This window comes from Spermophilus citellus (genome assembly GCF_964194105.1).
Source record: "Spermophilus citellus genome assembly, chromosome: 2".
NCBI classification, from domain to species: Eukaryota; Metazoa; Chordata; class Mammalia; order Rodentia; family Sciuridae; genus Spermophilus; species Spermophilus citellus.
In genome coordinates, this window is record NC_138183.1 from 246,714,108 (window position 1) to 246,783,503 (window position 69,396).

Below are 69,396 nucleotides of genomic sequence, written 5' to 3' on the forward strand. Positions count from 1 at the left end.
CTCCCTGAACTGAAGTCTGGCTGTGGGGAGAACTCAAGTTAGGGCTGGGCAGAGGGCTATGGGGCCCCCAGCCACGAATGTGGGGAGTCTAGCTTCTCTCCAAAGCACCGTGGCCCCTCATCTCTGACCTCTTCAGTGAACTCAGGGAACATCCAGACAGAAAAACAGTGGGGGCGGGCGATCTCCTTCCAGGTTGGCAATTTCTGTGCCAGGTAGGACCAAAGGTAAAGGCCCAGCTGTGGGATCCACTCTGTGGGATTCACGGTAAGCCTGGCTAACTCAGGTGAAGGACAATGTCTGATTTACTGGCGTCATTTTGAAGCCAGATTTAAAGTTAGGTAGTCAGTGTAGTTAGGTAAATCGGGTCTAATATCGAGTGAAATCTAAAATGGAGACCATGCTGAGAATGACTCAGGGAAACGCAGGACGACTCATGGAATGTTAATGAAGTCCTTGAAAAGGCCCTAGGCCAAAGTCCATCCCAAAGAAGTGATAATGAAGTCCTTCCAGACCAGATTACTTCTTTGGCCCACCTGTGTCCCACCCCTCCAACCTACATTCCATCACCAAAACTATAAAAAGGGGAGACAACCGCACTTCCACGGATTCCACCTCTGCGGTCCCCTTCTTCCTCCGGGAGAAGTCTTTTCTGCTGTCCTTTAATAAACTTCTAATTTCTACTCTGACCTTGCCTCGGCGTGTGCTTCTCTGGTGTTATTCTTCAACATCGGGGAAGCAAGGACTCATCACCGGTCAACAGCGGTAACAATTTTGCTGCCCTATTTCTTGTCCTCCTGAACCACAGTGACCTTGGGAAGGCAGAATCTATTAGCTTTCTCTATTTGCCACTTGGTAGTTGGAGACACGGGACACAGTCCAGCTCTCTGCAGCTGCCCCGGGGCCTCTCCCCAGAATTCAGCACCACTGACCTTGTCGAGACCCATGTCCACCCCTGGGCAGCAGGAGCAAGGCAGCTGGGGTCCAGCGGCAGGCTCGGCCACCCAGGAACCCTGCTGCTGGCTCAGAGAGCACGCCTCCGGAAGACCCAAGCCCGGGGGGCTTGGACATCTGTCTTTCCAAGGCCAAAGACAGCCTTATTCCTGTAGGAAGCTCCCAGAATTGAGGCTAGTCTTTCCTCCAATCCCCCCACCAGCCTGAGGTCGTTTCTCTTTGGTGGTGATGGTGGGGTGGGGTGGGGTGCCCCAGGAGGCATCCGACTAGAGCAGGGGAAAGATGACCGAGTGGGAGTCCAGGGCCCGGGGTTCTAACTCCTGCAGGATGGCCTTGATACAAGTCGATCTCTGGGACTCATCTTGTAAAACGAGGAGGCCGCAGACTGGCCTCGCTGACCCAGAGCGGGTGTCAAAATCTAGTAAGAAGAAAGCAGCACCCAAACCCTCACATGCCAACTGCTGCCGATCACATCCGACCACCGCTGCCCTGGTCCTTGGCTAGTCCTCCTGGGTCTTTCCTCACCTGCTGACCTCGCACCGGGCACAGCGGCAGTGCTCCATGGACGGCAGGCAGGACTTCAAAGCACAGGGCAGATGTGAACCTGTCCTTTCTCTGACGTTGCTGCTTCTCCACCTTTCCCTTCTGAAAAGAGGCATCCTCCGAGCCCAGGGCTCCTCTCTGCTCCGCAGAGATGCAGGAAGTGACTGAGCAGGGAGTCACTTGTTTTTTAGAGGAGCCCCCCAGGCTGAAGAGTTGGCCGGGGAAGGACCCCAGCAGCTGGGACTTCGTGGCTCTGGTGCTCAGAGGGAGGGGACAGTTAGTCAATGCGCAGGCTGTCAGGGGAGGACGTCGTTTGTTTGAGGGGGAAGGGGAAGGCTTACAAGGAAGGAGACACACCCTGAGGTCCAGGCAGGAAGGGACAAAGGAGCCAGGAGAGCACCTGGCAGGTGTGGCCCCACCCCCACTCCGCTGAACCCTGCAGCAGAGAATGTCTTCAGTCCTCAGGGGTTAAGCCAGCCCACATCCTGCAGATAGGGAGCCTGAGAACGCGCCGACGGAGGAAGATACTTCCTGAGGTCACTGGGACCCTTCCAACCAGTGTCAGCCCAGCTGGAGGACAGCCTTATCAGTGATCTGGGGATGATCAGGGTGTGGGGCAATGATGTGCCTTCTCATGACCCCCTGGCCACTTCGCAAGTCCCTCCAGAGGCCTCCTCCCAACACCTGGAACTGCCCAGCTCTCTGGCCCTCCAGCCATAGCTCCTGCTATTTTCTCTCTCCATAGAGAACTCTGGTTCCCCACAGCTGCCACCACAAGGACCTCTCTCCCCGCCCACAAGTCTCACCCTGCACAGCCCTTCCTCATCTACCTGGGCACAAGGTCCCCTCCCGGCTTCCCATCACTCTCTACCAAAGCATCTTTTTTTTTTTTTTTTTTTTTTTGTCGGTGCTGGGGATAGAACCCAGGGCCTTGTGCATGCAAGGCAAGCACTCTGCCAACTGAGCTATATCCCCAGCCTCTACCAAAGCATCTTGATTTTTTCTTTACGTATCAATCACAATATGTGTCCATGTATGTATTTTGCTGGGGTGAAATTCACAAAACATGCAATTAACCATTTTGAAGGGTACAACGTGGTGACCTTGAGTACATTCACAGCGTTCTGCAACCATTATCTCAATTTAGTTCCAAAACAATTTCAACCATCCCGTAAGGAAACCCCATACCCATTAAGTAGTCACTTAGCATTGACCCTTTCCCCTCAGCCCCTGGAAAGTACCAGTCTTTTTTCTGTCTCTATAGATTTACCTTCCTGGTCATTTTATATCAAAGGAATCATCCAACATATGGCCTGTGCCTCTGGCCTCTCTCACTTAGCATAATGTTCAAGGGTCACCCATGGGATAGCATGAATCAGTACCTCATTCCTTTTTATGGCTGACTAATATCCCCTGATATATGGTTGTGATATTAGGGCCTCTATATATTTTGGATCTTAATCATGGTTGCTGGATCCTAACTCTCTCCTCGAGGGACCACAGAAACTAGAATTTCTCTTCCCTAAGGCAGGTCACAGAAACTCTGATCTTCCACCACCTTTCTGTCTTGGAGCTGGCCATAAAGAAATTCCTGGGGGGCTGGGGATGTGGCTCAAGCGGTAGCGCACTCGCCTGGCATGCGTGCAGCCCAGGTACTATCCTCAGCACCACATACAAACAAAGATGTTGTGTCTGCTGAGAATTAAAAAATAAATATCAAAAAACTCTCTCTCAAAAAAAAAAAAAAAAAGAAAGAAAGAAAAAGAAATTCCCGGACGTACCCTGGTCCAATAGTAGTAGATCATAAAACCCTTCTCATTTTACACAGGGGCAGGAATCCTGTCCCCTACCCTGGAGGCAGGAATGCTATACAGAGAGATCAAGAAGAATCTGAACGGACAAACCTTGCTGAGAGTCATCAGTCAGCCTATGAGCAATTGTGCCCGAGCAATAAAGTCTCCATTAAAGCCCCGAAGAACAGGATTCAGAGAGCTTCCAATGGCTGACCACGGAGAGAGCATGGAAGCTCTGTGTCCTCCCCAGGCCTTGCCTTCACATCTCTCCTTCTATGTGCTTCCTTATATCCTTTAGAATAAACCAGTAAGTGGAAGTGTCACCCTGAGTTCTGTGTGTCACTCAAGCAAACTAATCAAAGCAAAGGACAGGGTCGTGGGAGCCTTGGTGGATGGAAATCACAGGTGGCCCACCCAGGTGTGTATGGTAGAGGGAGCAGTCTCAGAGACTGAGTCCTTGGTCTGACACCACCTTCAGGTAGAACTGAATTGAACTGGAGAAGACCCAGCTAGTGTCTGGTGCTGGAGAATTGCTTACTTGGCTGTGGGGGTGAAAGCCCCATGTGCCTGGGGTCAGAAGTCTTTTGTGTTGATAGTGGCCTGAATACAGAGGAGAAACAGGCATTCTGTGTTCTTCCCAACACAATGGCTATACCACATGCTCCTACCAACTCACGGACATTTGGGTTGTTTCCATCTTTGGTCACTATGAACATCTGTGCCCAAGTATTTGAATCCTTGTTGGCAGTTCTTTGAGGGCGTATATGTAGGAGTGAATTGCTGAGTAGTCATATGGTAGTCCTGTTTAACTTTTTGGAGAATCATTAATTAATATTAATGATTAATATTAATCATTAATATTTTTGGTACTGAGGCTTGAACCCAGGGTTACCTACTTGCTAGGTGAATGCTGTACCGCTGAGCTCCATCCTCAGCTCTGTGTATATTTTATTTTGAGACAGGATCTCCCTGAGTTGCCCGGACTGGTCTTATTGTTAATGCTTCTGTTACCATCATACAGCTAGGTCTGTGCCATACAATATAGAGGCCATCAGCCCTATGTATTTATTTAAACTTCAATTTGTTAAAATTAAACAATAAAGATGCAGACTCTCAGTCCTACATAGTAGCTATGTTTCAAGTACTCAGTGGTCACATCCAGTTAGTGGCTACCATAGTTCATCTGATATGCCTGGTATCATAATATACCCAATGTCTACCAAAGTGCCTGGTGCATAGGATGAATATATTTGGAAGAAAGGAAGGAAGGAGGAGGGGAGGGAGGAAAGAGAAAGGGAAGGGGAAAGGGAGGGATAGAAGGAGGGAGAAAGAATGGAAAGATTGTTTCTATATAGTCACTCCTTCTCAACAAATCTCTAAGGGACCCAGGAAAAGGGTGACTTTTCCTTTTTGCAGGTGAAGAACAGGCCGAGGGAGTCAAACACCATCCCTGGCATCACAGTGAGCATGGACCGGACTCGACCCTCCCCTGTCCCCACTGTCGGACCCTCAGTGGCTCCCAGGACGCTCTGGCAACGTGGCGAGGAGGCAGGCTGAGGTTGGTCCACACCAGGCTGCCGGCAACTCTGTGTGGCTCTGGGAGAGCTGGGGCATTTTTAGACTAAAGGAACTTTGAGCAGGACCTTGTCCACTCTCCTTTTTTAATAGACCAAGGAACAAGGCCAAGGGATTAACTAATAGTCAGAGAGGTTGAGTCGGGACCAGAGCTGGGGGAATTAGAAGAGCAGGGCCGTGGCTTCACGAGGAGGGAGGACATCGAGAAGAGTTTCATGGTCTCGTAATAGGATCAGTCTGGCAGCACCCACAGACTGTTCCAGAACCCAGGCTCAGAGGCAGAGACCAGTTGGAAAGCAACTGCAAACCTGAGCCAGGCAGGAGAGGCCAGGCAGGATGGACAGAACCAGTGAAATCTGAACAACACACAGGAAAGAATACTAGGGTGAGGGTGATAGAGGGGGAAATGGGACCTCGAGATTTTGTGGCTTGGAACCAGGACATGTGGTAATGCTGGTCAGGAAAGAATTCAACAAAGGTGCTCACGAGTCCAGGGTTGCTAAAGTGAGCCTTGGACCTGACCAGTGATTCATACATGGGACACCTGAGCTAGCAGGGACTTGATAAGTGACACAAATTGAGCATCCTTTTCCCACAATGCTTAAGACCAGAAGTGCTTCAGATTTTGGAATAGTTGAGCATCCCTAATCTGGGAATCTAAAGCTCAAAATTTCCAAAATCTGGAACTTTTTGAGGGTCTTGTTGGTGCCCTGTTGGGGAAACTGAGGCTGAGAGGGGACAGCTTAAAAGCCCAAAAGTGTGAAAAGTGAGGGTGGACTAAACTCAGGCCTCCTGGTCCACTGAGCTTCCACTCCAGGCCCCTGAATTCCTTTAATCTTCAACACACATCTGCTGGCTGATCAATAGATATTGTTTGGCTCTATTAGCACTGAATTCTCTCCCATGAGACCATTTTGATCATAAATTTTATAGTGGGGATCCACATTCGATCCAACTACAAATGTTTTCTCTGATATCCTTCAGACTTCAAAACACAAGCTGTTCTGTTGAAGAACCCATGATAAGTTTTTTTAAGTTAATAAGTGTGGTTTGGGGTAAATTATTTTATTAATCTCGACTCTGTGTGTCCTCTTTTGTAAAACAGGAATAATAAAACTTACTTCACAGGTAGTGACCCGTCGATGAGATTGTGTGTGTGTGTGTGTGTGTGTGTGTGTGTGCCCTGCACGGTTCCAGTATACACTAGATATTTGTCACGTTTTTCTTTCTGGTTTTCTTCCCCAGAGCATTGCACAGACAATTTGGTTGGCTGAATTAGGGAGATTGAAGCCCATAAAAATTCCTTGAAAATCCAAACCCACCCGTGTTACTAAAAGCACAATGAAACTAATGTGGCCAAGTTAAGTTGAGAGGATATGTTTTCGTGGAAATGTCAAGGAAGTCAAAACAGTGCCCTGAAAGTAAAAAGTCCCCCAGAAGCCCACCAGAGCTGTTCACATCACTGGACCAAGGAGTGTCGACCACACCTCCTCTTCCCTCCTTCCCAGCCTTTGGGATGCACTCCTGTCCCAGGAGGAACCACCTTTCCTACCAGTTCATTGAGTGGGTCTACTGGGTCGACTTATCCTTCTAGATCATTACCAATGCGGATTGGTAGATCATGAAGCCAGGGAATTCCTCCAGGCCCCTGGGGGGCTATACCCTGGAAAACACTGGGCAATACCCTTTCTGTCCTCAGCCTCTTCTTCTTTTTTTTTTTTAAGAGAGAGAGAGAGAGAGAGAGAGAGAGAGAGAGAGAGAGAGAGAGAGAGAGTTTTTATTTTTAATTTTTTTTGGTCTTTAGGCGGACACAACATGTTTGTTTGTATGTGGTGCTGAGGATGGAACCCGGGCCGCACGCATGCCAGGTGAGCGCGCTACTGCTTGAGCCACATCCCCAGCCCCAGCCTCTTCTTGTTAGCTGACCATATGGATCCTCAAAGGCAGTGCTAGGGCAGGAGACCCCCTAGGAGGCAGCTTCCTCCCCTTTGACCCTGGCATTTTGGTTTGTCCCAGCCTGCCCCTTCATGTTGGGCAGCATCTGCTCATGCATGCTCGACCCACTCAAGAAATAATTACTGAATGCCTGGTATGTGCTGGGCACTCTCCTCGGGGTTGAATATATAGTAACGGGCAAGATGGACCTGGTCCCCACCCTCAGGAAATTAACAGTCTGGTGGGAAGAGAAACAATTATGAACCAGCAAACCAACCATTACAAAGCACGACAACTATGTGTTACAGAGGAAACAAACAGGGTGGCGGGAACAAGCAGAGGTGGTCGGGGGTGGGTAGCGAAAACTCTGGGAAACTTTTGAGCCAGACGTGGGCAGGGGACAAGGAGGAACATTTTAAGCAGAGGTCTGGACAAAGGCCATGAAACAGGAATAAACTTGACTTTCCAAAACCCACAAGCAGGCCTGACACGAAGATTTTGAACTTTCGAAAAAGAGAGAGGTTTTAAGCCTGAGAATGACAGGATCCAACCTGTATTTTAAGATCACTCAAGCTGAACTGTCGGGAGGCTCCCGGGGAGTGTGCTGGCCCAAACATGAGTGGGGAGGGAGGGCGATTTCCCCTGCCTTGCCATCGTGGATCCACCAGAGTATCTGCAGGGCTGAAGCCAGGGCAAGAAAGGAAGGCTTGAGGCGCCATTCTGGAAGCTAGCATAAGAGCAGAGACTTGCTCATTAAGGCTAACCACAGTTGGCACCAGTCCTCCCAGGTTCTCTCATGCAGCACCTGGGGGGAAATGCCAGCTTCTTAAAATAGTTCTGAGATCACAATGAGCCAAGGGTGACTCATGGATGCATCAGGGCTCCAGAAGAGACCGACCTGGTACAGTAGAGTGGTGGGCGTGGGCAGGGCTGCAATGTCCCCCCTGCCTTGCACGGGGAGCTCAGGAGTTTGGGGTTTGTTGTTACTAAAAATGCAATTCGGTTATCCCTGGGTCTCACCAGTCTGGGGGACGCCAGTGAGTTCACAGCACATGTAAAAAATGGCACTGGCTTCTCCCTACATAGTGCAGTTCTGCAGAGCCTTGGGTGGTGTGTCCTTCTTTTTCTTATTGGACCCCCAAGGAGCCATTGAGATGTTTCTCTCCCTGATGGAACCCCCCCTGGAAATGTTAACACCACAGATAAGCTGTTTACCATAGTCTCCCCTTAACGGCAGGAGTTATGATCCCAGCTGTTCTGCAGGTGCCTGAGTTCTCAGATAGTGCTGAATAACACACACACACACACACACACACACACACACACACACACCATGTTCACTCATGTACGGACACGCCTATGGTAAAGTTCAACTTCCAAATTAGGCACACTAAGAGAGTAACAATAATGACTACTAAAGAATAAAACTATTATAACAATATACCAATAATATTTGAGGGATGTGGTTGACTGTGGGTAATTGAAACCTCAGAAAATTAAATGGTGGATAAATAATAACTAACTACTGTATTGGTTTACACATCTGTGGGGTATTTTTTTTTCCTTTTCTTTCTTTCTTTTATTTTTTTTTTGGTACTTAACCACTCAGAGGTGCTTGCTTAATCAGCCCTTTTTATTTTTTATTTTGAGTCAGTGTCTTATTAAGTTGCTTAGCCATGCTAAATCCCTGAGGTTAACCTTGAACTTCAGATCCTCCTGCCTCAGCCTCCATTGTCCCTGGGATTGCAGGTGTGAGCCAATATGCACACTGTACATCTATTTTATATATAAAAAGAATAAGATTTTTTTCTCCCCCCTTTAGGGGCACCATGGCCCCTTTGAGAATGCACACTGGAGATCAAGTTTCTGCCCAGTTATAACAGGGACCAGAGTGTCTCGTCTGTGCTCACAAACTTGTCCATTTTCGCTTCCTTGAAGAGCATGCTTCACTACTGCCCCTGTTAGCAGGCACTGCAGAGGACCCCATCCTTCTCAAAGGGACCTCTTCCCCACTCCCAAAGTCCCAGCGCCCTGTTGCCTGCAGACCTCAGCACCCCGAGCCTGCAGGATGTCTCACAGTCTTCCCCGTGCTCTTCCACGCCTGTGGGAGGCACAGGCCCTTCATACCCAGTAGACAGACCTCAAGAGTTCTTCATCGGACGCTGGACCCAGCAAGATGCCACCCGTCTCTCCAGCTCTGCCTCTGCTCCTAGGACTCCCAAAATGTGCTCCTGGACGAGTCCTTTTACCAACTAGGAATCAGCAGCCACAGCCAACGCCCAGCCTAGGCCCTGCCGCTGTGCACCACGCAATGCAAAGTGTTCACAAGGTGCCCTCACGTGTGTCACCTGATCCTTCTACCTGTGCTCCATTTTGCAGATGAGAAACCTGAGATCTGGAAGGGCCTGGTCACAGAGTGAGTGACTCCAAGACCTGTTTTCTTCATTTAGCACCAGAAGAACAAGAAACCTCAGACGCTGGGCCTACGCATCACCAGCTGGGGTCTCTCCCCAGCCCACCGGGCATAGGGAGCCTTACTCCAAAGTCAGTACCTGCCCACAAATTGCTGTCTGTCTCTGAGAAGTGAGAGAACTGAGAAGTAGACCTTCAGAAATGTTTTAGCAACTTGACGGAATAATTTTTTGCCTGTAAACATTAATAAAAAAAATCTGAGCTAAAATATTGGCATATTTTTTATATTTCAGTTTCCTTTTAAAATTAAAAAAAATGACACATAATATTTGTACCCCTTTAATGAGGTATAGTATGACAATTCCATACATGTATATAATACATAATGATCAAATGAGAGCAGTCAGCATTTCCATCTCCTCAAACATTTCATTTCATTTCTTTGTGTTGGAACCTTTTGAACTCTTCCAGTTATTTTGAAATAGAGCATCAATTGTAGACTATGGTTACCCTGCTGGGCTGTGGATCACCAGAACTGATTCCTCTAATTGTATTTTGATATCTGTTATCTCACTTCTTTCTGTCACTTTTCCCACCCCCCCCCCAATCCCTAGTCTCTAGTGACATTATTCTATTCTCTTTTTTTATGATTGAGTTTCATTTTCCCAATGATTCATTTTTATTCATATTTTATGAAATATGAAAGTGTCAATCAAGTGACGAATTGGAAATTCTTTAAAAAGGCTGTTCCTTCCCTGCTGACAAGCTTGAGAAGCACAGTACCGAGGAAGTTTTGCCCACCCCCTACTTTCTGCATGGAGCCCAGGAGCTCTCTGACCTCAAGATGAACAAAAACAACAAAATAGCATGTAGTTGGCTGAACTCACTGGTGGTCAGAATCCAAAGGTCTCTCTTTTATCCCTAGGCACACACAGCCCCAAAATCATCTGAGCGTGGTTTCTGGGTCACTATCTGACTCACAGCACCATGTTCTGGGAGGAATGAATGAGTTCCCTAAACCCATACATGTGCAAAGAGCGGCTGCATGTGCTTTGGAAGTGGGGGCTTGTCCAGTCATACAGTTGAAGAGCAGCTGAGAATCTTAACGATCATCTAATTGCTCCCCTGAGTTGTACAGCTGGGGACTCTGAGATCCCAGAGGGTGATGGCTTGTTTCTTTTCCCATCCTTAGTGTCTAGGAGGTACTTGTCACACAGTGTCTATTGGGGTCCCATCTGTGGGTTATGGAGAAAAAGAGTTTATCACGGGGGTCAGAAGTGCAGTTCAGCTTAGCTAAACTGACACACCACAATGCCCCTAGCTGCTGAATAACTGAAGGAAGACAGCAAGGAAGGAGGCTGCAAGGCTGGAATGTGAATGGAGTCTCACCACCTAGGGGTGGAACTCTGCACCACACACACAGAGGGCCTGGAAGCTCAGCCCAGCCTCAGGGGCCACGAGGCAGGACACCCCCATAGCTCTGGTGAGTCCTTAGCTCAGCCTTCTTTCCCCAGGGTAGATTTCCACAGATGGTTAACCAGAGTCCAGAATGTGCCCCACACCAAGGAGTCAATGCTGAGCTAGGCTTAAACTCTTCCCAGAAGGAATGACAGGTTGGATGGTGGAGGAGATGTGGAAAATCATCCCAATTCAATAGACAGAAGTACCGTGGGACCTAGAGGAGGGAACTTCTGACTTTGCCACAGCCAAGGAAACTCTCCAGTGGGTCTTTAGGTAGGAGTTGCAGGAGGAGTAGGAGTTGCAGGCAGGGAAGGTGGGGAGAAGTGCTCTGCTCAGGAGAGGAGATGGGTTGAAAGCCAGGAGGACTCAGAGTCACAGCCATGCTTGAGAAACAGGCATTTCCACATAGTTGGACGGTAACGATCAGAGGAGAAAAAAGAGTTAGGACTAAGTGAGGGCACCAGAGTGGCGGGCACAGAACTCTGGGAAGGAAGATGCAGGACAGCATCTTGGGCAGGGGGAGAGGACATCCACCCGGGAGACATTCAGAGGAGGACTTGACCTTGTTCACCTGTGGGGCATGAGAGGGTGCGGGTTTGACTGGGGGGCTTACAGCAATGGCAAACAAAAGAGGAAGCCTCTCTTGTGCCCACATCCAGTGTCACAGCCCAGGGGCCCAGTGCTAAGGGATGCTGCTCAGGTGGGCCTGGGGACAGGTCACCTGAGGTCTGACAAGCTGGGTAGAAATTGATGACCGCTGCATTTGAGGGATCCCTTATATATTTTAGCCAGAACTTTTATGTATTTTCATGGAGAGGGTGGCTTCAGATGCCTAGGCCATACTATTCTTGTGTTCTCATCAGCCTCTTAACTTCAGAACCCGCCAACCTATTCTTAGAAACAGAAAGCCTCTCAGATTTCCTAACTGCTGTGTGACTTTGAACAAGGCCATCTCTGGGTCTCAGTTTCCCTGTCTTAAAAGTAAAGCCAGGTAATCACCAGGCTGCCCTCCATGACCTGGGAGAATTCTGGCCTTGCCTTGGCTGTGTGCCCCCTGGGTTCCTGTGCCCATGTCCCCACACCAGTGGTCACAGTCTTTCTCCTCTGCTTCAGCTCTGCCCCTGGGCTTCCTTTTTCTTGGGGGTCCTTCCTCTGCCCCTTATGAGGATGCCTGTCCCCCCTCACAGCAGGCTTGGAGGGGGAACCACAGAAACACAGCAGCCACTTTTCTATCCAGCTCTGCAAATTCCTCAAGGTCCCTTGGGGAAAGAGCCCTGGAATGGAAACCAAAATCTGTGAACTCTAGTCCTGACTCTGCAACCACCCAGCTTCATGAGACTAGTTTCAAGTCTGGTCAAATCTGATGATTGGATTAGATACTAAATGGCCTCCAGATCCAGCATGTTAGCTCCATGTAAAGTTTATATCCATATCTAGATGTATCCCTGTTATTTCATTTGCATCTATAACAATTTAAAAAGTGATTTTCTATCCATCACACCATGATTGTCACAACAGCCCCTGGAAGCAGGCAAAATGTGTGGGTACCTCTTGTTTATCTCTTGTGGGAAAACTGATCAACAAAAGGTCATGAGTTGCCTGAGGTAATGCTATTGGGAAGGAGATCCTATTGTGGAATTAGACCTGAATGTCAAATCCAAGTTTTACCAATTACTTGAGCATCAATTACTTTTCCCAACTGTAAAAATGAGGATGATAGGGTTTTTTTTTTTTTTTTTGGTGCTTTTCCTCCTTTAGCTGGGACAGGGCTTGGGCACCAGTGTTGACCCTGCTGCTTAGTCAACCAAAGACTGGACACGAGGCCTGGAGATTACTCGGCTAATGCCCAGTGAGTCCCTACTTCAGTCTAACTTAAGCCTCCTAACCCTACGTGTCTGAGAAGACATTCAAAGCTCCAGAAGCATCGTGCTCAAATGCATATGTACATTTTGTCATGATGGGGCAGGTCTGGCCACCTGTATTTGCCTTGGCTGCTGTCAGTAAGGCAGCCCTGACCTTTGAGTCAGAAAACGTTTGAGTTACAATTTCTAGTCCTTGTTCTACCGTTCATTTACAACACTGGCCTTGGTCAAGTTCATCATCCTTGCTGGACCTTAGCTATCCTGTCGGTAAAACAAGGTATTTCCAGTTCTTAAAACTATGATATTGTGAAATGTACAAATGCACTTGAACTTGGTTAACTTGAAAGCAGGATCTAAGGTCTCCAGTGCAGCTCTTCCTCCTGGCAGAGGGCCGCTTGATCCATTGACATTACCTAAGTTGTTTATGCTGTGTAACAGTAATAGGAACTCAAAAAATATCTATTGCATGAACGAATGGGCGAGATTAAGTTTAACCATCTACCTGCTGTCACCTAGCAATTTGCAATTTGATGGAAAGGATGTGGGCTGTGGATCAGAAAAATCCCACCAATGCTTATAAACATGGGACCTCATGCAACTGTATCATCTCCCTGAGCCCTCTTGTCATCATTGGCAAAATAAGGCTGAGGTGAGGGTTAAAACAGATAATGGGTTTAAAGCATGTAACACAGTAGTGCATGATCAATGCTCAAGAACTGTTAATTATCAGTACTGATAGCTGAAGAAACAAACATTGGTGGCAACGCCAAAGCCCTGCCATTACTGATACAATAGCAATGACAGCAGCAATAACAAGTCCCTTGAAGTAGGTAAGTGGATTAATTTGTAGACTACAAAATGTTTTTAGTTTTCATTGTAATTGCCTGATTTTATCTTCAAAATTATTCGAGGTAGGTTTGCTCCCATTTTACAGATGAGGACCCTGAGGCTCAGAAAAAACCAAAGGACCTGGTCAAGAAAGATCACAAAGCCAACAGGAGCCAGAGCTTGGATAATTTGGGCCTTCTAATAACAATGGCCTGTGGTCCAGTACCCTTCAAAGGGACCTAAAGGGACATATAAAGCACTCAATGACCTTGTCTGATGTGAGAACCAAAGACTGGACACAACCCACCCAGCCTGGGCTCTCTGAGTAGTGTAGCTTGGTCATTCACTGCCCATTCTTACAGTTGTTTGCCCGCGAGATAAACTTAGCTTTTTAAGATATTACATATCGGTTCTGTTGGTTTTCCAATTCAGGGCCCAAGAACACTTCTCTAATTTTGGCTTCAAGGTCTGAACTATGATGGGATATTCCTACCATGATTTTACATAAAAATAAGGCTATTTCTCCCCACATGACATTTTTTTGGGGGGGTGCTTTTTGCATTAGAACTGCAGGCAAGCCAATGTCTTCAGGGAAAACTCATTCCTTCCTTCCTTCCTTCTTTCCTTCCTTCCTTCTAAGGATAGAACCCAGAAGCACCCTACCCATGAGTCACATGACCAGCCCCCAGGGAGCACTTCAGCCCTACTTAGTTCACTAGGTAATGAGGGACCGAGAGAAGTTTGGAGTCAAGGAAAGTCACAGTGAGATTTGGGCTGGTTGTTGAGAGGTCTTATCCAGGGCAGTAACAGAGACAAAGGAATAAGGGGGGCAGAATAAAACCCCCTGGAGGTAGAATCTGCTGAACACCATAACCTTTTTGTAAGAGTGAGATCCTGGAAAAGTAAAGATATTCTGGAATTCTGACACTGCATGGCTGGAGGGACAATGGTGCTATTCATGGACATGGAGAAGTTCAAAGGCAGGGCTGAATTTGGGAAGAAGACAAGTTTGATTTTTGTACCTGAAATAGTGTGAGTTAGACCTGGATAGACCCCCAAAACACATGAGGCTGGGCTGTTCCCTTGCCTCCGGGTTTGAGTTGGGAGGGGGACCTCAGCTTTGCAGTCCAGGGAAGGAGTGGAAGTGTGGTCAGGCCCTGGGAAAGAGATGGCATTGCAAATGTAGACTTGGATGCAGACTGGTCCCTGAACAAGGAAATGGGAGAAACCAGGTCATGGGCACTTAAATTGAGAAACCAATGGGAGGGATTGCTATTATTATGTTTTGCTATAGTTTGGATTGTAAGTGTACCCCAAATGTCCATGTGTCAAAATCTTGGTCCCCAGCATGTGCTTTTGAGAGGCAATGGAACCCTGAAGAGGTGGGACCTAGAAAGAGGTCCCTAGGGACATGCCCTCAAGGGGGACAGCGAGACCCCAGCCCCTCTCCTTTCTTTCTTTCCATTCTCAGCCATGAGGTAGACAGTTTTGCCTGCCACACATTTCCACATGATGTGCCATCACAGGCCCAGAGAGTTGAAGCCCCTGAAACTGTGAGCCAAAAGAAACCTATTTAAAAAATAAGTTGATCGTCTCAGGTGTTTGTTATCATAACAGAAAGCTGACTGACACACTAGGAGAACCGGAGTAGATTGGGGCTGGGGTAGGCTCAGTAGTAGAGCACTTGCCTAACACGTGCAAGGCCCTGGGATCCATCCCCAGCACTGGGGAAAAAAAATGGTAGAAATGGAGAAATTGTAATGAACTGAGAAATGAATGGAAGACAGAAAGTAAACCTAGAGAGCACAGAGTCTGCATTCATGAAATGTGACAGTGGGTGGACCTTGAGGGCTTTGGAAAGATGGAATGGGAAGATATCTTAAAGGTGAGAAGCAATGTGGCCATATTTATCACCCGAAGAAAGGAAGAGACAGAAGAGGCCAGAATGAACCTTCTGCTGATGGTTTGCCTCCAAGGTGCCCTTTGTCTCCACTGTGTTCCCTCTGGATGAGCCCCAGCTGCAAGATGGCTAGAGGGTCATTCACTTTCACTCTCTCTTTCATGACCCTAACAGGCTCCCATCAGTGCCTCCTTGTGAGGGCAATCCCCGCATTTAGCGGGGATTGTGGGTGTGGGCTCCATTCCTGGAGGCCCTCTCTCCCCTCGTACGCCCCACTCTGCCTGATCTGTTCACCCTCTTGGCTGGGTGAGGGGACCTGGGCTCCAAGCCATGCCAGCTGGTACCTTTTGTCACTGATAAAGATGAAAGATCATAATGAGATCCTGGCAACACCCCCGGGAGGCTGCAGTCTTTGGTGCTCCTGTGGGTGGGTTGGCTGAGCAAACACTCTCACCAGCTCATCCAAGCAGGCAGAGTATTCAATAAGAGAGGAACAGGAAGAGGGCAGAGGGTGCCAGGTGCTTCTAGTGGGAGATTGGTCTCCTGAAGTCCCCTTAGTCCAGGCCTCCCTTCCTCCATCCTAAGCTAAATTTGCTGCTTCCCTGGCTTCTCCCCACTTCTCATCCCAGCCCCAACCTGCCTCAGAAGGTCTCTTTCCACATCACAGATCTGATCGGGGCATACTCGTGCTGGGTGAATTTTCAAAGCTCTGCACTGGCTCCACCACGAAGTCCTCCATCCTGTCCTTATGGAGGCCCAAGGGGCTCCCCCAACCTGAAACCTGCCCGGAGCTGGCCTGGCTGCAGCCGTCCTGTTCATTCATTCGTTCCTGCCTTTTCCCCGAACTCTGGCTAGTGCCCAGCTGGCACCTGCTCCTAGGAAAACCCAGCTTTCCCCAACTTTCCAAGGCTCACCCGGGAGACCTCCCGAGTCTTCCTTTCAGATATCGCTCCCTCTCCTGAGCTCCACAGCCCTTTAAAACTTTTTCATTGAAGTTATCTCTGTATTGTGCTAATACTCTTTTGAAAAAAATCCTCTTCTTGGTTCCATTTCAATAAAACTTTAACAGGCCTAAAAGTCACTGTACCCCCCCCCCCATGACTTGCTTCATTCTCTCTTATCTTGTGGGGAAGCTCTAAGGCAGAGGTCCCGCCCTCTTCAGGTCTGGGGTTTGTGGAGTGAATGACAGGGCTCAGGACTGATACCAGTATAGAATGACAGGGCCATGGAGGTCCTATAGGTCTGAGACTACAAGAGTGACGTGAAAGGGATCCTGCCTGGTCCCCCCTCCCCATGTCTGCCCAAGTCACCCCTGCATCAGGTTGGTTCCTTTCACTGAAGTCATTAGGAGCTAGGCAGTATGAACTCTGTGCTCTCTGTGGTCTCCGGGAGTGACTGGGCCACTGCTGATTCCCAAATCTTCTGCACCTCCCTCTGTTCATCCTTATTTTCTACTGGTTTCCTCATCCAGCCAGGCCCACTTCCCCAGGAATCTGGGCCAGCCCTGTTACGGCACTGATGTTAAACAGCATCTGGGGACCTGCAGGACTGCAGGCTTAGACTTTCCGGAGTCTGAACACCACCACTATCTGATCAATTACTTATGGTCCCGTATTGTTTCCGTGTTTCCCAACAAGGCTGTGAGCTTGAATCCTGGGAAAGCGCCGCGACCTATTCGACTTGGAATTTCACCTCCTTCCTGGCATTGGCTCTTTGCACAAGGAACAGAACAGAGATTCCCCAATTTCTCCTCCCAAGACTGTCTGATTAAAAGGTTCAAAGCCTGCAAACAGATCCAGACCGGCTCCTTTCCCCAGAGAGGCTGCCGGGGAGGTGCCACACAATGTGGATCGCTCAGACAATGTGAGATACCGGAGTCTCGATTCCAGCGGGCCAGGGAAGGGCGTTACCTAGGCAAGCCAGTCCTGGACAACTCGGTGTCCTGGCCTGCTCGCCAGCTTAAGAGCCTGCTGGCGTGGGCGGCGGCTAAACCCTCTTTGTGCCGGCATCAGGTGCAAATCCCCCAAGCGCCTGGCGCGCGCGCACGCGCCCCGGAGCTCGGCCGAGCCCAGTCGCCGCCCCTGGTCTGCCCCTCTGGGATCTCCTCCGGGCCCTAGGGCTGCATCTAGGGGAGGGAGGAGGTCGGACACGTAGCGGGCCTCGCCGCAGGGCTGGACTCCACGCGGGCGGGCGGGGGAGCCGGGGACCCACCGCTCCAGCCCGCTGGCCTTCGAAAGATCCTCCTGGGCCAATGGCAGGCGGGGCGACGATCCCTGATTGGTGCAGGCGCTCTGCTGATCACTGTGGAAACCCGGGCGGCGGGGAACGCGGGAGGATGCGGAACCCCGGGCGGGGGGACCTGGAGGGGCGGGAGGAGGAGGCGTCGAGGCCGTGAGCTACCCGGGAGTTTTTACTGGAGGCAAAAGTCGTAGCGGGCGGGCTGAGGGTGGGGCGGAGGAAGGGGACCACTTGGGGGCACCGGGAAACCGGGATACACCGGAGGAAGGCAGGGATACTTGCAAGGCGAGGAGGAGCGAAGGCGAGGGGAGGGGTCGCGGTGGGAGGAGGAGTAGGAGAAGACAAAAGCCGAAAGCGAGGAGGGTGCGGGCCAGGAGGGAAAGGTCCGTGCAGCCAGCCGCCGGCTCCCAGAAACCGCGGCGCACGAAGCATCCCGGTGGGTAGGCAGCATGGGGAAGGGGGGGAACCAGGGCGAGGGGGCCACCGAGCGCGAGGCGCCGATGCCCACCTTCAGCTGGGAGGAGATTCAGAAGCACAACCAGCGCACCGACAAGTGGCTCGTGGTCGACCGCAAGGTCTACAACGTCACCAAATGGTCCACGCGGCACCCGGGCGGCCACCGGGTCATCGCGCACTACGCGGGAGAAGATGCTACGGTAAGAGTCTGGGGGCTCCAGCTTCGCTTCTCTGCCTCGGGCGGGATCGGGAGCCCGGGGTTACTGGGCGCCAAACAGACCTCAGGCTCTGAATCGAGCTCGGGATGTCCTGGAGGGAAGGAAAGTGAATCTCCTGCGCTCATCCCGCGTCCAGAATCGTCCTCCTCTGGGCCTACTGGGCCGACGTGGGGTGGGGGTCGGATTTCGCACCCCGGAGGGTTGCGCCGCCGTGGAGGTCCCAGCGGTGGGTAACTGTGCACAGCTGCCGCGCGTGCTGCGACCCACGCGTCCACTCCTTCCGCGGGCTCAGCCTGAGCCGGGCACTCTCCAAAGGGAGCGCTCCTCGGGGCTTTTCGCGCTCCCAGCTCGGAAGATGGCCACCCTTGGACGCCGCGGAAAGGAGCGGGAGAGCGGGCAGCCCTGTGTGGGACTCGGCGCGCGTCCTGCACTCTCTAGCAAAACTAGGGGGCGGAGAAGGGAAGCTCGTCCCCGGCGCGAGCTCGCTGCTCCTTGGATTCTGGTCTGAGAAGGTTCGCAATGGCTGCCCGGGAGAGGCAGCCTAGTGGCTCAGGTTCCCACGCTCCCAAGGATTATCTGGACCCACCTCAAAGGCCGGTCTTCTGGGACACCCGGATGGAGAACTGGTGGAAGGAGAACGGGCTGGAGTCTGCAAAGCCCAGGTAGAGAGGATACCTGGAACCGGAATTTAGAAACAGTTGGCAGGCTTGGCAACAGGTCCATCTGCATCCGAGGTTACTCTCGGACGTTCAACTCAATGGCCCTTTGTTTTTAAATCCTACCAGAAACTCACTTCCCTCATTTTGCACTGTCAAAGATAATGGGCTCTGGGACCTCTCCAGAGCCAGGGCTGCCTCTCCTGCCCTCACCACGTGTGTGGCTCCGCAATTGCGCAGCAATCCCACACCGGCAGCCCCCAGTCTGAAATCCTGGCATTAAAGTTCGACAGGAGCCCCAGAGACTCAGAGCGGGGAGAGGGAGACAAGGATTGGCTCACCCTTGGTGGTGGTGAACCAGAGCAGAGAAAAAGGTGGACTGGGCTAAAGAAACTGGGGCAAGGTGAATAGGGGAGAGGCAGAAAGAAAGGAGGGATAACCTTGACCCCGCTCATTCCACCTGGAGGTCTAGGATGCTGACCTGTTTGTGATCTTTTGCTGTTCAAGTGGGATACTCCTAATTCTTGACTCTCCCCACTTTCATATCGTGGAGACCAGATGGACTGGTGGCTTTGGTGAGCAGGGCTCAGCTCTTTTCAAGATTGAGAAGAGGGCCACACATATCCATATAGCCTACAGTTTTCCTCCCCACCTTGTTTGACCTGCTCACTACAATGCTTAAGCCCAGGAGGGACTGGTGATGCTAATCAGAATTCAGATGGGTATAAACTTTTCACAGACTTTCAGTACTAGTTCAGTTGGACTTTTCTGCAATCTGGTGAGGAGCTTTGGTGAAGCAATTCCTAGGTAAAAGACCTCCTACCTCCTGGTTGGGGTCTTTCCACTATTCTCTTTTGCTGGACTTGTGCTAGCCTGTTCATGACTCCATAGGTAAGTTGTAGAAGGTCCCTGCCCTACCAGGCTCTCACCAAAGAGTTTCCTAGAAGGAAAAGTCAAGCATGATATATTTGGTCTGATTATTCTGTTTTTGTCTAATTTTCCTTACGTGGAAGCTCAATCTGTCCATTGCCTTGAACTTCATAGGTTAAGCCATCAGAGTTATTCCATCCTTATTCTGGATGTTATCAGTGTTTTCCTGACCTTTACAATGAGTTTCCTCCAAGAAACTGTGCTCACATCCATCCTGTTCAGTACTGGATGCTTTACTCTTCTATGTCCCTTCGCTATCTCACAAGTTGGAGGTAAAAATATAACACTTTCTTTATTTCTGATTTTTGCCCCAGAGCTTTCTGTATAAATTTCATTGGTGGTAACTCTGGCAACACGGATGTGACTTGCCTGTTGTCGGAAAGCTAGGCCGGGAGTCAGATTAGGCTGCAGACAGTCTGAAACGGGAGAAAGAAGATGTGATCACTGGAGTGGTATCATGCTACTGAGCCCCCTGTCCTCATAGGTAAGATACACCTGTACCTATTCCAATGAAATATTCGAGGCAAAGTAAGCCCTACACCACGCAACATGGTGTTATCAGACAAATGACAAAAAAAAAAAAAAGAGAGAGAGAGAGAGAGAGAGAATTAGGAAACCACTAGAATGTAAAGTATGCAAAGAGGAACTTGGAAGAAAAAAAAGTTAATTTATGCTAGCTATTTTGTTGTAGCAAAATATAAAGACAACCCCTGTCCATGAAGCTTACCGCCTTCCATATTGAGACTTCTCGGGCATGGAACACCACTGAGGATGTAATTGAATAGTGATAGAGCGAACAACTGGATTCTTTTGGCAGTTTGAATTTTTTTTTTTTTTTTAACTTTCTGAGACCAAGTTTAAAAAAGGCCCTGAGCAGCAGGGGAATATGGGAAGGGAAAAGGTAGGAGCAGTCTGTGGGACTCAAGAGAGCTTTGTCCAGCCTGTTAAGCAAGTGGCTTTGTTCCTTGGGGCACAGGCTTCTTCCTGAGAACACAGGAAATGACAGAGTATTTGTGGATCTGGCAGAGTTTTGGGAGGAACGGAGCAGCAGACAGATGGGTATCCCCGTAGTACCTTGCTCTGAGCCACCCACAGTCCAGTGACATCCTAACAAGGGGCTGGAAAGAGACGCCATAAGTTAAAGAAGCCATTTTGGGGCACAATCCAGATGTCAGTAGGGGATTTTTCTGTTTCTACAGAAAATGTCAGAAGTTAGGGACCTACCTCTTCCCCCAAAGGAGGGAGCAGTTGTCCTTAGGATTTTCTGCAGAATTTAGACCTTGCCTGTTCTTATAATAAAAAGTCACTTAGCCAGGTACTGGGGTGCATACCCGTAGTCTCAGCTGCCGGAGAAGCTGAGGCAGGAAGATTGCTTGAGCCCAGGAGTTGGAGGCCAACCTGGTCAATATAGCAAGCTCCTATACCTTAAAAAAAAAAAAAAAAAAAAGACAAAGTCACTTAATTCTTGCAACTTCATAAAGTGCATTCATATGTGTTATCTTTTAGATCAGCCATGTAGATATTTCTCATTATTAAGGTTCGGAAACCTTGTTCAAGCAGCAGTGCTTAAACCCGAAACTCGGGATCTTCCAGCAACGAATCCTGTGGGCTCACTCCCCCTCTTCCTCTTTCATTTCCTATTTCTGCCTCTCCGAGATCTCTTCCCTCTGCTCCCTGCAGTTTCTCCTGTCTTTGCCATGCTGTGGGCGCCAAGAACCCTCACCGTTGTGCCTCAAAAGTGTGTCTGTGTTGGACTGAGGATGTGGCTCAAGTGGTAGCACGCTCGCCTGGCATGCGTGTGGCCTGGGTTCGATCCTCAGCACCACATACAAAGATGTTGTGTCCGCCGAAAAATAAATAATAAAAAATTCTCTCTTTAAAAAAAAAAAAGAAGTGTGTCTGCGCTTTTCCTTGCAGTCTCCATCCCTACAGAACGTCCTCTACTTGGGATTCATCAAACATTCATTGAGAAGCTCCATGACTCCGAGCTGGGCCCTGGCAGGAAGATGAATAATTCACAGTGACCTGAATCTACTGGATTTGCTTCCCTCATCTCTCTCAAGCTTGCTTGACTCTGGACTGTCAGCCTCTAGGCACTAATCTTGTCCCTCCCCAGCTGGCCTTGTCCCTTTTCCTGCCTTGTCTGCCTTGCTCAGCTCTAAAATCGAGGGAAGGCAAGAGGAGGCCAGAGGTACACTCCAGCTGCCCGCTTGCCCCTGTGCTGTTCTTGGGAAAAGGAAGCAATTGAAGAGACCCGGGCTGCATGGTGGACAGGCAGGAGGGGCGTGGTATTCAGGGGAGAGAGCCTGGGTGTGAGTCCTGGCCTTCCGTGTTCCTAGCCTGGGGGCAGCTTTGTCTCCAAGAGATCTAGGGGGCATTGAATTGCCGGCTTCTTGCTGGCTGCAGCTCAATGGGAGGCCTCCTGCCCAGGCCCAGCATCCCTTCTCTTTACTGGAGTCCCGGGTTCTCTTGCTAGAAGGGCTTTGGCTTCTCTCCCTGTCAGAACAGGATAGAACCTGGTTCCAATTCTTGTTCCAAAATCAACGTTTGGGTTGGCTCTGTCTTGCCGGGTACCGTGGCCTACCTTGCAATAAATAGACACCCCTGTCCCAAAGAGCTGTTGGGACACTTCTGGAAGTGTGTGAGGCACATATGTGGCAACTTAAATGGGGAGACAGAAAAAATGATTAACTCTCAGGGAGATGAAAACTTGCTTTGATTGAGGTCTTTGTATGAACCGAGGAAAAATCTAGAGTAAACGCAGCTAGATGAAGCTCTGATCAGCTAATCCCTGCAAAGTGACCATGGACAAGTGGCTTCACCAACCTGGGAGTCCTTTCTCATCTCTAATCGAGGACCTGCCTCCCAGAGTTAGGTAAAGAGTAGTGGCTTATGATGCAGGCCACTCGCGTGGCTCAGTGACCAGCCTCTGGCACCTCAGCACATGCAGCTAAACCAACCACCAAGGTGTGGGTGTAGGAGATGGAGGAGAACACTTGTGTTCCAGAAGTATACGCAGGGCTGTGTAAAGCAGTAGTAGATGAAGACACTCAGAACAGGTCTGCAGGGTGGAACCCCTTCAAGTCCTTGTGAGACCAGGTACCCAGGTATGGCCACCGAAGCCATGTCTGGCCCTTGGGAAAGGCTGTGGTGAACACACTTGCAAGGTATTGGACTTTACCTTTCCGTGACTGGCTGAGAGGCATCATTTAGTTGTCAGACACTGAAGTTGTTCCTCGGGCACTATACGGAGGACTTCCTGTTTCTCAAAGGCTGTGGTTTGATGTGAGAGGGACACATGAAGGGACCCTGATTCCGGCGGCTCCATCTGGGCCCTTCCCAGGGCCTTCCTCGCCTGGCAGAGACATCTGAGCCCGGGGCAGGCAGAGCGGATCAGGGCTGGGTCCTGGGCCTCCTCACTTCCTCCCCAGGAGGCCAGAAAATTCACCTGTTGTGATCCATACCTTTCCCTTCAGCAATCGGGGCTCAGAGATTTTTTTTCCTTTAAAGCCCCAGGCCCAGTTTTCCCCTGCATGAAGTGTTGCTCTGTATGTCTGCTCTAAACGAGGCATGGACAGGATACAGGGGCGCAGTGAGGAAGCCGGAGGGGACTGACAGTCGCTGTCGGGAGATACTTTGGTGTGGGGGTGAAGAGTTTTAGGAGTTGCCAGCATTTCCCACCTTCTCTCCCCCCACTTCTTTTTTAACTTGGAAATTTTCTGAACATACAGACATATTGAAAGAGCAGGTGAGCACCTTTTATCCTCTCGGCCCACGGCCGCTAGTTGTGACACCTGGCCACATTTGCTTTCTCCTTATACGCAGACCATTTTTCTTTTGAAGATAAGCACTCCCTGGGTCCCTTCCAAGCAAATGAATAGCCATTCCTGGATAGGATCAAATAGCCAATCCACATGTATAACCCTGAAGAGAGTCTTGTAAAACTTGTATTTTTCCTCCAAACAGGAGTCTTTCAAGCTAAGGCATGGCAGTTTGTCTTTTTAGTTTCTTTTCATCTAGACCATTCTCCCATAAACCCATGTTTCCACCCCACCTCCACCGCCATATTGATTTTTCTCTTGGTTTCCCATGGTGCTGTTAGGCTTCTCCTTCAGTCCTGGTGACCTCTCCATTCTAGTGACTAGTTTGATGTGGGGTAAAGGTTGTGCCACTGGAACATCCTATTGTTCAGCCCTGGGGGCTCCTGGGGGCCCGCTCATCTCTATTTTAATGAGACAATTTATTTAATATGTATAGAAAAAGTTGGAAGGAAAAATGCTAAAATTATTAGCAATGGTGGCCACTTTCTTGATGGTAATTATTTTTCTCTTTATTTTTCTGTACACTGTCTGACTTTCCCCAAACTAAGCATTTTTTCCTTCATCCTTAGGGGAGATTAAAATGCATAACATGATAGTGGTGTTAGGGAAAATTTGGGAAGTAAGGAAAATAAAGTGAGGCACAACACCCCTCCCTTAACATTTTGAATTTAGCTCTCCCAAGACTCTTGTCAGAAGTGCCTTTTACCCAGTTCTGTGTTTGTTTTTTGTTTACTGTGATGTCCTAAGCATGTTTTCCACGTTGTAGTTGTCTTTGGTCTTGTTCTTTTCATTGATAATTGTGGGTGTGTGGGCGAGGAGCACCCCAGGGTGGTGGGTACTGTGATTTGCGCACTGTGTCAGACACCCAGCTTAGGAGTAGGCCTAACACCTGTGGGTGCACCTCCCAGGATGCGCACTCAAACCCTTGGCCAGCTCAGCAGGCCCCATATCCACACAGCTCTAGGATTGCTCCTGGTTGAGGGATCTGTCTGGGGGATGAGACTGGAGAGAGCTCTTGAGGCCCGATGGTGGACGCCCTGCTTGGTGTGGGCCAGAAAAGCAGGCAGAGGGCTGGGGCTCATTCTCACCTTTATTCCTCTATTCTCCAGGATGCCTTCAATGCCTTCCACCCTGACCTTGACTTTGTCCGCAAGTTCCTGAAGCCTCTGCTGATTGGCGAGTTGGCCCCAGAGGAGCCCAGCCTGGATCGTGGCAAGAACGTGAGTAGGACTTCAAACCTGAGCAGGATTGGGAGTCCTGGGGGGGCAGCGGAGCCTTTGGTCCAGTCCAGGAGGAGCCTCCATGGAGCACCCGGGGTCACAGTGGACCTCAGAGCTCCCACCGACAGCCAGGGACTGGCAATAGCTAGTGGCATCCCCTCTCTCCCAGCTAACCTTATTTTCCTCCTCCTCCTTCCCTTCCTGGATTTGACAATCTAGGAATAAATGTAGGACCAGTAAGAGAAGATCAGACAGTGACAAGTGTGGCCGCTTGGGAGTCAGTGGTCACTTTGGGAGAGTGACCATCGTTTGCTCATTCGTTGTTCATCTTCTCTGGATCAGATGCCCTGCTGGTTGCTGGGCTTCAGCGAGGGCAGTGTGTGGAGAAAAACCTGGGCCTCATGGGGCCGCCCTGCTCAACAGCCAAGGGCCCGCGTGCCAGACCCTGCGTAGATGATGGAGCCATGTGCTTCTGAGTTCCTGCACAGTCGCCCTGGCTGGCCTCCCTGCTCCTCCCAGTCCTGGCCTTCTCCTGCTCAGCAAGCCCAGTTCTCTCCTGGTCTTAAGCAGGGATGAGGCACCCAGTCCAGTCCCTTCCTCAAGCCTGTCTGGCCCAGCCTTGTCCCCGACAGTGTGTGTCCAGGGCCGCGTGGGGGTCTGCACAAGGCCTGCCTGTGACCCCAGGGCTGGGGTGGGCTCCGTGGAAATCCTGCTTCCTCTGAGGGCCTTGGAGGCTGTGGTCGGTTCGTCCCCTCTGCTCTTGGGCCACCATGGCCCCTGCCAGCCCTAGGACATGGCCTCTGACTCCTGTCTAGGGTGAAGCCCTGGGGACACCACACACTGCCTCTGATGGGCCCTCTGTCTCCTGCTCCCTGCCTGAGCTGGGCCCCACCCTGGAGTGGTTCATAATTAGCCTCCATCTCAGTGGCCTCAGCCCAGCCAGGCTGGACACAGGCTTCCAAACCTAGGCTCTTGACTGGCCCCCTGCCATTGCGTCTGGTCCTCCCGAACAGATGCAGACCGTCCTGTGTGTCCTGCAGAGGCCAGTCCCTTGCGCCACCTATGTCTGTCTCCCCTCTCCTCTTGTCTTTGCCACCAGGGCACACAGGAGATCGCCTCCACCCCTTGCCCTGGCTGACCCGGTCATCTCCTCTCCTCCACCTGGCCCTCCCCGGTTCCAGCCGTCCCCTCCGCTGCGTCCTAAGCTCCTTCCTTTCGGCCTGACTTCTCCCTCTCCACCCGCCTCTCCCCTTTCTGCTACTTGGGTTTGACAGCCGCTCTTCAGATTCTGCACCTGTCCCCCAGGTGTCACCCCGGTTCCTGCACAGTCCCCTCCCCCACACCCACCCAGCCATTCTTCCATGCTCCGCTCTCTGCTCCCTGCTGCTTCGCTCTGACTCCCAGCATTGACCCAGGGCCATTCCGGACTCCGCTCAACCCCTGGCTCCCTGTGCCGGCGCTCACCTGTCCTTCCCTGTGCCCCAGGCCCTCCGTGGGCAGGGACCAGCCCGACTTGTTTATGTTCCCCACTTCACTCCCTTCAATTCTCCAGAGTGGCGCGGAGTGGCGGGTGGTGGATACATACAAGCTTTCCTTTTTAAAGTGTTGCCTAATATGCTTAACCTAGAACTTCACCGTACTTAAGTGCACAGTTCAGCGGCACTCAGTTTCTCTCACTGTTGCTTAGCCTCCCCACCATCCAGCTCTGGAACTTGTTTATCGTTTCAAACTGAAATCCATGTTCATGAAACACCAGCTCCCCATTCCCCCCGTCCTTCGGCCCCTGGAAGCCACCATCAACAGTCTGCTCTAGGCATTTGGCCACTCTACAGACCCCGCCTAAGAGGGATCTACAGTATCTGTCCTCCTGTGACAGGGACTGGCCTATTTCACTTAGCACAATGTCTTCAGGTTTCCTCCGAATTGTAGCATGTGTCGGAAATGTCCTTTTTAAGGCTGAATACTATTCCATTGTAGGTATAGGCTGCATTTGGGTCAGCCCTTCGTCCATCTCTGGACATTTGGGTTGTTTCCACCTTCACCCATCCTGAAAAACCTGCTGAGAGCATTGAGGTATAAGATGCCAGCTTTTGAGTCTAATTCTTTGTCACTTACTGCTGTGGCAGTACACAGTCCCCAGGCCTGTGCCACACACGCAGCAGGCATGTGGCAGTGTCAGCTATTGCAGTATGTGGTGGTCCAGCTCCTGTAGGATTTAGGATAGTGGATTTTCCCCTCTTGCCACAGCTTCTGAAGGGTGTCCTGGGTTCCAAACATCGGTCCTCTCGGATGGGCAGGCAGCCCGTTCCTTTCTCTGTGTTCTTGGTCACAGGCTCAGATCACCGAGGACTTCCGGAACCTGAAGAAGACTGCTGAGGACATGAACCTGTTCAAGACCAACCACCTGTTCTTCTTCCTCCTCCTGGCCCACATCATCGCCATGGAGAGCATCGCCTGGTTCACTGTCTTTTACTTCGGCAATGGCTGGATTTCTACCCTCGTCACAGCCTTTGTCCTTGCTACCTCTCAGGTGAGACATGACACCCTCACCCGTCTCGGGAAGTACTGCCCGCTCTACCTGCTGGCTCCCCCACCTCGAAGAGGTCGGGTGCCTGTTGGCTGATTCTGTGATGGCCTCTGTGGCCCTCTGTCCCCAGGCCCAAGCTGGATGGCTGCAACATGATTATGGCCACCTTTCTGTCTACAAGAAGTCCAAGTGGAACCACATCGTCCACAAGTTCGTCATCGGCCACTTAAAGGTAAACTGTCAATCAGCAGTTGTCACCGCACATCTCACTTTGCTGACACCAGGACCTCTGGGGTCAGTGCTCCAGGACCTCCCAGTGTCTTCTGCTGGGATGGACCATGTGGCCACCCGCTGGTCCTTGTTCCCCCAGAGCGTGACTTGGTACCAAGCCATACCTGCAAAACCACGTTGTTTGTTTTTCTTTCTTCATTTTGAGACAGGGTATCCCAAGTTGCCCAGGCTCAGTGACTTCCTGAGTCACTGGGATCATAGGCATGTGCCACCGTCCCTGGCACATGTTCTGATTATAAAAACAGACACCCCCCTATCTTGTCTCCTGGCTCCGTTGGTCATATTGTTTGGTGCTTCTTAACTGTTGGTCTGGGGCCGGTGAAGAAGCCCTCTCCCCTGGTGACTTGCTGGGCTACCTCTCACTGTGGAGGAGAGCCATTTCACATTGTGTCCCTATTTTTATCCTCTGGCTCTGGGAAGTGCGGAGCAACATCTGGAAGGGCCATCATCCTGACCCTCTGCTTTTGGTTGGTTCCGTCTGAACCACTTTGTCTATGTGAGTCCTTTCTCTTAAACCTCTCAAATGCTCTCTGGAAACATGTGGGGTACAAAAGGCAGACAGGCATGCCCCTTAACTTCTGACGGAGTTTGGAAGAACTCCACCCGTACGTTGAGAGTGTACGTAGCACCCGTAACTCACCTACCCACGGCTGGGCAACACGGTGCGCTGTCGGGTGCTGGTTGTTTACTCTTGTGATCGGTGGCTCGCTGCCACGCCCAGCCTCCAGAGAGTCCTGCCGTGCCTACACCAGCCTGGGAGAAGATGGAAAGTCAAAGGAGGGTTTCTACTGACGGCTTATTTCATACCATGATAGAGTCAAAGCATCGTAAGTCAAGCCTTTGTAAGTTGGGGACCATCGATACTGTGGTCATGGATAAGTCATTAGATAGGGGACATCAAACTGGGATGATGCCCAAATGAGCCAAAGATAAAAAAGTTGTTAAAAACCCAGGAAGTAAGGCACAGATGGCCCTGAAAGATTTGCCCACTGTATACTGTGTGCCTGCCAAGGGCCAGAGCCTGGTCTCAGGCCAGCTGTGAGCCTCTTCGGTCTTGGGCACCCCTGGGTGAGAAGACAGACCCACACAGAGAGGCATTACTGCTCAGCAGGTTTACTAAGATGAGCCACTTGCCAGTGACACCTTGTGCTGATCTGATAGGTGTTATCTCCCTGAGGCCTTATCATCCCCAACGCCAGCCCTCCCCTAACAGTATCTAGCTGTTTCCTAAGAAAGGCTGGGTCCTGGAGACGCCATCCTGCCCGTACTGGAGAGGGAGACCTGTGTCTAGGTTAAGCTGCTGCTCACATCTCCTGGGCTCTGGGCTTGCCAGCTGTAGATCAGCCAGAGGGTGACAAGCCCCGAGCTGGCCACCCATTCCCCGGCCAGCATTTGCCGGGCTCTGAGCCTGAAAGGTCTGAGAACCTGGACGGCTTCCAGAGCTTCAGGGGTGGAGGGAGAGGGTATGGATGCACAGCACTTTGTTTCCTTTTGTGCTGTGTTCTGTCGGATAAAACCCTTTTCAGCGTTGGAGAGTAACATTTCACTCCCGCCCCATGCGCTCCCCATTCCCTTGATAGAGGTGGGCTGCGTGCTGTTTCTAGAATCTGGGCAGCAAAGGCCTTCTATCCCCACGGCCTTGGTCCCTGAAGATTCCTGTAGCCCAGCTCTTTCATCAGACCGAAGGCCAGGGCAAGACCGAGCACTGGCCTCCATGCGGATCATTCACTAGGAAATCAGAATTCCGAGCTGACAGCATCAAGATCCTTGGGCTCAGGGACTTGGACTGCAGTCGTGGCTCGCCAGCCCCTTCTGCCCTTGTCCGTGGTGCTGTGTGCACAGCTGAGCCAGTGCTGTGGCCTACGGCCCACCCCGGGCCACCCCAGACCCCGGAGGCTCACAGCTTGCCTAAAATCTGGCGCTCCACTCCCTGGGGACGAGGGCTTTGTCTCTTGGTTCCCAGCTCTGTTCTCAGGGCCCAGCAGAGCAGCTGGCTCAGAGCAGGCAGCGTTTGCTCTGAATTCTGAGGACGCTGGCAGGCTCCACAGTGTCCTGGAGGAGCGGTTCCTGAAGGATGAGTAGGACTTTGCTCGGGGAAGAGTGGAAGAGAATCACCACCAAGGAACAGCAGGAACAAGTGTTTTCATCACGTCGGAGCCTGGTTAGCACCTGCGCCCAGTGAGGGGCTAGCCGTGGCTGTCTCACTTTTGTCCCTCTGATTATCCACTTAACAAACACCTCTAGGTGGGTGCGTTGGGTTTTGCTTTGCTTTTGCAGCGCGGGGGGTAGAACGGAGGCCCTGAGGTGCTAGGCCAGCCAGTGCTCTGCCCAGCTGCACCCCAGGCCTGGGTTGGCATATTGTCCGCAGCTTGCTCTCTTGTCACGTGGCCTTGCTCCTCAATGTCCTCGTGCCAGGGACTTTTCCACTCGCTTCTTCCCAGGAAGTTTGTTCCCTCTGGCTTCAGATGTGAATGTGTCATCTGATTCCTCAAACCTCTGGGCTTTTCCTCTCTGACATTTTGGTTTTTGCTCAGATGGGTTTTGAGGCTTGCCTGTCCACAGGGGCCTGAGGTCACTGCAAAGGCCACAGCTGTTTGTAGCCGTCCCCACCCATGGCTAGGAGTGTCCAGACATTGCATTTGTGCCAAAAACACCTCCCAAGTAAACTGTTTGCTTTTAGCAAATAGGGCCACTTTGAGGCTGGCCGGACCCTCAGCCCTAGCATTGATCTGGCCGTCACCATGCAGTTCTGCTGCTCAAGGGTCAGCAAAGACTGATTTCTTCCACGGAGCAATGAACTTTGTTGAGGGACACACTTCAGCAGAATGCTTCAAGAGCTTGAGCCGGTGACGTAACAGTCTGTGGCCTTGAAATAAACATCCTCGCTGTGTGAGCTCCTTGTCTCATGGAATCCTAGCCTCAGTGCCAGAATCAGGGTGGCCCTTCCCTGACCCTGTTAACAACTATTTGTCACCCCCCCCCCCCCAGAGCCTGCTGATAGGTCAGGGACCTCAGCATCGCTCCAGTCATGTATCGGAGCCTCCAAACACAAAGAAAACGTGTCTAAAGATATTATGCCTTCGCCCATTTAAAGTGTACAAATCAAGCCAGGTGCAGTGGTGCACACCTGTAATCCCAGCTCCTCAGAAGGCTAAAGGCAAGAGCTTTAGCTGGCCTCAGCCATTTGGTGAGACCTTGTCTTAAAATAAAAAATAGAAAGGGTTGGAGATGTAGTTCAGTGGTAGAGTGCCCCTGGGTTCCATCCCCAGTTCTGCAAAAATAGTGTCCAAAGCAGCGAATATGTGTGTAGTATATTCATAGTTAATGGAACGATTATCACAATCTTTCTTTACCCCAAGAAGAAACCCTTCAGCCCTTCACCATCACATCTCAATCTGTGTCTCCTCCTCACCCCCCACCCCAGGCCTGGGCAGCTGCTGATCTTTCTGTCTGTAGCTTTCATACCTGGAATGGGGGACTGCGGGTCCTTTGTGATTAACTCCGTTCACTTTGAGTTTCCAGGTCCGTCCGTGTTGCGGCACGTGTCAGTGCTTCATTCTTTCTTAAGGTCTGGCCAAACGATTCTACTGTGTAGCCACACGACATGTTGTCTCTCCATTCTCCTGCAGATGGGCATTTGAGTCATTTCTACTTTCTGGTTGTTTTCAAGAATGCTGCTGTGAACATTCACGCACAGGTTTTCTACGGATCCGTTTTCGTTTCTCTTAACTGCACATCCAGGAGAGAAACTGCCGGGTCCCTGGTGGGGAAGAGTTACAGTCCCCGAGACCCTTACCCCTTGTCAACGCGGGTGCCCAAGGGATGAGCCTGGGTGAGTGGGTGTGGCAGGCTCTGTGCCCGGCGTGGGCAGAGGCAGAGACCACCTCGCCCCTCACCCTGCGACCCAACACCAGCACGTTCTACCCACAGCACCATCGTGTGAATGGCGAAGCCTGAGGCTGGAGAGAGGAGGGGACTTCCCTGCACTGGGGGCTGAGCGGCACTGGGGGCTCAGCCGTGGCAGGGCCTTGTACTCTTGGGGGCCCAAGGCACCACCTCAAGTGGGATACAGAAGTCCGCCTGTGTGTCGGGGGACCAGGAACTGTCCTGCAGAGCCTGTCGCAGGCGAGTTCTGCCTCTGGGCCGGATGGCTCACCCCAGCCCCTCTCCCCGCAGGGAGCCTCTGCCAAGTGGTGGAACCATCGCCACTTCCAGCACCACGCCAAGCCCAACATCTTCCACAAGGATCCAGATGTGAAGATGCTTCACGTGTTTGTCCTCGGTGAACAGCAGGCCCTTGAGGTATGTGACTCAGGGGACAACGTTGACATAAGAGGTGTCAAAGAGGGGAGGGGAGGGATCCTGTAGGGTCAACATGCACCCAGGAAACCGGTCTCTAATGCATTCAGAACACTTTCCTAGGCACCCAGATTATTCCACCTGGAGAGTATGAGGAGGGGCCTCCACAGGAATACCCCCATAGGAATACTCCTTATCTGAGTGTTAGCTGCCTCCCTTCCTCCCACAGGGAATCTGTTTCAAGTTTAGCAGGAAGACAAGGTTCCAGGCTAAAGCTGGATCCCCCATGGGCCAGATCATGCTGAGAAACTATTTGGTGACTCATAGCCCCCTGGGAGTCTCCCCTGTAGGAGGAACCTCGGCATGGCCTGGTCCGTGCTGTTTCACTCATGGATGAGAAATCAAGGCCCAGCGAGAGAATGGGATGTCTTCCGAGTCGCAGGGCTTACAGTTCAGTCTAGAGAAGTCTTAGATCCTAGCCACTAGGCCATTTCCTTCCATTCAACCACACCATCTCATATATAAATTTGTTCTCATTAGTTATACATGACAGTAGAATGCATTTTGACACATCATACATAATGGAGTATATCTTCTCATTTGTCTGGTTGTATGAGATGTAGAGTTACACAGGTCATGTTATCATGTATGCACATCGGGTAATAATATCTGATTCATTCTCCTATCATTCCTATCCCCATACTCCCTCACCTGCCTTCAGTTCCCTCTGTCTAGTCCACATTACCTCTATTCTCCTCCCCAACACCCTTATTGAGAATTAGCATCCAGATATCAGAGAAAGCATTTGGCCTTTGATTCATTGGGATTGGCTTATTTTGCTTATTGTAATATTCTCCAGTTCCATCCATTTACTGGAAAATGCTGTAATTCCATTCTTCTCTAAGGCAGAGTAATATTCCATTGTGTATATAAACCACAGTTTCTTTATCATTCATCTGTTGAAGGGCACCTAGGTGGGTTCCAGAGTTTAGGTATTGTGAATTGGGTTGCTGTAAACACTGATGTAGCTGTATCACTGTAGTAAGCTGACTTTAAGTTCTTTGGGTATAAACCTAGGAGTGGGATGATTGGGTCAAATGATGGCCCATTCCAAGTTTTCTTAGGAATCTCCATACTTTTTTCCATAGTGGATGCACAAATTTGCAGTTCCACTAGCAATGTATGAGTGCACCTTTTCCCCCACATCCTTGCCAACATTTATTGTTACTTGTATTCTTGATGATTTCCATTTTGACTGGAGTAAGATGGAATCTTGGTGTAGTTTTGCATCTCTCTAATTGCTAGAAATGTTGAGCATTTTTTTCATGAATTTATTGATTGATTATATTTCTTATTCTGTGACATGTCTGTTCAGTTACTTTGCCTATGGATTGATTGGGTTATTTGTGTTTTTTTTAGTGTTAATTTTTTTTGCGATCTTGATATATCCTGGAGAGTAGTGCTCTCCCTGATGTGTGTGTGGTAAGGATTTTCTCCCATTCTGTAGGCTCTCTCTTCCCATTATTGATTGTTTCCTTTACTGTGAAGAAGCTTTTTAGTTTGCTCCCATCCCATTTATTGATTTTTTATTTTACTTCATGCACTTTAAGGGTTTTGTTAAGAAAGTCAGTTCCTAAGCGGACATGGTGGAGATTTCGGCCTGCTTTTTCTTCTATTAGACACAGGGTCTCTTGTCTAATTCCCAGGTCCTTGATCCACTTTGAGTTGAGTTTTGTGCAGGGTGAGAGATAGGGGTTTAATTTCATTTTGCTACATATGGATTTCCAGTTGTCTCAGTACCGTTTGTTGAGTAGGCTATCTTTTCTCCAATGTGTTTTTGGTGCCTTTGTCTAATGTGAGATAACTGTATTCATGTGAGTTTGTCTCTGTGTCTTCTGTACCATTGGTCTACGTGTCTGTTTTGGTGCCAACACCATGCCATTTATGTTACTATGGCTCTGTACACCATCTCATTTTTATATGAGTTCATGTTTATACCTACTTGGTGTAAATATTGAAATAATATAAACATATGTAACATTAAAAGGTGATTCTTTAGTATCTCCACCACACTCTTTGCCCCAGGTCTTATGACCTTGAGGTTACCCCTGTTGACAAGATGTCCTGTGTCCTTCCCAACATTTTCTAAGTGTGTATGAATACACATGTATCTGTTTCTTTCAAAACAAAATTCAAGCCAGGCAAGGTGATGCATGCCTATAATCCCAGCAACTCCGGAGGCTGAGGCAGGAGGATTGCAAGTTCCAAGCCAGCCTTGGCAACTTAGCAAGAACCTGCCTCAAAAAACAAACAAATAAAAAGGGCTGGGGATGTGGCTCATTAATAAAGTGCACCTGGGTTCAAGTTCACATACCAAAATGAAAACAAAACAAAACAAAAAAAAAAAACACAATATTTAAAATAAATTCTGCTCTGCATTCTGTAGCTTGCTGCCTCTCCAAATGTGGACCCTGTTTCAGGAGTCCCCAAAAGATTTTTCTTATCCATTTTGAAGGTTGTACAGTATTCTGTTACATTTCTGTAGCGTAGCACAGTTACTGCATTTCGTAAGACGGGAAAATGTGGTGTTACTAGTATTCACTATTAACTTCCTTTTTTTTTGACCTGGTAATTGAACCCAGAGCCTTGCGCATGTTAAGCATGTGCTCTATTACTGAGCTCTACCCCTAGTTTCTTAGTTTTCTTTTAACAAAAGTACTCCCCAATGCATTTAAAGAAGGTTTTCATTGAACACTTTTTGATACTGGGAATTAAACCCAAGGGCATTCTATCACTGAGCTACATCCACAACCTTTTTTATATTTTTATTTTGAGACGGTCTAATCTGCCCAGGCTGGCCGCGAACTTGACCTTCCGAGTCTCTGGGATCACAGGTGCACCTCACCATGCCCAGCCACAATTTAGAGCCTTTCATTTTTAACAATACTTACATACCCTTTTCTTTTGGGGAACACACTGGTGATGGAAACCAAAGTCAGGGGGGTCTTTGTTGTTTTTACGCAGGTCTGAAGAATCACAGTGCTCAGAGTGCCCAGTAAGCATTGGCTGAGCGAGGCAGACTCACCCTTGGTAAACAGTGGTGTCATAAATGAGATAGTATCCCAACAGTGTAGGTGTCTAAGGCTTGGAGCATGGGGAGGAGAGAGCCTGTTCCCCAGTTCTGGATTGAACCCCTCTCTCTGGCAGACTTGGGTCTCTAGTGACAGCTCAATCACAGGAAGCGAGCCGCAGTTCAGTACCTTGGCACTGAGCCTCTCTGGTCTGCCGGGCTGGGATTTTATTTTTATTTTTATTTATTTTTTTTAAACTTTTTTTTTTTTAAAGAGAGAGAGAGAGAGAGAGAGAGAGAGAGAGAGAGAGAGAGAGAGAAAATTTTATTTTTAATATTTATTTTTTAGTTCTCGGCGGACACAACATCTTTGTTGGCAAGCCTTTGTTTTTCTTCTAGGAAACAGCTTGCCAACATTGATTAGTGGTGTCTAGATAGAGAACAGATTAGCTGGAGGCTCTCTGATAGCGCAGACAAAGGCCTCCTTTCTCATGGGGTAGAGCGATTGCCTGCTCTGATCATGTTCTCTGTGTCCCTAACAAATAAAACCTAGTCTCACCAGTTCTGCTTCCAATTCTTCATCTTCGTGGTGGCCCGAGGAACCTCTTCTGACGTCTCACTTCGCAAACGCTGGCCTTTGGGTGGGAGGTTGTGGGGGTCTGCCTTGTCCAGCTGCCAATCACGTTTGGGAGACTCAGGCCCCCACCAGTGTTTGTGGAACCCCCCTCTCACCTACTCACGAGCGGAAAGGGCCCACGTTTCCTGGGTGCCTGGTCAGGTCGTGCACTGTTACCCACAGGGTGCTCTGGTGTTTTGTCAGAGGTGACATTGGTCTGATGACTCTTATCTCCCGTCAGCCTCACATGCCACAGCAGGGGCCCAGCAAGAAGAGAGGTGGACAGCAAGGTCCCCCCAGGGAGGCCCTTTTCCTAGGTAGAGCCTTACCTTTGGGTCTTATTTATGACTTCCAGGAGGATTTTTGGTTGCTGTGTTTTATGTAGTAAAACATATTCACTTTCCTTCCCTATAGATTCTTTTCGTCGCTTTTATGCTTAGGGAGTTCTTCATGATGTCGTTTTCACTTCTTTATGGGTTTATGTCTGAATGCTTAGCTTCTGCCCATGGGGTTGGGGGCTGATGATGTTCTACATTCACATTTCTCCAGGGTCAGCCGGGCTCCCCAGCACCCCTAAGGAATCACACTGACTGCTCCCCCAAATGATGGCGTGAGCCCTCCCACGCCCAGCGTCTGGTCTGGACGGGTCATTTGGACCCGTGCTCATGAGAACTCTGCACTAATGGCTCTTCAGAAGCTAGTAATGGAGCACTTGTCTCTTCTGAAAACATGTGCAGCCGTACTTTTCTGCTTCCCTCCCAGGAGCAGGGCCTCTCAGCCACTCAAGTGCCTTTCTGTCTCTCTGGACAAGGCTTTGTGCTCTTTGGTCTCTCGGGGACTTCTTTTTAAATTTCCACCCTTATGATCAAAATTTCTCTGGGGTTCAGGAATGTGGTTGATAACTGGCTAGTCATGTCCAGCTAGTGCCCACGGGTGTCTCTTCGTGATTCTAGTTTTTCAGTTGATTCTTTTTGAGTTCCTGGATAGACAATCGTATCCTTGAAAATAAAGAAAATGGAGCTGGGTGCCGTGGCACGTGCCGGTAATCCCAGCGACTCAGGAGACTGAGGCAGGAGGATTGCAAGTTGAAGGCCAGCCTCAACAACTGAGTGAGACCATGCCTCAAAATAAAAAATAGAAAGGGCTGGTGATGTATTTCAATGGTAGAGTGCCCCTGGGTTTGATCCCCAGTACCAGAAAGAAGGGGGAAGGGAAGGAAAATGTATGCTTTTTTTTTTTTTAAAGAGAGAGTGAGAGAGGAGAGAGAGAGAGAGAAAATTTTTAATATTTATTTTTTAGTTCTCGGCGGACACAACATCTTTGTTGGTATGTGGTGCTGAGGATCGAACCCGGGCCGCACGCATGCCAGGCGAGCGCGCTACCGCTTGAGCCACATCCCCATCCCATGTATGCTCTTTCTAATGGCTCTATCCTGTGACCTCTGCTTAGGGTTTTAGTGCATTGACGGGAACTCTCATGGCTGCGTTAGATGCAGCGATCTTGTTTTGCTCCTCGTTCTCCCCATATCGCCGAGGGCAGCGCAAGGCCGTATCCACACAGCACTGTCATGGCTCCCAGAATATCCGCTCCTCCCATCTGGGGAGTCCCTGCCCTAGGCTTCCTGCAGACCACGAACAGGCCACAGTGGCCAGTCCCCTCCTGGAACAATTGTGGCTCTCCTCTCCGGCGCCTTGGGTAGGGACCCTGCCATTCTGCCCATTCCTGACATGGCCACGTGGCTCGTTTTCTCTGTGTGAGTTTGCGGGTTCCCAGAGGCAACCAGCCGGCTCTCAGCAGCTCCCCTTCCCCCAGCCCTAGACACACAAGGAAGGCTCTTGTCATTGCTCAGACATTTTTGTTTCAAACCTGAACAGTCCCCTCATGCCCCTGGCACCCGCTCTGGCCCTCACCCATGCTGGCCTTGTGGGCTTTGTAGAGACGGAGCGCAGAGGGCTCAGCCCAGCCACCGGAGCTGGCAGCTCTCGCCCCGCTCTGCCCTGGCCTGCGTCCCTAGCTGTCGGCCTTGGCTTGGGAACGCTCTGTCCCCGTTCAAGGCAAGTCCTGTGTGTACCATCATCTCCTCCTTGGGGTCCGGCCACAGCAAGCCACCCACATCCTAGCCTACAGCCCAGCTGGTGAAAGCGCCGTCTGTCTGCTTTCTCTACCCCCCGAGGCTGCCTCCTAAGCCCTCTTCCATGTGTGACCTCCTGGGAGGAGCGGAGGGAGGTGGGGGTCCCCCACTCCCTGCAGTCCCCAGCTGGGAGGAAAGCTGACTCTTTCCGACCGAGTCCGTGGTCCCAGCACTGTGGCAAGCACCAGGCATGTGCACCGTCACTTAGTCCTCGCTGAGCCTGTGAGACGGAGCTGTCACCAGCCCTCAGAGAGCAGCTGAGGCCCTAGGGATGAAGCAAGGAGCTCATTTTCCTGGTTCTGCTTCCTAAAATACCTCTCTTCATCCCTTCCCCGCTCCCAGACAAGGTGCTGACAAAGAAAAGCACAGGGCAGGGCTTGATGTCATCAAAGCCTTAGTGGCGCTTTCTGATTTTTTGGGCGAGTGCTGCAGGTCCGCTGTCCCCTGACAGACCGCCTTGCAGCTGTTTCGTTGGAAACCCCGGAGATGGGGGCCGATGGGCACCGAGTGTTGGTGTGTCACTTGGTGCACACACACGTGAACATGACTAACATTCATTTGCTGCCCCATAGTGCTTTGCTGTCCATTCTTTCCGCTGGGCCCTCACAACCCTGTGGAGTGTGTACATCAAACCTCCACTTTGCAACAGGACCTCAGAGCTCAGGGGGTGATGCCATTTGCCTAGATAATGAATGGCTCCTAAATCCCGAGCCCCTGCTTCCTAGGGCTTCCCTGAGGCTGGTTCTGAGGGCTGCCACTGCCCAGGGGGACCAGGGTCCCTTGTCTCCCCTAGATCAGTCGGGGCATTGAAGAGCTACATGTGGGGCCAGCAGAGTATACAAACTGGGACAGCCTTGTCATCCCTGCAAAGTCACCATAAACCAATGACAACAGTGTGTTTGTCATACAGATGCAGCTTCAGATACACTCCAGGGGTGCCCCCCACCTCGTGCCTCTCAGCAGTTTGAACAGCCTCAAGTCCCTCTAGGGGAACCCTCTGGCCTCTGCTGACCTGGAGGCTGCTCTTAGTGCTCAGTCCCCGAGAGGAAAGAGATGTCCGTGGAGTGAGACGTGGTGGGGAGACTGTGTATAGAGGCTGGGCCTGGAGCCTGGGTCCTCCAGGCTGCTGGCGGAGGTTAGCAAAGGGCCTAGGGCCTGTGTTGTGGGCCACAGCCTCCCAGGAACCCTGGACCTGTGTGTTCTCCGCAGGTGACCACTTTGGGGGTTCGCTTTCCCAGGCTGGCCCTTCCCAACCCTCCCTTCACTGGGTCATCATCAAAGGCTCCTCTGAGGCCTCCCTGGCTTGATCCCTGCAAGATCAGCCTCAGCCCTGACCTTAATGACAGGCTGAGGGCACATGGAATGCTGTGGGAAGGAGTGAGCTCCTGGCCAGGGCACCGGAGCCACATGGAACAAAGGGACTGCTTCTGGCAGTGCTTTGGCCAGATGTGCTGTGACCATGGCCTCTGGCACCAAGATGGAAGTCCAAGGGTAGGCTGGACTTGGTCCTCCTCACACCTGCTCCCTTGCCAGAGCACACGGGCTCTCCTGGGATCTGATGAGCACTCTCCTCTGTGTTCTCACTGGAGAGCTGGCTCTGGCCCAGGCGATGCCCGAGCTCTCTCCCAGCTGAAACTCACTTGGATCTCCGGACTCTAATAACAGGAATGGACACTGTCTGTGGAGGGTGTCCCTGGCCTTGGGATCTGGGATGAGGGCAGTGTCCTGGGGTCAGGACTTGGTTTTATGAGACTTTTCGGGGCTCAGCCCCCACAGAGCCAGGTAGGCTGGTTCCTAGGGGCTGGCCTGTGGGACAGACAGATCACCAGGGGAGTCCTTGGTGCCTGTGCTGCGTGTGGCCTCGTGTGGTCTGTTGGCATTCCCAGGTGTACTGGGAAGGAGTGATCAACGCTTAGACATCTCGGGGCTGCGGAGTATGGTGGTACCTGTCTGTGATCCCAGCCACTCGAGAGGCAGAAGCAGGAAGGTGGCAGGTTCAAGGCCAGCCTGGGCAACTTAGCCAGACCCTGTTTCAAAACAAAACAAAAAGGGCTGGGGATGTAGCTCGGTGGTTGGTAGAGTGTTCCTGCGTTCAATCCCCAGTACCAAACATAAAAAGGAAAAAGGGAAGGAAGAAAAAGGAAGGAAGGGAGGAGAAAGAAATTAATCAGGGCAGCTCCAGGGAGTGGATGCTCCCGGGCTGATGACCGCTAACAATTCCCAGCCCTTACTGGGTTCCCCCAGCCTCTGTGGGCTCCAGGGAGCTCCCCAGGGAGACCGAGGAACTTTTCCGACCACCAAAGGGGTAGAGAAGGCTGAGGAGCTCCCTCTGGGCACCTGTACCCATGTGAGCTTTCCAGTCCCAGCCAGGCCTGGGCCTTGGGCCTCTGAGCCTGAGCTCGGTCAGCACCGTCCCTTGGGCCTGCAGGGGATTCTGGACAGTGGGGGCTGACACATGAGCCAGGGTGAGGAATGTTGGCCCCCGCTAGCTCTTGCAGGCCCAGGGTGCAGACTCACAAGGAGGGACGGTGGCTGCAGAGTGTGTGGGTGGGGGGCACAGGAGGCTGGCCCGGGTGGCCGGTGCTCACACGCATCTCTCCTTTCTCCTCAGTACGGCAAGAAGAAGCTGAAGTACCTTCCCTACAACCACCAGCACCAGTACTTCTTCCTGAGTGAGTGCCCGGGTGCCTGCCCCCCCATCTCTCCCCCCTGTGGGAGCTGGCCCTTCTCAGCCCACACCACAGATGTGACGTGTGGCTGCTGCACCCTGTCCTCCCCTGCACTGCCGAGGTGGCCTCTGTCCAGTGTCTGCCTGGCTCCCTGACCTCCAGCCCAGCCGTGCTCAGTGGGTGGCCTCCAAGTGCCTCTGCTCTCTCCCACAGTTGGGCCGCCGCTGCTCATCCCCCTGTATTTCCAGTATCAGATCATCATGACCATGATTGTTCACAAACACTGGGTGGTGAGTCCAGGGGGCTGGCTCGGGGGGCGGGTGAGTGGGGCACAGGCACCCACGGGTCCTGCCCTGTGCCCTGTGTGGCTCTCTGGGCCTGGGGCTGCCTGCTCACTCTTGGCAAGTGTCCTCCTCTGGGACCATCAGAGCCAGGAGGGCCACAGCATGCCGGTTCCAAGGAGTCCTCCAGTACGTACACGCAGGACAGCCCCTGCTTTGCCGAGCTCCTTAGAAAATTCCTGGCGGCCTGGGATAGGCACACAGCTCAGCCAGCTGTGGCCCTGCCCGGCCCTGCCCTCTGCGTCCCCTGTGGGATTCCTGGACATTTTCATTCCACACTCTTGGTTGAGAAATGGAAAGCAGCTGGGCATTGGCTAAGAAGACAGGTGTGTTCCTTTGCCAAGATTGTGTAACAGAGCACCCTGAACTGGGTGGCTTCAGCAAACCCAAATTTGCAGTCTGGAGGGACGTCAGCAGCCCCCTTCTGAGGGCTGCCAGGGAAGGGCCGGTTCCAAGACCCTCTCCTGGGCTGGTACATGCCGTCTTCTCTCCGCCTTTATATCTTCTTCCCTCTGTGTTTCCTTTATCTGTGTGCAGATGTCCCCCTTTTCTTTTTTTTTTTTTTCAAAGAGAGTGAGAGAGAGTGTGAGAGAGAATTTTTTTAATATTTATTTTTTAGTTTTCGGTGGGCACAACATCTTTGTTGGTATGTGGTGCTGAGGATCGAACCCCGGTTGCACGAATGCCAGGCGAGCGCGCTACCGCTTGAGCCACATCCCCAGCCCTCCCCCTTTTCTTATAAGGACACCAGTCCTATTGGATTAAGGCCCATCCTGATGACCTCCTTTTAACTAGGTACACCAGCAGTGACGCTATTTCCAAATAAGGTCGCCTTCTGAAGCACTTGGGGTTAGAATTCAACATACAAATGTGGGGTTCACAATTCAACCTAAAATAACAGGCTTATGGGCATCTCCTGATTCTGCTTCCAAAGAGAGAGCGAGAGTGGCCCTGACGGGGACCGAGCACTGCGGTGCCCGAGGGAACCCTTGGATTTATGTACACGTGCGGTCATGATTTTGATTTTGTGCAAGATGAGAACACACCTTAACAGAATAACCCATAGGCAGAGCAGGGTTTGCTGGACAGGGACATGGTTCCTGCCCTCAGCAGAGAACAGACAAGTGCAGTCACTTAGTAGGTCTTGCTGGCCCTCCCTCCCTCCCTCCCTCCTTCTTTCCTTCCTTCCTTCCTCTTTCTTTCTTTTTTTGTGGTGCTGGGGATTGAACCAGGGCCTCGTGCCTGCTAGGCGAGCACCCTACCCCTGACCTTCATCCCCACCCCTTTTTAAAATGTTATTTTGACACAGGATTTTGCTAAGTTGCTCAGGCTGGCCTTGTCCTCACCAGCTTCCTGCCTGGGTCTCCCGAATCCCTGGGGTTACAGGCATGAGACACCATGACCAATTTGCTGGCATTTTTTTCTTTTTCTTTTTTTTAAAAAAAAAACAAAACAAAAAAAACCCAAAATATTTTCACACATGAAGATGATTGAAATCGAAAGTTTGAACCTTGCCCATCAGGACCCACCTGAGTTAGTGTCCTGATGCCACGTCCTATAGCCTGGCCCTTCTCTCTTTCAAACAACAGCACCTCATATTTGTAGAGCACCTTGGGACTTCAGATCCCTCTGTGTGACACACTGTCATCGACGTTCCGGGCCAAGTCTGGACGTTCCGGGCCAAGTCTGGAGTTGGAGCCTCCCGCTGGGACTTGAGGAGCAGGGGGTGGGGGTGGGGCATGCTGTCTTCTGGAAAAGTGGACATTTTTGTCAGTGTATACTGTGTTCCGGGAACAGTGACACATCTCTGCTGCGTCCCTTCACCCTGTTTTACTGTGCAGGCTGGTCAGAGCTGGTAAAGGAGTGAAGTGGCTGATCTTTGAACCCACATCTCCTGCCCATGTGGGACTGCTGTTTCCCCTGGGGCTCTCCCGGGTCCTCAGGAGAAACTTGAGCCCCGTAGTCCCGGTCATTTAACTAGCGTTTGTATTTTGTATCGGATGACTGGGTGTCAATGCACACCTTTTTTTTTTTTTTTTTTTACCTGCTTGCTCTGTAAGGAACAAAGCATGGACCAGGAAGAGCAGGAAAGGAGATCAGACCACGTTCCTAACAGGCACCAGCTGGCAGAGCCGGGCATCTGTCAGTCCCTTGGCCTTTCAGTCCCAAGTGAGAGCTGCTCTGCTGAGCCATTTGGCAAGATCCAGACACATTTTGGATGTCACAGCTTGGAGATGGGAAGGCACTTCTGGCATCTAGCCAGGGAGCATGCTAGACATCCACCTTGCATGTGACCCGTCAAGCCGAGACTCAGCCAGATGGCTGCAGGATGGAGCCCCAGGAAGCCCTGGCCTTGAGGAAAGAGGGGGACAAGCCCCAAGAGCGTTTGTGTTTGTTTTGGTACCAGGGATTGAATTCAGGGGCACTTGATCGCTGAGCCACATCCCCAGGCCTTTTTATTTTTTTATTTTGAGACAGAGTCTTGCTAAGTTGCTTTATGGCCTCACTAACCTGCAGTTTGGTCTCCAACTTTCAATCCTACTGCCTTAGCCTCCTGAGCTGCTGGGATTACAGGTCCGTGCCACCGTGCCCAGCTCCCCAAGAGCTGTGAGGAAGGCCTCTGAAGGAACGTGTGCCCACCTTTATGACTGTCACGGACACCCTGACCACTTCTTCCTGAAGCTCTTCCTAACCCTTTCCCTCCCCTCCCCTCCGGCTCCCCTGCTCCCTCTGTTCCTGCTCTGTGGCTTCCCTGCATCTCCTCATCCCTGTCCTGGAGCCAGAGGTCCCCATAGCCATATGTCATTCAATACAAAAATCAACAAGCATCTCCCCCATCCCCATTTTCTTCCATGTGTGTACACACACCCACACTTCTGCCCTGCAGACACACCAGAAAATGAGAAGGAACACGAGAGTAGAACTCGCAAGGTCTGGCCCTTCCCGCTCTGCTCTCTACTGCCTCTCCTAAGCCGCCCTCTCCCCCTTTCTGCTCAGCCTATGCCACCCAGCCCTGACCACCTGGGCTGACGGCAGGGCCAGCCCAGGTTCCTCACAACAAAGCAGCTGCCAAATACGGCCTCTTCTGCCTCCTAAATAGGCTGGAATCTGTCACCTTTTCATCCACAGTGTGGGTCCCGATTTAGGACCCATCATTTCATGCAGGGGTTGCTGAAATAACCTCCTCATCTCCCAACTCCACTTGGTAGGATCTATTTTAAGACACCAGTGCGGTCCTCTTTGAAGGATTGTTTGCAGAACGATGGTTCTCCGTTGCCCGAGAGAGGGGACAGTCCCCTGAGCCACACCTGAGCTGACTCTGGCCCACCTGGCCAGCCGTCTCACCCCTCACCTCACACACTGTCCTGTTCCATGCAGTCTACTGTCTGTACTTAAGGACCGCCTGGGTGTGCCTTCCTGACACAAGGAACAACCCATGCAGAGGCCCTGAGGTGGGAATGAGCTGGCGCAGGGTGCTGAGGAGACAGGGGCTCCCGGTGCTGCAGAGCTCTGGGCCACTTGGGGTGCATGGGAGGGTGTCACAGGAGAGAGATGGGATCTTCTTGGAGGCAAGGGTGCACAAGGACGAGCAGGACAGCTGTGGGCCAGCCAAGACACATGGGCTTGGGTAGCAGAGGAAGTGGGGAGAGGGCTGCTCAGAACCCTGCTACCCACGTGGCCCCAGGAAGGGGAGGAGGGAGACTGGAGAGGGTGTGTGGCCTTTGCCCTCCCATGTCTTCATGCTGGAGCAACAGATGAGGAAGGAGGCCCAGGTGCTGGTGAACTGAGGCAGGCCGAGGGCAGCTGGTCACCTGGCCGCGCGTGGTGGGTGGGCAGCGCATACACAGCCTTTAGAACCCCCTGGACCCACCCGAGCCTGCCTCCCCTGGCTGCTGCCCATGGCTGCCTCTCTGCCTTTGTCCGGATTCTCTACTGAAACACGCCCCCTTTCCTCGGGCATCAAGGCAGTGGGAGACCTGAGCCAACGGGTGGTGTTCGGGGAGGTGCTGTATCTCCGTGGGCTGGTGTCCAGCCCGCAGAGGGCTGTCGGGGGTGATTCTTCACAGCTGTGCCTGGCAGTGCGAGGTGTGTGTGTGTGCACAGCTGTGGTTGGGTGTGCTGGGCAGGGAGGGCAGGGGGCAGGGCAGGCCTGCGTCTGATCTTGTTTCTTCCCACAGGACTTGGCCTGGGCCATCAGCTACTATGCCCGCTTCTTCTGCACCTACATCCCCTTCTACGGCGTCCTGGGGTCCCTCCTTTTCCTTAACTTCATCAGGTGCCTCACCTGGGCTGGTCCCCTGGGCTGGTGGTCCCTGGGCCCTTTAGAGCACCGGCGTTGATGGGAGATGCCCAACACACCCCTGTGTCCCGGGACCTCCCTCCTGGCGGTGCAGCAGGGGCTGAGCGGGGCCCAGGGAGGGCCCCGGGGCTGCAGTGCTGACCAGGTTCCCTTCCAGGTTCCTGGAGAGCCACTGGTTTGTGTGGGTCACACAGATGAATCATATCGTCATGGAGATCGACCTGGAACACTACCGCGACTGGTTCAGCAGCCAGGTGAGGGAAGGCAGAGCTGGTCACCAGGCACCCCGGGGACCCTGCACTCAGCCCAGATGTGGCTGCACCAGGGGACCCGCTGCTCTGGGTTTTACTGGGGCTGCCTGTGTCCTGCTGGCAGCCTTGGGGCTAAGCAAGAAAGGGTGACAAGGATCCCCAAGAGGGACAGGTGGGGAATCTGGTGGCCCTGTGATCTCCCTCCTGCCCCCGCCACTCACACCCCCTCCCCTCCGCAGCTGGTAGCCACCTGCAACGTGGAGCAGTCCTTCTTCAACGACTGGTTCAGCGGGCACCTCAACTTCCAGATCGAGCACCAGTGAGTGAGGCCCGGAGAGACAGGAAGGGAGGGAAGTGGCCACCAGGCCCACGGGGCAGGGGGCAGCCTGTGGGGTTCTCTCCCCTCAGCAAGGTCACTGCCCCATCTTAGAGCGCGACTCCGCAGCCACCCTCACTGAGGTCAGGAGAGGGGCTCCCTGGGCTGTCTCCCCAAAGCATTGGTGCCCGGACCCCATGCCACACGGCCATAGTAGTGAGTGCGCTCCTTGACGCGTGGCTGGAGGGTTGTAGTTTCACAGAGCTTGCCTGGGCATCTCGATCCCTGCTAGCCGGGCAGGGATGGTTGATCCCATTTTATGGACTGGAAACTGAGGTTCCACTACATGGCCTCCCTGGAACACAGGTGGCCGAGGGGCTGTCTCTGCTGCCCCTGGTCCCCAGTCTCGCCTCTTGTCATTGTTCTTCTTCCCATCTCCCGTCTGTTTCTTTCATTTCCTTTTTTTGGGGGGATGGGGGAAACATGACGCTTTTGTCTCTGGCCATCTAGAGCAGACACACCTGCTCACCAACAGCCCCCCTCCCACAATCCCAGAGGGTGCTCGGGAGGAGCCTTGTCCTGCCTGCAGATGGGGCCTCCCTAGGCCATGGGAGGGGCGGGCAGCAGCCGGAGTCCCCCTCACACTGCGCCGGCCTGTGCTCCCCCAGCCTCTTCCCCACCATGCCCCGGCACAACTTGCACAAGATCGCCCCGCTGGTGAAGTCTCTGTGCGCCAAGCACGGCATCGAGTACCAGGAGAAGCCTCTGCTGAGGGCCCTGATGGACATCATCAGGTAAGCCAGGAGTCAACAGTTGGGGGCCCTGGGGTGCAGGGAGGGCCCAGGGTGGGGGCTGAGGGGACCAGGACGTCCAGAGTTGGGAGTACTCATGGTGGAGACCACAAGAGGGCCTGGCCTTCCTGTCCCCTACCCTCAGGAATTTCCTGGCTTCCTGCTCTGGGCTGGGGAGGACTGACCCTTTGACCTTCTGCTGGACCTCCCTGGGGAGTTTTAGCCCGCAGCGCAGCCTGCAGCTCCCACGAGCACCCGCCCCGCCCCCTGCACTAGTGTGCCCCATTCCTGAGCCCTGGTCCCTCCCTCTCTCTTTGCAGTTCCCTGAAGAAGTCTGGGGAGCTGTGGCTGGACGCTTACCTCCACAAGTGAAGTGGCCGCCCTCAGCCCCGCGCCCACCTCTCTCAGATGTTGGTCCTAGTTGAGCACCCCGAGATTCAGCGTCAGATTCTCCCCCTAGAGGGCCCCATGGGGAAGGGGCGCAGGTGGGGGCGGTGGCCAGAGGGAGGGGCGGGCTTTTGTTCTGAGGGTTTTCCATGAGGCTGGGGTACACACTGGCCTATGAACCCCATGTTTGATTTTCTTTCTCTTCTTTCCCTTCACCCCACCAACCCTTCTGGGGCCTGCCCCCTCCCAGCCCTAACCCTCACCCACTACCTCCTGGCTCCTTCTCCCCAGGAGCAGAGAGAGAGGTGGCCACGGGAAGTGGCTCTGTCCCTGCCTCCAGCCTTTGCCCCCAAAGATCTGAGGAGACCAGAGATCCATTGGGTCTGGCCTGGGACTCCTCCCCTTCTACCTGGCCACCAGGCCTGACAAACCCTAGTCCCTCGGATACTCTTGGGGTCTGTGGGCAGGGTCCTGGCCTGGCTCTGCCCTCCTGTTTGGAGGGAGGTGTGCTTTGTGCACTGGGTCTCCTTCCCACGGCTGGGGTCTGTACCTGGGGCTTCCCTCCAGCTGTCCAGGGCTCCAGGCCTGCAGCATGGCCAGCTCAGACCTCGAGGCCCAGGGGATGTCCACCGCCTACCACTGGAGCTCTGGGCCCCCAGGCTTGTGCAGCTTCTGTTCCTCCGTCTTCCTAACTCCAGAGCCCACGACCTTGGGAGCAGAGGGGTGTCCCTTGTGTGGGCTCGGCAGAGGCGGTGGCCAGGTTGTGGGGGTGCTGGCCAGCCTGGAGGCTCAGCCCCGCGCCCACCTCTTTCAGATATTTGTCCTAGTTGAGTGTCCGAGATTCAGCCGTCAGATTCTCCCCCCAAAGGCTCCGGTCAGTCCTTGGCTACTTGGCTCAAGGACTTGGGCCTTGCAGGAGGGCACTAGAGCTTGCCACAGGCCCTCCCCAGAATGGGTGTCAGGGGGACAGCACTGAGCCTCGCTCTCCTGTCTTACTGCTTTTAATCTTTGCCATTTTAACATGTTCCACGGTATGCATTCTAGCAGAGGGCAATGGGCTGGGTCTTGGGACATATGCCTTTTATGAGACGCCCCCCCGTGGGCTCCCCCAGGCCCAGGGTGTGGAGACCACTGCTGGCAGGAGGGCAGGGAAGCAAGGAGGGAGGGGAGTCTCAGGAGGCCACCCTGAGGCGCCAGGGGAGTGGGGGGCCCAGTGAGGGCCAGGTGGGTGTCGGGAAGAGGAGGAGGCCGGCCGGAGACCAGAACATATGAAGGCTTTGGGAGAGTGTGCGGGAGGGGGAAGGCTGCGGCCAGCGGCCTAGTTCTACCGTCTAACCCACTAACCAACATTTAGATTGATGACAACGCGGCAGCATCGACCCCTCCCACCACCTAGCTCCTATGTGCTCTCCGGAGGCAGAATGAATCCTAGGGAACTGATCTTCATTTTTATCACGTTGCTTCCCCACCCCTACGGTTTTGGGAAATAAAAGCAGTAATTTTATTCTCACTTCCTTGTGGCTCAGTGAGATGGACAGGCAGCTGGCGTGCTGCCTGGCCTAACACACAGGGTGTGCTCTAGGGGCTTGCGGGGCAAGGGGAGGCCCTACAGCCCAGGGGAGGCCAGGATCATCCCAGCCCATGTCACAGGGGTCAGGTCCTGGGTCTATTTGACGCTGAGCCTGGGAAGTCAGAGGACTGTGGCAGCGGCCCTTGACAGTTGCCATCACTGGCTTCGAGCTGCTGTCTGCTGGTTCAGGGGACAGCCAGGAGACAGAGTGGCCTGGGGCTCCCCACATGGCCTCTCAACTCTTCAGCGGGGCTGGGGAGGGCTCCAGCAGAGACCTTCACCCCCACAGGGTCTAGGATGCTTTGAGTCACTGAGTAGCCCTGGGTGAGTCCTTTCTTCTTGCTGGGCCTCCGGGCCACAGTTTCTGCATTTGAGCAGAAAAGGGACGGGGTAAAGGGACTCCAAGGACGCCAACATCTCAACACCTGTGAGTCCTCGCCCTCCTGGTAAGTCCCTTGGAGGCCGGAGACCTGGGAGAACCTGCCTCCTGTTCTTATGTATGCGTGAGTTCCACCTGCACCCCTGAGTCCCAGGGTGGTCCAGGGCAGCGGTAGCAACCAGCCCAGTCCCTGTCAACTGGAAATCCAGGGTTCGTCACCCATGACAACCAGGGACCTGAGGCCAGGGACAGTGGTGGGGAACTAGGTGGACAGACACCACAGCTTAGGCACCAGGTAAATCTTGGTCCAGATGTACAGGTACTTGAGTCTTCTCTGTGATACCCCCAGCCCCTGCCTTGCCTTTAAGTACTATGGTCGGGTCCAGAAGCTGGGGATATCCACCAGTGCTTCATGCCTAACGGCTCCCTCCTGTCCAGTACTTGGCCATGGCTCTTGCACAACACCCCCCCGAATTGTGGATTTCTGACCCTGCCCCCTGCCAAAGGTATGACACCCTCATATTTAAAACCCTGAGTGACCAAAACCCTGACACTTCTATTCATAGTCCAGAAATCTGAGGACAGAGAGGGGGAAACACTGGCCTGAGCCACACAGCAATGGCAGCTGAAACACGGAGGGCACATGGGAATCCTGCCCCCACCCCAGACCTCTCCCGGCTGCTCCCAGGAGGCTGGCAGAGTGGGTGGAGGTGGTGGAGGGCAGTTAGTCCAGGTGGAGGAGATAAGAGCTCACCCCTTGTAGGGTGGCTGCTGAGATAACCATATCAGTTTCGTGGGTGGTGTGGGCACATGCTGGGCACCAGGCCCAGAGAGAGGGCTGGCCAAACAGCCTGGGCTGTGTCTGAAGCTGGTGAGCGGGAGGCAGGCAGTCCTGCTGGACATTCAGGGGCCCTCTGGGCCCACTGGGAGGGGAGAGGAGCCTTTGGCAAGAGGCAGGGCAGAGGTGGCAGCCACCTGGGCTGGGCTGGGTTGCCATGTGCTTTGGGCGCATCAGGACGCCGGCCCAGCTGCACCATCCCCAGAGAGAAGAACCTCTAGGGGTGGTCTGTTCTAATGACGGAGCTGGAAATGGTCAGCTGTGGAACCCAGCAGGGCGCCTGGTGATGACCTGTAAAGACACAGGCCACTTCCATTCATAGTCCAGAAAGCTGAGGACAGAGAGGGGGACCAGGCTCACTGCAGGCCCCGGATGTCCGTGCTGGTTGACCACCTTCTGTTTCCAGGCACACAGGAACACGCAGCCAGCCACCCAGCATGCTAAGGGGTCGCGTCCCTGCCCTCTGCCATTAGCGATGACTTTCTCCGGATTTTGAAAGCAATTAGGTCTTTCTTCCAAATCATGGGGTCCGATGGCAATTATCTGAGAGAATTAGTGCCAGGAGGCTGGAGCTCCTAAGGGGCGGATACTGGCAGTGGGGAGGTATCCCAGGAAGTGAGCATGGGATAGATTCACGATCTGTCCTGGCACAAAGCATTTTCTCCATCACTGTCACTCCCACAGGACAAGGGCCAGGGCTGGTTCTGAATGGCCCTTAGGAGACTTAGATGTTTGGTTGAAGGAACAGATAATAAAAGTGGGGACGTGTCTCAGAGGCCCCACGAAGGTCTTTCCTGCCTTCCTTTTACAAACCCTGTGACTGAATAAGCGGAGTCCTATAGATAGGGAAGGGGAGCTCTGCTGGAGTGGGGAGTGGCCTGTCCCCAGGGGCTCTAGCATGGGGAAGGAAGGGGACAAGGGCAAAGATGACCTGTCAATGATGGATTTCAGGCAGTAGAGAGGGACCTGGGGGTAGTCACCAAGGACAGAGGGTGTCCCCAAAGGTCCTTCAAGCACATTATGGGCTGATTCCCGATTTACAGACAGGAATGCAAATTGTCCCAAGGCAGCACCAGGCCACCGACCGCCAGAGGCAGCATGGAGCACAGCCCACCCCACAGTGGTGCAGGTGTTCAGGGGGCCCCTGGGTGGCGCTGCAGGCTCAGTGGTCCCTCAGGCAGGAGCACACTGTGTCCCATGTCCCCACCCCCCACCCAGGGTGTTAACTCTTTCGGGGGTACTGGGGACTTTACTGCTGAGCTACACCCCCAGTTTTATTTTATTTTTTGAGACAGGGTCTTGCTAAGTTGCTTAGGGCCTTGCTGAACTACTAAGTCTGGCCTTGAGTTGATGAATCTCCTGCCCCAGCCTCCCAAATCTTTGGGCTCATGGGCATGTGCCACCATGGAACTTTGCTGACCATCTGTGGACCAAACCCTGCGAAGTAGGGGGTGAAGGGAACACCGTCCAGAGCCCTCCCTGCTCAGTGTCCACGTGACACCAGGAGTCAGCAGGTTTGGACAAGTGGAGATGTGAGGGGGACTGTCCACAGAGGAGACAGCCTGTGCAGAAACCCTGCAGGTGGGACAGGTCTGGGCATAGAGTTGGCACTTGAGGCAGCAAGTACCTTTCAAGGGGCATCCAATCCTACCCACAGGAGGAAAATGAGGCTCAGATAAGGCCAAAGGTTTGTCTCAGGTCACAGAGCAAGTAGCGAGCTCAGGGCCTGGGACTGTGCATAAAACTCCTAGAGAACTTCCAGGCCCTGTCGCTGGTCTCTTGACCAGGAGCCTTCCTGCCGCATGCCTTTTCTTTCCCATCACTTCCAAAGTGGGACTACGGCTGGGGCTGAATCACTTCCCAAGGTCACACAGCTTTTGAGTCCTGGCAGAGGCTGGAATTGGCCCCCCACCCACTCCCACCTCTCCCAGTGACCTCTGTTCCCACACTAGAATTGGCCCCCCACCCATTCCCACCCCAGGTAAGAGCAGGTGGAAGCCACATGGAGTGGACCAGGGTGGGCTGCGTGGCACTGGCTGCTCATGAGCATCCCCCTCTGCTTCTGCCTGGCCCTGCTCAGGGGGCTCCCGCTGGCACCACCTTGGGCAGGGAGGGCGTGGGGAGCTCTGGGTTTTCCCCCAGCTTTCAGCAGTTAAAGACTCAGTCGACGTTCTGGGTGTAGAGACCATGACCTCAGGCTGAGGTGGCAGGGGGAAAGTCCTGGAGAACTTCCCAGAAGGCGAGACCCTGGGCAAGAGCCACAAGAACCCATGGAACCAGGCAGCACCTTCCCCACCCAGAGCAGGTGCCCAGGTGCCAGGGACTATCACAATCACCCGAACATTAGGGGCTTCAGGACCTGGAATAAAAGTCCAGAATCTCCCTGGAATAGATGCTCAGGGCTGCCTTATGGAGGGGATAGGGAGGGCATGTCCCCAGCTCCGTGCCCACTGAGGACCCCCACTAAGGATATAACCAGAAGTGCAGTACTTGTGTCCTTTCATCTCCCAAAGGGGACCCCAGCACAAACTAATAGGCACCCTAATAAAGAGTGGAGGACATTCCCTGCAGCTGGTGGGGTGACCTCTGTTCCCACACTAGAAAGGCCCTCAGAGAAATCCTAGCACAGCATCTCAGATTTTCTGTTGTTATTTAAGGCTGCCAACACTTCTCCAAGTATCCCTAGAGCTCAGCTCAGAGCGGAGGGGTGTGGCACTTCCCCTCTCCTTTCTTCTCACCTTCAGGATGTCCCAAGAGGAAACCCAAAGGCCTCCCCAGCTGGGGACATAGCTAAGTGTGTGTGTGCTTAGCACACGCAAAGCCCTGGGTCAGCCCTCCCCAGAACTGTCCCAACCCAGGACGTCCAGCCATACCCACTGTGCAGACAGGAGGCGAGGGCCAGTGAAGGGCAATGCCCTGCCCAAGGACAAGTTCCTGGACTCCTGGGGCTCAGGGGTGGGACTGTTGTGCCCTAAGGATCTGACTTATTCACTGAAGCAACAGCAGGCAAGCACCTGGCCCCAGGTGGCCACAGGCCACACTGCCCCTACCCATGTGATGCCAGGTGTGGTCCTGAGTGGGGCAGGTGGCCCACAGCACGTAGCCCTCTGAGCCCCCATCTCCTGGAGGGCTGCAAAACAAGGCTGGTGCAGGTCCAGGGATACATCAGCTGCCCTTCCCAGGCCCTGAAGGCGCCTGCTGACGTGGCCCTCAGCCCTGGGCCTTCGTCTGCTGGACCAGCCCCGTCCTGTCCCGCAGAGGAGTGAAATGAGCTGAAGTCCAGAAGGACTTGCCAGGTTGCTGGTGAGTGATGTGGATCTGAGACCAGCTGTCACCACCCCCAACCCAGAGCACCCAGAGAGGGAGGGGAACTCCTCAGCCACCAACCTCCCTGGATACCATGACACTGGATACCCAGGGCCAGACACCCATGGGGCGTCCAGGGCAGATTCCAGCCCCCAAACTCATGCAAACTCCACACTCTGCTCCATAATATATCTGGGTCGGTTTTTATATAAAAATAACAGTTTCCCCCATTTCTTGCTTTAGGAAAACATGCTGTGCTCCGGTGTGGCTTTAGGTCCCTCCCTCGACTCCTGGTCCTGTTGGGCCCAGAGCCACGCTGCAGAGCGGCTGAACAGGCAGGCAAGAGGGTGGAGGGAAAGACAGCAGGGCCTGCAGGACACACAGGGCATCTGGGCTGGGCACGGAGGGTGAGGCTGTCCGTCGGCCGGTCTGGCGGTCTGGCTCGTGGCTGCTGAGGCCCTGGCCCTTACCCCTTCTCTCCTCCGGGGGCTGCCCTCACTGGTGGAGGTAGGCATCCAGCCAGATGTCGCCAGACTTCTTCAGGGACCTGGGAGGTGTGGCGGGCAGAGACTCAATTACAGGACACCAACACCCCAGGCTCCCGTGGTGAGTCCCCAGTCTCCTGGGAGTCCCCTCCCCTGAGGCAGGCAGGTGAACGGGGCCAGGGAGCAGCTTGGGCACACATTAGCTGGATGGGATGCAGATGGGGGGATGTGGACAAAGCCAAGTCGGGGTAGGAGTCCCGGTGGGCCTGTCCCTCCTTCTCCTAGTTCCTGTGGCCCTCTCCTGCTGGACCTTGTGACCTAACACACCTAGGACATGGCCCACCAGGCACCTGAAGTCAGGCACAAGAGTCAGACATATCAACAACTCACTAGGAAACCCCGCGCCAGGGCTTACACAGTGCTCTGCTGAATGGCAACGGACTCAGAGGACCAGGCTGGGAGAACATGGGGAGACCTCAAGTCTGGACAGCAGCAGAGAACGGAGGGCATCCAAGCAAAGGGAACAGCGTGTGCCAGGGCCCAGAGGAGGAAGACCCGCGATTGATCTGTGTTCCCACCTCCAGGCTGCCAGGGCCTCTGCTCTGCCTTTCTGCTTTGGCTCTGGCCCACAGTGTGCTCCCAGCCACAGCCTCGTCCCAAGATGAGGCTCAGGTCCTACACGGCAGTATGCTCCTGCCTCGGGGCCTTTGCATGGTGGCACTCTTGGCCTGGAATATTCTTCTGCCAGATGCCCCAGGGCCAGCCCTCTCAGCTTCTCTCGTCTCTGCTCACAAGCTGGCATCTTGACCCCGCCCATCTGCCATCCATCCTGTAACTGCAACCCCTGCCTACTTTCTATCTCACCTGCTCCTGGGTTTTTTTTGTTTGTTTGTTTTGTTTTTTGCCAGAACACGTTCACTTTTTCTGCAGTTTGACTCATTTTTCTTTTAAATCACTAGAATGTCAGCTCCAGGAGGGCAGGGACCGCCTGTCTTGCTCACTGAGGTATTTATAGATGCTCCAAGAATTCTCACTGTATGAGTCAATGCTGAGAAGGGAGGAGGCACGGCTGACCCAGAGAGGCCTCGTCGCCAGCTCTTAGGGGGCCCGTGTGGACGAGGGGCCCGGTGCTCAGCAGCTGAGCTGGGATGGGGATCAGTGTGGCCCCCAGAACCTCCAGGAAGGAAGGGGCTGGGCAGAGCCTTACCCGACGATGTCCATCAGGGCGGTGAGGAAGGGCTTCACCTCATAGTGCAGGCCGTGCTTGGCACACAGCGCCTGGACCAGCGGGGCCACCCTGCGGTAGTTGTGCCTTGGCATGGTGGGGAAGAGGCTGGGGTGGGGGGACATGGCCGGCGTTTGAGCAGGGCTGGCAGAGGGAGCCCTGCCGCGCCTCACCTCCCCGGCCCTGCAAGCCCAGGACTCTGGTCTCGGCCTCCCCATGAAAGGTGGGGAAGGGGCTCCTGGCTCCGCCCCGGGGCTCACCCGCTACCTGTCAAGACCCGAGGTCTCACTCACTGGTGTTCAATCTGGAAGTTGAGGTGCCCGCTGAACCAGTCGATGAAGAGCGAGGGCTCCACATTGCAGGTGGCTGCCAGCTGCCAGGGGCAGGGGGGCGCAGGTAAGGGACGCTGGCTCAGGTCCTGCCCCCCGGGCCTGCCTTCCATACCTGGCTGGCCCCATCCCTCCCTGCCCACTGGGACACATCACCAGCCCTCCCCACTGCCCACCTGAGAGCTGGCCCAGTCCCGGTGCTTCTCGTGGCCGATCTCCTTGGGGATGTGGTTCATCTGCGTGATCCACACGAACCAGTGGCTCTCCAGGACCCTGTGGGAGAGTGCAGGCTGCAGTATGCCTGTCCCCAGCTTCCCCTGGGCGCAGTGGGGTCGGGGAATTGCTCCCTCGCGGGGGTTTAAAGCAGCTGAATGGAGCCGTGATCACTGCAAGGCTGAGCAGAGACTCCCGGCTCGTGGGGGTGGACACTCGGGTGACCCGCAAGCCGGGCTGCTTCCCCCCACCTGCCCACCCTAGCAGCCTCCCCTCATGTTTATCTGATTCCCCCGACAGCCCAGGGCGGTGGCACTGCTGTGGGTTAGGGTGGTGGAGGGGTGGACGCTGCCCAGGAGGACTGTGGTCAGGGCCGCCTGCTGCTTGTGTGTGACCTCCCCACTCCCACCATCCTGAGTCTGGCCATACCTGACAGCAACAAAGAGAAGCAGGGCCCCAGGGACACCGTAGAAGGGGACGTAGGACAAGAAGAAGCGGGAGTAGAAGCTGGCAGCCCAGAGCAAGTCCTGCAGGGGGTGGAGGCAATGCTGAGCGGCCTCCAGGGACGAGGTCTGGAGGCCGGCCAGCGGGAGGGGGTGGGGGAGGGGCCGGGCCATCTGACCTTCAGCTTCATTTGCCTGGGAGCCCTGGATAGGCCACTGCCCCTCCCTGGGTCTCTACTTTCTCAACTGGGTGAAAGGACAAGGTCCCTGTGCTGTCAGCTCACAGGGCTGACCACGGAGGGGAATGCTATCATATGCCTGCCTGGGACAGACACCTGGCACCGTCGGCCCAGAGACCTTTGTGGACGCCCCTACAGAGACACACTCGGTGCCTCTGTGGACGCTTGCTCTCTCTGCAGGCTACACAGTCAGGCAGACACTCGCTCCCCACCCCCATGCACCCCCATGCGTGGGTACCCCTCTGCACTGGGGCTGAAGCCCTGCCCCGGCTGTCCACTGGTCCTGAGCATCCCCACTCACCGTCCACTGCAGGCACACCAGCATGTACGCCAGATTCTCCACTTCAAAGTTCACCAAGGTGAGCAGCGGCGGGCCAACTGCAAGAAGGGGCAGAGAGCAGGAGCAGGGCTGGGATATAAGGAAGTGGGCAGAGGGGGCTGTACCTCCACACACACCCCTGGGATGCTGGCACTGGTCCCGTCCAGCTGGGTCGACCCTGCGTCGTCACCCACAAGGCTTGGTCCACACTTGTTCCCTCGGCTCACCCCTGTCCTGCCGTTTCCTGACTCCCACGTCAGGGAACAGCCCCACACGCTCCTGCCCTTGAATCCTCACCCTGTCCCTGTTTGCCAAAACTGCCCAAATGCTCTAGGGCTCCAGACCACCCTATGTGAGGGCAGAAGGGAATCCTGGCTGGGGCCTGGAAAGTTCCGTGCAGGGCTTGACTGAGGTGGGGGAGCAGCCAGGCAGAAGGCTTGGTGCTGGGAGAGGGAGCCCAGGCTGCAGGCCTGGAGCAGGCAGGGCGTGAGCGCTGGGACGGCAGGGGGGACAGTGCAGACTCAGGCGTGGCCCTGCCACGTCCCCACCCCTAGAAGGACTGATGCACACTCACTCAGGAAGAAGTACAGGTGCTGGTGGTTGTAAGGAAGGTATCTGCGTTTCTTCTTGCCGTACTGTGGAGACAGGCGGCGGCTGGGGAGAGCAGCTCTCCAGGCCAAGGTCAGGGGGCTGGCTGGGGCCAAGGTCAAAGGCAACTCTAGATTCTAGCAGCTGGGCTCCTGGTCCCAGCTGGGTAGGAGGTGGGAAGGAAGGGAAGCACCTGGGACAGGGGCTGGGACTGGAGCTCGAGTAGGGATGAGGGCAGGGGCTGGAAGGGGCCTCCGTGGGTAGCTCAGTTGCTGCCAGGTCCCTTCAGCTGCAGGCCTGGCCTAAGAGTGTCCATGTCCCTCCCCACCCACCTCGACAGACGACTCCCCCAGGAGGAAGACAGGTGCCACGGTGACGTCTGGGTCCTTGTGGAAGATGTTGGGCTTGGCATGGTGCTGGAAGTGGCGGAAGTTCCACCAGTGGGCAGAGAAGCCCTAGGGGAGAAGGGGCTTCAGGGGCAGGGCCAGGCCACGCCCCCACTGCACCCACACAGCTGGGCAGGCCCGGCGCACTGCCCTCCTTGGGTACTGACCACCATCCCACCAGGGCCCTCACCTTCAGCTGTCCCATCACAAACTGCTGGGCCACGTGGTTCCACCGGGACTTCCTGAAGATGGAGGCGTGACCCAGGTCATGCTGCAGACACCAGCACTGGGCCTGGGGAGAGGGGCAGGGTCAGCGGAGAGCAGCATGGGACCCCAGCCCTGAGCTGCGGCTCTTCTAGCTCCCAGGGCTATGCCCACTGCAGATGCTGCATCACTTAGACGTCCCTGGGGGCCATTTCCTGTTTTCACAAACCAGGGTAACTGAGTGCTGGCAGCGGTGAAGGGCCTTGCAAAGGTCAGAGCCCAGCCTCAAAAGCAAAGTTTCTCTCCAGCCCTCTCCTGCCTTCCTGTCCCCTAAGGCAAGCCACAGAAGCTGCCATGTCCCAGGGCAGGGCACAGAAAGCAGAGCCCCTCCCCTGTGAAGCCCAGCTTCGAGGCCTCACGATAGGACTCTCAATCTCCCTGACTTGGAGGTGGCCACAAAGAACTGCTCTGACCCATCTTATCCAACAGTGGATCCTAAGACCCCCACTTTCAGAAAGGGCCCTGTCTACACCTGGGAGGGAAGAATGCTGCTCAGAGAGGCCCTGGAGAATCTGGACAGGCCTGGCTGGGTTTCCCTACTCGTCCGTCTCCATTGGCTCTACTCTTCCTGTCCAGTTCTACACGGCTGCCCTGCTGCACGGACCCCAAGTGTACAAATGGGGAGTTTGCCCCGGTCTTTGGTTCTTCCCTCTGAAGACTCCCTTGTCCCATAAAATGATGAGCAAATAAATTTGCTTTTCTCTCGTTAACCTGTCTTGTATTACAGGGGCCATGACCTTTATGGTGGGCAGGAGGGATCATCCTTTTCTTCCCCTACACAAGTCTGTCCTGGGGTGGTAACCTTGGGCTCTCTGCCCTGTTCCTACACAGGATTTATTAAGCAAAGAACTTCCTTGGCTCATGGAGACCACGGCTTGACCGCAGGCAATCCCCACGGGCCGCGGGCAGCTCACTCTTTGGTGTATCCATTCACACAGCAAATACGTTCCTGCGCCCACATGTGCTGGGCCTCTCTGTTGGGTAGCCCGGGGATCACCTGGGAGACGGCCAGGATGAGGGCAGCAAGGGTGCTGGGCACCCAGCCAGGGCCCAGGAGGTAGACGATGAGCCAAGCCAGCACCTCCATGGCCAGGATGTGGCCCAGCAGGAGGGCGAAGAAGGTGGGATCAGCCTCGAACAGCTTCATGTCCTCGGCTGCTTGGCGCAGGGCTCGGAAGTCCTCAATCAGCTGGACCTGCCACGGCAGAGTAACCGCTGAGCTGAGGTGAGGCCTCCCCAGAGGCCTCCCACAGCTCCCAGGTCCCAGCCTCTCCTCCTGGAGCCTGGCCCAAGAGGTGAGGGCAGAGGGGAAGGATGGAGGCACGGGAGCGCCTGGCCAGGGGGTGAGTTAGGGGCCTGACCGAGGACCAAGTTTCCCCCTCCGCTCAGAGTGTGGGGTGGGTGAGAAGCAGAGAGCCAGAAACAGGAGAGGAAACCCTCAGAACTCAGCTCACCCAATCCTGACTGTAGCGGGGGCCGCCAGGCCTGGGGCAGGGAAGGGCCTCCCCTGGGAACGCACAGCAGGCGCCTGGCCAAGTCTTATCTGGAGCCCGGACTTGTGCAGGACATGGCTACAACTGTGACTGTCTGCCCAAGCCCCGGGGGCAAGCCCAGCTCTGACCCTGCATCCCCCAGCATAATGTAGCGGTGTCCCCAAGCCCTCCAGCACTGTCCCCCTCACATTCTGAGGTCCGTCCTGGCTGGGCTCTTCTGGGGCCAGCTCTCCGATCAGCAGGGGCTGCAGGAACTTGCGCACAAAGTTGAGATCCTGGTGGAAGGCACGGAAGGCGTCCTGAAGGAGAGCAGACAGTCAGGTGGACAGACAGACAGACAGCTGGAGTAGCACCCAGAAGCGGCTGGCAGAGACAGGGCGGAAAGGCTCTTGATGGATGGGCAGACAGACAGACAGGCAGATGGAGAGAAAGTCAGCGGGCTCTTCAAGAGCCAAGAGGACCAAGGGGACCAGGCGTGCCTGTGAGCCCTCCCTGGGGCTTCCCAGGCCCTGGGTACCGGCTCAAGACCCCTGGCCTGCTGTGCCCCATCTGCTCTGCCTGGCGCACAACATTCTCCAAACATGGCTGAAAGGATGAAAATCCGGTTTACAGAGAGACAATCCCTGGAGGGCTGATTCCTTTCATGAAAGGGTTTGGCTCTTCCAAAAAGCTTTCTCTAAATTATACCCTTTTATTTTTTCCCAGTCTGGGGATGGGACCCAAGGACATTCTACCACTGAGCTGCACTCCCAGTCCTAAGACAGCGCCTTGCTAAATCGACCAGGCTGGCCTTGAACTTGTGATCCTCGTACCTCAGGCTCCTGAGCAGCTGGGGTTATGGGTGTGGGGAGCCTTGTAATTAAGGACACCTGGGCTCCTGAGTGGAAACTATCAGTGGCGGGACACAGAGTTCTTGGGGTGTACAAGGAAGGATACTTGACTGGGTAAACACATTTGATTTAAAAGTAACAGAAAGTACACTTTTTTTTAAGTTAAAAAAAAAAAAGAAGAATCTAACATTCCTGTGATTCTGAGTAGTAGCTGGAGTGGGGGTGGGTGCCATGGAGGAGAAGGAAACAAAGAGAGGGGCTGAAGGACAAGACAGAGGGGGACGAAGATAAGGAGCTGGGGAAAGAAGCCGTCAGGAAGCGGCAGCGCTGATGGGCGGGTAAACGTGAACTTCACACAGCGGCTGGCTCAGCCTTCCTGGTCGCGGTTGGTATTGCACTTGGCACAGACCCTGTTTGTCCGTGGTATTGTATTTGGCCCATTAATTGTTCACAGCTCTCGGATGGATTTTTATTTAGCTTTCAGAGCCTCCCTCTGATTGGGCGAGGCACAGCCAGACAGCAGGCTGGACTACACTGCCTGGGCAGAGTGTCCCCTTGGGCCCGGGAGAGGTGACTGAAGGGGCCCCCAGACGCTGAAGGAAATAAGTACCTTTGAGGGAGGCAGGTGGAGAACAGGGGCCTCCTGCTGTCCTCTTGCTAATAAGCCTACCAACGTGTGCAGGTGAGAAGTGGTGTCTTTGGCCACCTCACGGGGACAGTGTGACAGTGCTAATTACCCTTATCTGATCACTGTACATTGTGTAGGTGTGCTGAAATATCACACTGCACCCCTGAATATGTGCAATTATTAAGTGTCAATTAAAACAGTCAATGAAACTGAAAGTGATAGGACATCACTGCCAGGCCAGCCCTGCACCATCCAGGAGAAAGGAAGCACCCAGGCCCCTGCCAGCCGCCATTTAGAGGACATGCATGGACAGTCCACCATCTCCTGCCCTCTGCTGCCTGGGCCCTGGCTCTCTGGGGAGCTGGGGTTGGTGAGGGCAGGGGAGAAAGGAGGGAAGACTGTTCCTGGGGATTTGCTGCCCTGCCCACAGTGTGACCTTGACCTAGTCCACTGACCTACTGGCCTTGATTTCCTGAGTGAACCAAGGTAGCCAGACTTCAGGGCCCTTCAGGTTCAGGCTGCTGAGCATTACATTTTTCGGTGTACTGCTCACTGGCATTAAGTATGTTCACCTGTGCTGGGTAACGATTACCACTGTCCATTTCCAGAACTTCACCTTTCCCAGCTGAAACACTACCTCCCCACTCTCTCCTCCCCAGCCCTGGCAAGGCCCACCCTCTTCTCTGTCCCTGTGAGTCTGATTACTCTAGGACCTCTTGTAAGGGGAGCTGGGTGCTCTCTGTTCTTTTGCAAGGCTGTGCCCTCCACAGGGCACACACATGCAGACCCACCCACCCAAACACCCCTGCAAGTCAGATCTGGACTCCTGGAAGCAGGCCCAGTCACAGCCCGCGTGAGCACCAGGCCTCGACACACGACGTGCACACGCTGGCCTCGCACACACACAAGCCTCTGGTCCCAGGATTTCCTCCCTCCCAGCCCTTCCCTCCCACTCCCAGCCCTTCCCTCCCCCTCCCATCTGTTCTGTGGCCACCACCTTGAGCTAGAAGCTGAGTGCTGGGCATGCATCGACCTCCTTGGTCCTGTCTGACCCAGGCCTGCATAGGCACCGAGGGGGTGCACCAGTCCAGGCCTGTCCAAGGGTCTTCCAGTCAAGTCCATCCCTTAGAGGGGAGGTGTGAGCCTCCTCAGGGCAGGTCAGAAAATTCTAGGGCAATGTGGTCAGGGCTCTAGCAGATCTTGGAGAGTAGCCTGGGCTACAGGGCTGGGTAGGCATCGTGGTGCCTGCACTTCTTGAGAACCAGCAAGGTAGGACCCCCAACCAGACCAAAGCCTGATAAACCGGCAAATGGCCTTTTCTAGGTCATGTGACCTACTAGTCCTCTCTGGGCCTCTGTTCAAGGACCCAGGGGCCATGCAGAAATGAAGACTCAGAGAGGTTAAGCCTCTTACTCAAGGTCACACAGCTCCATTTGACTGATACTAGATCAGAACCCAGGGCTGACTGTGAAGCTGTGCTTGTGGCCACTCAGCAGTCTCCATGGGGCAGCCATTCCTGGGCTAGAAGGGAGGCAGTGAGCCTCCTGGGTGGGGTGGGGTGAGGCCAGTCATTATCCCGAGTGGCCAAGGACACAGTTGCTGGAAGTTTGAGGTGTGGTGCATGGGAGAGCAGTTCTTGGGCCACGTCAATGGGTCTCAAGGAACTGCAGGAGCCCCCGACCCGGCCATGTACCCAGAAACATCCTTCTAGGAGAATGTATCCAAACCCTAGGACCCCTACCTGGAGGTACCATTTAACTGGGGAGGAGAGTGGTAGGGATGCCTGTCCAGGTCACTTAGTAGTGGCAGAGCTGGGATTCAAATGAGAGTGTGACGCTCATGCTTCCTCAGCATACGGCTAAAACCCAGCCCTGCCGGCCCTGAAACCTCAGAGGGGCGTGGCTGACTCCCAGGGCCCCTGCCCATGCCCTCCACGTAGCGGCTGGCGGGGGTGTTGAAGGGGACAGTCTGGAGCCGGCCTGCCCAGGATGGAGCCTGAGATACCACTTAGGAGCCAAGGAGCCCCAGAGAAGACTGCACCTCCTTCCCCACATTTCTTCAGGAACCATTAAGGCCCATCTCACGGGCTGCTGGGAAGACAGAGTTGGCACAGGTAAAGCCCTCAGAGGGACCTGGTGGCAGCGAGTGCTCCACAGCTGGGCTCTCATCTGAGCCCCTGGTCCTGATGACCTTTTCCTGAGTCCACTTAGAGTTCAGAGCCTGCTGACACGGGCCTGAGCATGGGCAGGAGCACTCCATCAAGTCCCAGCCACGCCTCCCGCCAAGGGAGAAGGGTAAGCAGCCTCCTTTCACCCAGAGATGGCAGGGGAGGGAGGGAGTTTTGGTCACTGGCCAAAGCACAGAGAACATTCCAGATCAGTCAGGAAGTTCAGCAGTGCAGGGAATGCATAGAGCTGCTGGGGTCTGGGTGGTCTGGACCTGCCTCCTTAGGCCTGTGCTGGAGATGGGGGTGGAGTTGGGGTCTCCAAGGACACCCCCCCGGAAACTTGGCTCTCTGGCTCTGCTGGGTGGAGGACGGAGCAGGAACTCAGGTCACTGAAATGCCCTCCCCCTCCTCCCCACCAGAACATCACTTTTACAGATGGGGAAACCGGGGCTCGAGAGGAGGAAACGAGGACACTGCTCCGAACGTGGCACCTCCAGTTCCAGTCTGCGCAGCAGCGCTCAGCTGAGGGCTGGTACCCCTGTCTCCCAGCACCCCTGGCATCCCAGTGAAGGGTGGGCATGCACGAGAGGTCCTCCTCCAGCCAGCACCCTTGATCCCACAGGTGCAGATCACAGTGCTGGCCCCAAAGCCATCAGGCCCTTGGGTACTTGGTATTCTCTCCACCAGTGAGTTGTGGCTCTAGCACTGGAGCTCAGCTGGAGCCTTAGGTATCCTCAGGAGGGAGCAGGAGGGCTGCCTGACACACTAGGTCACCAGCATTCCCACCTCTGCACTCGGCATTCCTGACAGCGTGGGAGAATCCTGACTCCTCCCCGAGTGGGGGGAGGGAGTACTGCCTCCCCCCAGGGAAGGAGGCTGGGTGGATGAGGACATAGCCAAAAATGCCTGCCAGAGACCACAGCGGCCACACTTCACAGGGAGTGGCCATTCAGCAGCAGAACTTTCAAAAAAGCCAGGATGGTGGGTGGGGCCAGAGAGTGGACACTGGGTTTCAGATGGCAGGAGCCACCTTGTTCTCACTTGGCCTCGGACCTGCCTAGTCCTGGGCCTCCCCCTCTACAGCTCCCACCCAGACACAACCACACCTCCCAAGCCCAAGGAGGAAGGCCCTGGCCTTTCAGGGTCCCAAGAAGGTCCCATTACATTACTTATTTTTGGCCTCCACCCTCTCACCTGCAAAATAGGGGAACAAGAGGACCCATTTTATAAAATTGTTTAGAAAATTAAATTAGTTACCAAGCCCAAAACTCTCAGAACACTGCTTGTTCAGTAATTGTTGGCTGAAATTACTATGACACAGCCTCTGGTGGTAGCACTGGCCACCCCCACCTCCAGCTGAGTTCAAGCCCAGCAGGCTACTTAGAGGGAGGATCCCAGGCCAAGGGGCTCAGAAGGTCTATTCAATCTGCAGCAGTTAGTGCTTTAGCCCAAAGGGCACAATGGGGTGCTGGGAAACCCCTCATCTTTCCCATGGAGCTATGGGCAGGGAATTCACCACATGTATGTGTACAAGGCTTATTGGCCCATGGTGAACCATCACACAGCTGCCCCATACCATCTATCATCACAGAGTGCCCAAGATGAAAGTATTCTGATCCCCACTACACTGATGGGACAAGCAGCACCCAGAAGGGAAGAGTCACTGTGTGAGCCCAAGACAGCTCCCTGTTGAGAGACAACTCAGAGCTAACTCGAGGGGCTCCCACTAGTATCCCTGTGTCCACAGCATCTCTTAAACTCTTCTCTGGCCACACTGCACTTTAAGGTCCAGCTGAATGGTCACTTCTTCTGAGTGGCCTCCCTACCATCCCTTCTCTCAGCCCCTAGCTCTTTTCCTAGAAGGTTCCGCCTTTCCCCTCTCCATTAAGAATCAGATTCCCATGGCTCCCCCTCCTAAGAGAATAAAGCAAAGTCCGTCCAAGGGCATGAAGGGTCAGGAGGAGCCCTGGTATCGCTGCCTCTTGCACTCGTACCCCCACCACTGGTATCTACTGCCACCATGGTGCATTCCTTAGATATAAGAAGTATGATCCCACCCCTGAGCCTTTTCTCTAGTTGATCTCTCTGCCAAGAAATCCTTCCCTGCAGAGGTTTTGTTCATAGCTGCATCCTGAGGCTCATAAAAGCTCACTGATGGATATAAGGATCCAGTCACTAAAGAATGAATGAATGATGGAAACAACATGCAGTCACTATGTGGCGAAGAGCATGGCTGTGTGTTCAAATGCCAAACTTGCCACTTAATTTCACTTTGCCTCCCTGAGCCTTGCTTTTCTAATCTGTAAAGTGGGAATAATAGTAACAGTGCCTGTCTCATGGGAGTATTTTAGGATTAAAAGAAAGTATTGGGGGCTGGGGATATAGCTCAGTTGGTACAGTGCTTGCCTCACATGCACAAAGCCCTGGGTTAAATCCCCAGCACCACAAAAAAAAAAAAAAAAAAAAAGAAAAAGAAAGAATTATTATGGACAAGCATTGAACTTAGAATCTGGCATATAGAAGGTAGTAGGTACCTGGCTCTTATATACTCCTGATCAGAAGTGGCTGGGCCTCAGCCCTCTCTGGCTCGCTGTGCTAGTCCCAGGGTGCCTATGATAAACCTGGCCCTGGGCCCAGAGCTCTTTCCCCAGGGCACAAGGCTTTGTATCCCAGGATGGCCACAGGCTGACTTCATGGCACAGGAACTCTGGGAATTTCCTGGCAGGAAGGCTTCTGTTGCCTGGACATGAGAACAGCTGATGGGCTGGTGAGAGGTCACTGCCCCACCCCCATCATCTGAGCTCCAGGGTCTGGGATGGGGCATCTGGGCTCCATTATACAGGGCACAGGGCTGGTCTCGCCCCCAGATGTGGGCCCATCCTGGACAAAGACCGGGGTACCCCGCACCCAGCCACTTCTCAACCCCTTTGGCCTGAGCAGACCAGGTATTTCCGGCAATTCCAACCAGTGTCTGGAGCCTTGAGGGAGATGCATGATGGCCTCCAGCACCCCCTTTCTATTATAGACAGGGTTGGAACCAGATAAGGCTCCGAGAAAAGGCCCAGCTCTGTCACAGCCATCCTACTGCATTCTCCAGTGTGTGGGGCATGCTCACCCTGAGGAGCCAGCAACATGCATTGCACATAGGAACTACGTCATGGAAGCCTTGGGGCCCCAGAGTCGAAGAGGCACGGTCCTACCCACGCCCCAGATGAAAAAACGGAGGCTCAGGAGTGGCATGCCTGGTTCAAGGCCATTCAGAGCCTCCAAAGGCCGACTCAGGCCCAGAGAGCCAAGAGATTTTTTTTTTTTTTTAAACAGGACTTACTGGCTATGAATCAATGACAAAACCATCAGATGGAGGCCTGGCACCAAGCAGGAAAAAGTGATTAACAAGTGTTCTCTGTAGTCCTTCCCTCACCTGCCCCCACCCTGGCCTACAGGTTGAAAAGGCCAGAACAGGCATTCATAACAAGACCCTTGAAGGGTGGCCACAGCTCTGGCAGTGGGGTTGTGACACCTCATGCCTGCCATTCCCTGGCAGAATCACACATAAAACCACACTTACAACTGTGTGTGGGCACACATAGAGGCCTGCACGTGCCCACACACTGACTGGCCCACAGGCTGTTTCAACCCATGACTATGCAGTCCCCCTAGAATTTCAGGAGACTCCTCACTCTAATCCCTCAGTTCCCTGGGTCAGGAGAGGGAAGACAGGAATGCTGACAGTCCTGGCCAAGGCTGAATCTCCTCTCCACCTAAAGTTCGGCCATTAGGGATTCATTCCCTCAGATCCCTACCTAGAATTCTGGACTCTCAAGGACAGAGCACTGTGGCCTCAATCCCTATTGTCCAAGGTGGGGGATAGGGGAAAAGAGCTGGTAAGACCTTGGACAGGCTGCGCCACTGGTGGCTGCTCCAGCCGGCCGGCCCTGTGGGCAGGGCCACATCCCTCCTTGTCTAGACATGGGCTGGGAATGGGAAGACAGGGTCCCCAAGGGCCAGCCTATTCCTGGGGTGACTGTGCTTCCCAATAAGGCCCACCCTGCCTGGCTGGCAAAATCCTCCCACGTGCAGCTGCCAGCCCAGCAGAGGTGAGTCACCGGCCCTCCAAGCGCTTCACAGCAGCTCTGAGGAAAGCCACAGACCTCCAGGCCCTGCCCAAGCTTTGCTGCCCAGCCCCCAGCCTCTAATGGCACATCCCTGTCGGCCTCTAGGGACCCAGGCTTGCCCCTAGCAGCCGGCAAGCACCCGGCAAGCACCCAGCAAGGCTGTCCTGGCCTGGGAGACCCAAAACGGAGACACTAATCTCAGTGCAACACGGAGGGTCCTCACCTAGGGCCGTCTCTGCCGCCATGGCACACCCACCTCTTAGGCCCCTTCCTCCCCCACGCAGACCTGCTCCACGGCCTGACAGTCTTCCAGGCAAGGAAGTGACCTCTTTACCCTACATCAGGCCCCGGGTTCCATCCCAATTCTGGATCTCGGGTGTGGAGGTCAGAGGTCAAAGAGGGGAGGAAGGATGAGAGGGCCGCGCAGATGGAACCCGGCACAGTGCCAGACCCAGGTCCCCGCGAGAGCCAGGCTCCCCCCTGCCACGGTGGGCTTCCTTACCGTGGCGTCCTCCGCGCCGTGGTGGCCGATGAGGCGGCTGCCCCCTGGGTGCCGCTGTGCCCAGCGACTGATGTCGTAGACGCGGCGCTCGATGACCAGCCACTTGTCGCCCGGCAGGTCGTGCTTGCGGATCTGCTCCCAGCGGTAGACGGGCAGCGGCGCCCCCGGCTGAGCGGGCCCCTCCCGCGGCCCCGGCTCCCCGCCGGGCTCCCCGACGCCGCCCATGTCTGCGCGCAAAAGTCCTCGGGAAGCCGGGACGCGCCGAGGTCCGAGCGAGACGCCGAGGGAAGCGAGGTCGCGCTCCCGGGGGGCTTCCTCCGCCGCCGCCGCCCCTGCCGGCCCCGCCCTGCCGCTGCGGCCGCCGTACGAGCGTGCGCCTGCCCGGCTCTCGGCGCAGGGAACTTTTCCCTCCCTTATAACCGCGCTGACAGCGCTCGCCTCGCCCGCCCCTCGCCCCGGCCCCCGCGCCGGCCGCCCAGCGCCCGCTCCAATCCGGACCCGGCGCCTCGGCCTCCATTGGCTGGCCGGGGAGGGCGGGGTCGCGGCGGGCTCCCCCACCCGGAGGGCCGCGGCCACCACGCCTGCCCTGCCCCCGGGGCACCGTCCCGCCCCCAGCTCCGGCGACTCGCCGCTCGGCCGGCCGAGGAGGGGGAGGGGGACTCAACAGTCACCCGCGTCCTTGCGCAGAGCCCGGACGCGCCCTCGGGGCCGGAGAGGGAGCGCAGGTCTGTGCCTAGCTGGGCTGGGGATGGTGGCTCTCCGGGCTTCCAGCCGCGCGTCCCAGAACCTTAAATCCCATAGGCTTCAAACAATGGGACTCCAACGTCCAGACTGTTTCTGTGACCAGCTGCTGGACCCGGCAACCTCTCTCCGGGCTGCAGGGCTGGGAGTGCCCAGGAGTGGCCGCCAGGGTGGAAGAGGTTCGAACAGAGGGCACCCTGGAGTGCTGCCATTCAGGGGGCGAAAGAACATCCAGTGCTAGGCTGGATGGCTTGGATGTCACTACATCCCACTCTTCCCCCCACACCGTCCCATTATTTTACTTAAGCTGAAGTTCTTTGGAGAATGTAGGTAGATCCCCAAATTGCTCTGTTTCTTGGAGGTACATACTTGGTGCTAAAGGTTAAAGGTTCACACCAACATGAGAAAGCACTGATCCAGAACAATGGCTGTCAAACTTGAGTGCCCATCAGAACTAGCTGGAGGGCTGGTTAAAATACACACTGTGGAATCTGGCTTGGTGGCTCCTGCCTGTGTTCCCTGTCACTTGGGAGGCTGAGGCAGGATGATCCCAAATTGGACGTCAGCCTGAGCAACTTATCAGACTCTGTCTCAAAAATAAATAAATAATAAATGTTACAAGACTGGGAATGTAGCTCAGTGGTAGAGCACCCTGGGTTCAATTCCCAGGACTGCAGTGGGTGGGTGTATACAGATTGTGGGGTCCTATCTGGAGTGTGATTCAGCAGGTCTGGTGGCAAAGCATAGAAGTACATTTCTAACAAGGTCCCAGGTGATGCTGCATGTTGGTTGGGGAGACATGTTTTGAGAACCCAGATGCATTTCTCTCATACGCTATTTCCTCTGGGTCTAACAACTTGTAGGAAATCAGTGTGTCTAATTCAGTTATTCCACGGTATCTGTGGGGGACTGGCTCAAGGATCCCCATGGATCCCAAAATCAGCAGGTGTTCAAATCCCTCATATAAAATGGCATGGCATCTGCATTGAAGCTTCACAGTCCTTCCGGATAGTTTAAATCACCTATGGATGACTTACAATACCAAATACGTCAATGCTCTGTAGATACTTATCGTACTGTATTGTTCAGGGAATAATGACAAGAAAAAAGGTCCGTGCACGTGCAGTACAGATGTAACCACCCCAGGCTCAACTTCATAATACATGAAGGAGACAGGAGAACATTCAGGTGAGCACTGCAGAGACAGGATCTGTGAACAGGCAGGAGGAAGGGGATGCCTACCCGTCACTTCGTTCACATGGATTCACTGTAGTATGAGGTGTGTGGCAAATTCAATTTTTGCTTTTTGGAATTTTCTGGAATCTGCCCCCACCCCCAGAATATTCCAGAAAAAGAACCTATGGATTTGGAAAACCGACTCTTCTTGTACAGGCAGACCAGGGCTTGAAGAAGGGGGGTGGGGTGGGGGGAGGGGTGATTCTGGGTTCTCACCGGTTCTAGGAGCTCCGGCTTCTGGTAGCCAGGAAAACCAGAGAGACCGTGACATTACCACAGACTGGGGCTCCCACTAAATCCTGTAACCCTGAT

General features: G+C 53.8%; 2 protein-coding genes across 3 annotated transcripts; one reads left to right on the top strand and one right to left on the bottom strand.

The window, feature by feature from the left end:
• Positions 1-17,649: 17,649 nt before the first annotated feature.
• FADS2 (fatty acid desaturase 2) lies at positions 17,650-48,298 on the top strand. Its single transcript, XM_081281358.1, has 12 exons — positions 17,650-18,154; positions 24,689-24,799; positions 27,132-27,329; positions 27,457-27,558; positions 31,794-31,919; positions 40,345-40,405; positions 40,616-40,692; positions 44,922-45,019; positions 45,201-45,297; positions 45,534-45,613; positions 46,279-46,404; positions 46,722-48,298. Exons 1-12 carry the CDS (start codon positions 17,948-17,950, stop codon positions 46,771-46,773), a joined length of 1,335 nt encoding a protein of 444 aa, XP_081137484.1. The 5' UTR covers positions 17,650-17,947; the 3' UTR covers positions 46,774-48,298.
• A 4,763-nt stretch (positions 48,299-53,061) lies between these two features.
• Positions 53,062-67,576, bottom strand: FADS3 (fatty acid desaturase 3). Of its 2 annotated transcripts, XM_081281356.1 has the most exons (12): positions 67,108-67,573; positions 59,054-59,164; positions 58,370-58,567; positions 57,299-57,400; positions 57,055-57,177; positions 56,709-56,769; positions 56,117-56,193; positions 55,563-55,660; positions 55,097-55,193; positions 54,885-54,964; positions 54,574-54,699; positions 53,062-53,428 (listed from the first exon to the last, which is right to left on the bottom strand). In XM_081281356.1, the coding sequence occupies exons 1-12, from the start codon at positions 67,330-67,332 to the stop codon at positions 53,377-53,379; spliced, it is 1,350 nt and encodes a 449-aa protein (XP_081137482.1). In that variant the 5' UTR covers positions 67,333-67,573; the 3' UTR covers positions 53,062-53,376. The 2 variants fall into 2 exon arrangements, with proteins under 2 accessions (XP_081137482.1, XP_081137483.1); XM_081281357.1 differs by lacking the exon at positions 58,370-58,567 and having other exon boundaries at positions 67,108-67,576.
• Positions 67,577-69,396: the final 1,820 nt, after the last annotated feature.

Coding starts and splice junctions, on each gene's coding strand:
- FADS3 (XM_081281356.1), bottom strand. CDS start 67,332: ATGGGCGGCGTCGGGGAGCCCGGCGGGGAGCCGGGGCCGCGGGAGGGG. Junction 58,568..59,053: donor GCCAGGACGGACCTCAGAAT/GTGAGGGGGACA, acceptor CTGCCGTGGCAG/GTCCAGCTGATTGAGGACTT. Junction 55,661..56,116: donor TGGTGTGCCTGCAGTGGACG/GTGAGTGGGGAT, acceptor CACCCCCTGCAG/GACTTGCTCTGGGCTGCCAG.
- FADS2 (XM_081281358.1), top strand. CDS start 17,948: ATGGGGAAGGGGGGGAACCAGGGCGAGGGGGCCACCGAGCGCGAGGCG. Junction 45,298..45,533: donor GCGACTGGTTCAGCAGCCAG/GTGAGGGAAGGC, acceptor TCCCCTCCGCAG/CTGGTAGCCACCTGCAACGT. Junction 46,405..46,721: donor GCCCTGATGGACATCATCAG/GTAAGCCAGGAG, acceptor CTCTCTTTGCAG/TTCCCTGAAGAAGTCTGGGG.